Raw genomic sequence first — 72089 nt, forward strand, 5'->3', positions numbered from 1 at the left:
TAATTTAGTGGTTTCTGCTATATCAGAGCTATTTGAAATCTATCCCTAAAAGGGTATATAATATTGAAGGTGCACATAGGGTCATTCAGAATAACTTCACACACACGCTTCTGTGCATTTCCAAGTCTAATTCTGTCACTAAATCCATACCGGTCACCCAGCGCCTAAATACTAGGCCTCAAATTTATATCCCGCTGAATTTGAATACAATACATTGGGCCAAATAATATATTTGTTGTTGTGGTGAACCATAACAATGAGAAAAACATCTGGTAAGGGACGCGGACGTGGACATGGTCGTGGTGGTGTTAGTGGACCCTCTGGTGCTGGGAGAGGACGTGGCCGTTCTGCCACATCCACACGTCCTAGTGTACCAACTACCTCAGGTCCCAGTAGCCGCCAGAATTTACAGCGATATATGGTGGGGCCCAATGCCGTTCTAAGGATGGTAAGGCCTGAGCAGGTACAGGCATTAGTCAATTGGGTGGCCGACAGTGGATCCAGCACGTTCACATTATCTCCCACCCAGTCTTCTGCAGAAAGCGCACAGATGGCGCCTGAAAACCAACCCCATCAGTCTGTCACATCACCCCCATGCATACCAGGGAAACTGTCTCAGCCTCAAGTTATGCAGCAGTCTCTTATGCTGTTTGAAGACTCCGCTGGCAGGGTTTCCCAAGGGCATCCACCTAGCCCTTCCCCAGCGGTGAAAGACATAGAATGCACTGACGCACAACCACTTATGTTTCCTGATGATGAGGACATGGGAATACCACCTCAGCATGTCTCTGATGATGACGAAACACAGGTGCCAACTGCTGCGTCTTTCTGCAGTGTGCAGACTGAACAGGAGGTCAGGGATCAAGACTGGGTGGAAGACGATGCAGGGGACGATGAGGTCCTAGACCCCACATGGAATGAAGGTCGTGCCACTGACTTTCACAGTTCGGAGGAAGAGGCAGTGGTGAGACCGAGCCAACAGCGTAGCAAAAGAGGGAGCAGTGGGCAAAAGCAGAACACCCGCCGCCAAGAGACTCCGCCTGCTACTGACCGCCGCCATCTGGGACCGAGCACCCCAAAGGCAGCTTCAAGGAGTTCCCTGGCATGGCACTTCTTCAAACAATGTGCTGACGACAAGACCCGAGTGGTTTGCACGCTGTGCCATCAGAGCCTGAAGCGAGGCATTAACGTTCTGAACCTGAGCACAACCTGCATGACCAGGCACCTGCATGCAAAGCATGAACTGCAGTGGAGTAAACACCTTAAAACCAAGGAAGTCACTCAGGCTCCCCCTGCTACCTCTTCTGCTGCTGCCGCCTCGGCCTATTCTGCTGCTGCCGCCTCGGCCTCTTCCTCCGCCTCTGGAGGAACGTTGGCACCTGCCGCCCAGCAAACAGGGGATGTACCACCAACACCACCACCACCACCTCCGTCACCAAGCGTCTCAACCATGTCACACGCCAGCGTTCAGCTCTCCATCTCACAAACATTTGATAGAAAGCGTAAATTCCCACCTAGCCACCCTCGATCCCTGGCCCTGAATGCCAGCATTTCTAAACTACTGGCCTATGAAATGCTGTCATTTAGGCTGGTGGACACAGACAGCTTCAAACAGCTCATGTCGCTTGCTGTCCCACAGTATGTTGTTCCCAGCCGGCACTACTTCTCCAAGAGAGCCGTGCCTTCCCTGCACAACCAAGTATCCCATAAAATCAAGTGTGCACTGCGCAACGCCATCTGTAGCAAGGTCCACCTAACCACAGATACGTGGACCAGTAAGCACGGCCAGGGACGCTATATCTCCCTAACTGCACACTGGGTAAATGTAGTGGCAGCTGGGCCCCAGGCGGAGAGCTGTTTGGCGCACGTCCTGCCGCCGCCAAGGATCGCAGGGCAACATTCTTTGCCTCCTGTTGCCACCTCCTCCTTCTCGGCTTCCTCCTCCTCTTCTTCCACCTGCTCATCCAGTCAGCCACACACCTTCACCACCAACTTCAGCACAGCCCGGGGTAAACGTCAGCAGGCCATTCTGAAACTCATATGTTTGGGGGACAGGCCCCACACCGCACAGGAGTTGTGGCGGGGTATTGAACAACAGACCGACGAGTGGTTGCTGCCGGTGAGCCTCAAGCCCGGCCTGGTGGTGTGTGATAATGGGCGAAATCTCGTTGCAGCTCTGGGACTAGCCAATTTGACGCACATCCCTTGCTTGGCGCATGTGCTGAATTTGGTGGTGCAGAAGTTCATTCACAACTACCCCGACATGTCAGAGCTGCTGCATAAAGTGCGGGCCGTCTGTTCGCGCTTCCGGCGTTCACATCCTGCCGCTGCTCGCCTGTCTGCGCTACAGCGTAACTTCGGCCTTCCCGCTCACCGCCTCATATGCGACGTGCCCACCAGGTGGAACTCCACCTTGCACATGCTGGACAGACTGTGCGAGCAGCAGCAGGCCATAGTGGAGTTTCAGCTGCAGCACGCACGGGTCAGTCGCACTACAGAACAGCACCACTTCACCACCAATGACTGGGCCTCCATGCGAGACCTGTGTGCCCTGTTGCGCTGTTTCGAGTACTCCACCAACATGGCCAGTGGCGATGACACCGTTATCAGCGTTACAATACCACTTCTATGTCTCCTTGAGAAAACACTTAGGGCGATGATGGAACAGGAGGTGGCCCAGGAGGAGGAGGAGGAGGATGAGGAAGAGGGGTCATTTTTAGCACTTTCAGGCCAGTCTCTTCGAAGTGACTCAGAGGGAGGTTTTTTGCAACAGCAGAGGCCAGGTACAAATGTGGCCAGCCAGGGCCCACTACTGGAGGACGAGGAGGACGAGGATGAGGAGGAGGTGGAGGAGGATGAGGATGAAGCATGGTCACAGCGGGGTGGCACCCAACGCAGCTCGGGTCCATCACTGGTGCGTGGCTGGGGGGAAAGGCAGGACGATGACGATACGCCTCCCACAGAGGACAGCTTGTCCTTACCCCTGGGCAGCCTGGCACACATGAGCGACTACATGCTGCAGTGCCTGCGCAACGACAGCAGAGTTGCCCACATTTTAACCTGTGCGGACTACTGGGTTGCCACCCTGCTGGATCCACGCTACAAAGACAATGTGCCCACCTTACTTCCTGCACTGGAGCGTGATAGGAAGATGCGCGAGTACAAGCGCACGTTGGTAGACGCGCTACTGAGAGCATTCCCAAATGTCACAGGGGAACAAGTGGAAGCCCAAGGCCAAGGCAGAGGAGGAGCAAGAGGTCGCCAAGGCAGCTGTGTCACGGCCAGCTCCTCTGAGGGCAGGGTTAGCATGGCAGAGATGTGGAAAACTTTTGTCAACACGCCACAGCTAACTGCACCACCACCTGATACGCAACGTGTTAGCAGGAGGCAACATTTCACTAACATGGTGGAACAGTACGTGTGCACACCCCTCCACGTACTGACTGATGGTTCGGCCCCATTCAACTTCTGGGTCTCTAAATTGTCCACGTGGCCAGAGCTAGCCTTTTATGCCTTGGAGGTGCTGGCCTGCCCGGCAGCCAGCGTTTTGTCTGAACGTGTATTCAGCACGGCAGGGGGCGTCATTACAGACAAACGCAGCCGCCTGTCTACAGCCAATGTGGACAAGCTGACGTTCATAAAAATGAACCAGGCATGGATCCCACAGGACCTGTCCGTCCCTTGTCCAGATTAGACATTAACTACCTCCCCATAACCATATATTATTGGACTCCAGGGCACTTCCTCATTCAATCCTATTTTTATTTTCATTTTACCATTATATTGCGATGCTACCCAAAGTTGAATGAACCTCTCCTCTGCCTGTGTGCTAGGCCTAAATATATGCCAATGGACTGTTGCAGTGGTGGCTGACATGAAGCCTGATTCTCTGCTATGACATGCAGACTAATTCTCTGCTGACATGAAGCCAGATTGTCTGTTACGGGACCTCTCTCCTCTGCCTGGGTGCTGGGCCTAAATTTATGACCATGGACTGTTGCAGTGGTGGCTGACGTGAAGCCTGATTCTCTGCTATGACATGCAGACTGATTCTCTGCTGACATGAAGCCAGATCGTCTGTTACGGGACCTCTCTGCTCTGCCTGTGTGCTAGGCCTAAATATATGCCAATGGACTGTTGCAGTGGTGGGTGACGTGAAGCCTCATTCTCTGCTATGACATGCAGACTGATTCTCTGCTGACATGAAGCCAGATTGTCTGTTACGGGACCTCTCTGCTCTGCCTGTGTGCTAGGCCTAAATATATGCCAATGGACTGTTGCAGTGGTGGGTGACGTGAAGCCTCATTCTCTGCTATGACATGCAGACTGATTCTCTGCTGTCATGAAGCCAGATTGTCTGTTACGGGACCTCTCTGCTCTGCCTGTGTGCTAGGCCTAAATATATGCCAATGGACTGTTGCAGTGGTGGGTGACGTGAAGCCTCATTCTCTGCTATGACATGCAGACTGATTCTCTGCTGACATGAAGCCAGATTGTCTGTTACGGGACCTCTCTGCTCTGCCTGTGTGCTAGGCCTAAATATATGCCAATGGACTGTTGCAGTGGTGGGTGACGTGAAGCCTCATTCTTTGCTATGACATGCAGACTGATTCTCTGCTGACATGAAGCCAGATCCTCTGTTACGGGAGCTCTCTCCTCTGCCTGGGTGCTGGGCCTAAATTTATGACAATTGACTGTTGCAGTGGTGGGTGACGTGAAGCCTGATTCTCTGCTATGATATGAAGACTGATTCTCTGCTGACATGAAGCCAGATTGTCTGTTACGGGACCTTTCTCCTCTGCCTGGGTTCTGGGCCTAAATTTATGAAAATTGACTCTTACAGTGGTGGGTGACGTGAAGCCTGATTCTAGGCTATGATATGAAGACTGATTCTCTGCTGACATGAAGCCAGATTGTCTGTTACGGGACCTTTCTCCTCTGCCTGGGTTCTGGGCCTAAATTTATGAAAATTGACTCTTACAGTGGTGGGTGACGTGAAGCCTGATTCTCTGCTATGATATGAAGACTGATTCTCTGCTGACATGAAGCCAGATTCTCTGTTACGGGACCTCTCTCCTCTGCCTGGGTGCTGGGCCTAAATTTATGACAATGGACTGTTGCAGTGGTGGCTGACGTGAAGCCTGATTCTCTGCTATGACATGCAGACTGATTCTCTGCTGTCATGAAGCCAGATTGTCTGTTACGGGACCTCTCTGCTCTGCCTGTGTGCTAGGCCTAAATATATGCCAATGGACTGTTGCAGTGGTGGCTGACGTGAAGCCTCATTCTCTGCTATGACATGCAGACTGATTCTCTGCTGTCATGAAGCCAGATTGTCTGTTACGGGACCTCTCTGCTCTGCCTGTGTGCTAGGCCTAAATCTATGCCAATGGACTGTTGCAGTGGTGGGTGACGTGAAGCCTCATTCTCTGCTATGACATGCAGACTGATTCTCTGCTGACATGAAGCCAGATTGTCTGTTACGGGACCTCTCTGCTCTGCCTGTGTGCTAGGCCTAAATATATGCCAATGGACTGTTGCAGTGGTGGGTGACGTGAAGCCTCATTCTCTGCTATGACATGCAGACTGATTCTCTGCTGACATGAAGCCAGATCCTCTGTTACGGGAGCTCTCTCCTCTGCCTGGGTGCTGGGCCTAAATTTATGACAATTGACTGTTGCAGTGGTGGGTGACGTGAAGCCTGATTCTCTGCTATGATATGAAGACTGATTCTCTGCTGACATGAAGCCAGATTGTCTGTTACGGGACCTTTCTCCTCTGCCTGGGTTCTGGGCCTAAATTTATGAAAATTGACTCTTACAGTGGTGGGTGACGTGAAGCCTGATTCTAGGCTATGATATGAAGACTGATTCTCTGCTGACATGAAGCCAGATTGTCTGTTACGGGACCTTTCTCCTCTGCCTGGGTTCTGGGCCTAAATTTATGAAAATTGACTCTTACAGTGGTGGGTGACGTGAAGCCTGATTCTCTGCTATGATATGAAGACTGATTCTCTGCTGACATGAAGCCAGATTCTCTGTTACGGGACCTCTCTCCTCTGCCTGGGTGCTGGGCCTAAATTTATGACAATGGACTGTTGCAGTGGTGGCTGACGTGAAGCCTGATTCTCTGCTATGACATGCAGACTGATTCTCTGCTGTCATGAAGCCAGATTGTCTGTTACGGGACCTCTCTGCTCTGCCTGTGTGCTAGGCCTAAATATATGCCAATGGACTGTTGCAGTGGTGGCTGACGTGAAGCCTCATTCTCTGCTATGACATGCAGACTAATTCTCTGCTGACATGAAGCCAGATTGTCTGTTACGGGACCTCTCTCCTCTGCCTGGGTGCTGGGCCTAAATTTATGACAATGGACTGTTGCAGTGGTGGCTGACGTGAAGCCTGATTCTCTGCTATGACATGCAGACTAATTCTCTGCTGACATGAAGCCAGATTGTCTGTTACGGGACCTCTCTCCTCTGCCTGGGTGCTGGGCCTAAATATATGCCAATGGACTGTTGCAGTGGTGGCTGACGTGAAGCCTCATTCTCTGCTATGACATGCAGACTAATTCTCTGCTGTCATGAAGCCAGATTGTCTGTTACGGGACCTCTCTGCTCTGCCTGTGTGCTAGGCCTAAATCTATGCCAATGGACTGTTGCAGTGGTGGGTGACGTGAAGCCTCATTCTCTGCTATGACATGCAGACTGATTCTCTGCTGACATGAAGCCAGATTGTCTGTTACGGGACCTCTCTGCTCTGCCTGTGTGCTAGGCCTAAATATATGCCAATGGACTGTTGCAGTGGTGGGTGACGTGAAGCCTCATTCTCTGCTATGACATGCAGACTGATTCTCTGCTGACATGAAGCCAGATTCTCTGTTACGGGACCTCTCTCCTCTGCCTGTGTGTGTGCTGGGCCTAAATATATGCCAATGGACTGTTGCAGTGGTGGCTGACGTGAAGCCTCATTCTCTGCTATGACATGCAGACTAATTCTCTGCTGACATGAAGACAGATTCTCTGTTACGGGACCTCTCTCCTCTGCCTGTGTGTGTGCTGGGCCTAAATATATGCCAATGGACTGTTGCAGTGGTGGCTGACGTGAAGCCTCATTCTCTGCTATGACATGCAGACTAATTCTCTGCTGACATGAAGACAGATTCTCTGTTACGGGACCTCTCTCCTCTGCCTGGGTGCCGGGGCCTAAATATCTGAGAATGGACTGTTCCAGTGGTGGGTGACGGGAAGCCAGATTCTCTGCTATGGAACCTCTCTCCAATTGATTTTGGTTAATTTTTATTTATTTAATTTTTATTTTAATTCATTTCCCTATCCACATTTGTTTGCAGGGGATTTACCTACATGTTGCTGCCTTTTGCAGCCCTCTAGCTCTTTCCTGGGCTGTTTTACAGCCTTTTTAGTGCCGAAAAGTTCGGGTCCCCATTGACTTCAATGGGGTTCGGGTTCGGGACGAAGTTCGGATCGGGTTCGGATCCCGAACCCGAACATTTCCGGGATGTTCGGCCGAACTTCTCGAACCCGAACATCCAGGTGTTCGCTCAACTCTAGTTAATTGGTCTTGGTAGTAATTTCTGAAACCTATGCCCATCATGAGTGTTTAGCTCTGTGAAGCCTACTGGGGCACTGGGATTAAACAACTGCTGAGGGAATATGTGGTGATTTGAGCAGTGCTTAAACTTGGGGCTTATTGCAGTTATATTATTTATTTGGGCTAAGGGATATCCCTATTACCTAGCCAAAAAGATAGCTGCGGTGACATTTGGTTGCACTGTAAAGTCTGAGATATGGCCTGATGGTAAAGTGCTAAACTAGAGTGAACTGTAGGAAAGCAGAACCAAGGTGGGGAAGCTGCCTTACAGATGGACTGAGTAAGTGTCCAACCATGGGAATTGGTTGATGATTGAACAGCAGTTAAATAATCATCTGGTGAACGATCATTTTACAGATATATCCACACACATTTTAGTTCATAGTTAACATTCAATGAAACGGGGCGATGGACAAAGGATTCTTGAAATGTGCTTTCAAAGAAAGATGTTTCGTCCATGAACAATCCTTCATTGAACAAAATATTTTTTGTCTATTGGACAAAATATTAAACACGGGCAACTTCTTTTCAGATGATGTTGGTCTGGATTTAGATAGTTAAAATTATTATTTGTTTAAAGGGGTTGTCCGGGTTCAGAGCTGAACCCGGACATACCCTTATTTTCACCCCGGCAGCCCCCCTGAGCCTAGCATCGGAGCATCTCATGCTCCGATGCGCTCCCGTGCCCTGCGCTAGATCGCGCAGGGCACAGGCTCTTGTGTTTACAATAACACACTGCCGGGCGGTAACTTCCGCCCAGCAGTGTGTTCGGTGACGTCACCGGCTCTGAGGGGCGGGCTTTAGCTCTGCCCTAGCCGTTTTCCTGGCTAGGGCAGAGCCAAATCCCGCCCATCAGTGCCGGTGACGTCAGCCCCATAGAGAGCCCCGGTACGTCACCGGAACTCAAAAAAATGCCTTTGCCCTGCGCGATTTAGCGCAGGGCAAAGGAGAGCATCGGAGCATGAACTGCTCCGATGCTCATGTCAGGGGGGCTGCCGGGGTGAAAATGGAGGTATGTCCAGGTTCAGCTCTGAACCTGGACAACCCCTTTAAGCTAATATGTTTGGCCACCTTTACCCCTTGACTTTCAATATGCCTTTTTACGGTCATCATTAATAGGCCTTATTCTAGTACACTGCCTTTTTATGGTGGCCTAAAATAAGCGATCCAGGGGTCTCCCAGGCAGGAGCAGGTGCTTCACTCACGTATGACAGCCTGGCTCCTACTCTAACAGTTGGGACCAGCAGAAGTGACAATCTCAACCATTTAACCCCTTAGGTGCCATGCTCAATACTGACTGTGGAATCTAAGTGGTTTTAGAGGGAAGAGGCTCCCTCTTTCAGCCATTGAAGGCCCCTAGGTCTGTCCTATGTATATGCCTTATGAGGTCATGCCAAAAGTGTGGCTTAATAGATTGCCTGTCAGAATCCTTCTGAGCACAATACACTACATCCAGTATCTCACAAAAGTGAGTACACCCCTCCCATTTTTGCAAATATTTTATTATATCTTTTCATGGGACAACACTGAAAGTATGACACTTTGATACAGGGCAGTCTTTAATGCGGGGAAAAAGGGGCAGCTTCCCCGGGCCCAGTTGCCTCTTGAGCCCCTCTGGCCACTGCCCACAATCGCCGGCTCCATGTCCTGATCCTATCTTTCACTATGGGAGCAGCATGGCTCGCATAGTGAAGGACTTTCCCAGAGGACCAGGAAGCGGTGATAGCACTATACTCACCTCTTCCTGGTCCTCAGCTCTCCTCTGTGAAGGCTGCGCAGATGTGACGTCACACTGTGCGCACCAGTTCACAGCACAGCAGACGGTAGAGGAGGAAGACCGAGTGTGGGCGATGAGGATCAGTGGCGTCCGGAGCAGGAAAGGTAAATGCTTTTTTTATTTTACTTTATATGAGACTGATGGAGGCATATGGGGGCTGAAGAGAGGCATATGGGGGCTTAAGAGAGGAATGTGGGGGCTGAAAAGAGGCATATGGGGTTGGGGGCTGAAGAGAGGCATATGAGGGTTCAAGAGAGGGATATGGGGGCTAATATGAGGCATATGGGGGCTGATATGAGGCATATGGGGGCTGATATGGGGGCTGAAATGAGTCATATGGAGGCTCATATGGTTGCTGATATGAGGCATATAGGGGCTGATATAGGGGCTGATATGGGGGCTGATTTGCGGCATATGGGGAATGATATGAGGCATATGGGGGGCTGATATGAGGCATATGGGGACTGATGAGAGGCATGGGACTCTTATATGAGGTCTGATTGGGGGTAATTCACATTGGGATCTGAGCTGAGGTCTGGTTGGGTGCAACACTGGCATTCACGCTAAACACTCCTCATAGAAATGCATTGATTCAAAGCATCTCTATGAAGCCACGCATGCTCAATAGCCTCCAAATGCTTCCCTATGGGAATGCAGTGGGTGGCTATGATATACTCACACACTGCACATTTTTTTTGTGTGTGTTGTGGTGGAGCGTGTGATTGCATGCTAGGGTGTGGGAAGGTGGGATCCAAGGGGCCCAAGTAAATTCTTGCCCATGGTGCAATGATTATTAAAGACGGCCCTGCTTTGATATAATATAAAGTGTACAGCTTGCATATCAGTGTAAATTTGGTGTGCCTGAAAAATAACTCAACACACAGCCATTTATGTCTAAACTGCTGTTTACACCCCTGAAGTGAAAAAGGCCAAATTGTGCCCAAAGTGTTAATATTTGTGTGGCCACCATTATTTTTCAGCACTGCCTTAACTGTCTTGGGCATGGAGTTCACTAGCGCTTCACAGGTTGCCACTGGAATCCTCTTCCACTCCTCCATGATGACATCACAGAGCTGGTGGATGTTAGAGACCTTGCTCTTCTACACCTTCCATTTGAGGATGCTCCACAGATGCTCAATAGAGTTTAGGTCTGAAGACATGCTTGGCTAGTCCAGAACCTTTACCCTTACTTTATTTAGCAAGGCAGTGGTCATCTTGGAGGTGTGTTTGGGGTCATTAATATGTTGGAATACTGCCCTGTGGCCCTGTGGCTTCAGTATGTCACAGTACATGTTGGAATTCATGGTTCCCTCAATGAAATGTATCTCCCTACAGCCAGCAGCACTCATGCAGCCCCAAACCATGACACTCCACCACCATACTTGACTGTAGGCAAGACACCCTTGTCTTTGTACTCCTCACCTGGTTGCTGCGACACACGCTTTACACCATCTGAACTAAATAAGTTTATCTTGGTCTCATCAAACTACAAGACATAGGGCCAGATTTATCATGACTCTGACAGCTCACTCCACTTTCACATATGGCTAAAGTCAGTTTTAGCCAAGTCAGATTTATGACCGGCCTTTTAAGACTGTGATAAATGTGGTTTGACGGTAGCAGTTTATCCGTCAGTAAGCAGCTTTACAAAAGTCGCACGTCTTTACGAAAAGTCGCATGTTCTTGTAAAAAGTCGCATAAGATGAGCATGGTCCGCACTGGAGTGATTTTGCTACTTTATTGCGACTTTTTAAATGGTCACAATAGTAAATCTGTCTAGAGATTCATTAACATAAGAAAACACGCCCACTTTCAGTAAACTGGCAAGCATAATGCAGAGCCAATAAAAGTCGCAAATGTTTGCGCAGTTTAAGCGATTGCGCAAAAATTTGTGACTTTTTCACTCCATTATTCTGACTTGAGCTAATGGAAAATCTAGCCCATAGTTCCAGTAATCTATGTCCTTAGTCTGCTTGTCTCCAGCACCAGTTTGCGGGCTTTCTTGTTCACTATCTTTAGAAGAGGCTTCCTTATCGGAGTACAGCCATTCAGGCCAATTTGATGCAGTGTGCGGCATATTGTCTGAGCACTGACCGGCTGACCCCACACCCCTTAACCTCTGCAGCAATGCTGGCAGCACTCATAAGTCTATTCTGAAAAGACAACCTCTGGATATGACGCTGAGCACATGCACTCAACTTCTTTAGTTGACCATGGCGAGGCCTGTTCTGAGTGGAACCTGTCTTGTTAAACTATTGTATGGTCTTGGATGCCGTGCTGCAGCTCAGTTTCAGAATGTTTGCAATATTCTTATAGACTAGTAGGCCCTCTTTATGTAGAGCAACAATTCTTTTTTTTTTAGATCCTCAGAGAGTTCTTTGCCATTAGGGTGCCATGTTGAACTTCCAGTGGCCAGTATGAGAGATTGTGAGAGCAATAACACCAAATTTAACATACCTGCTCCCCATTTACACCTGAGACCTTGCAACACTAATGAGTCACATGACACCAGGGAGGCAAATGGCTAATTGGGCACAATTTAGCCATTATTACTTAGGGGTGTACTCACTTTTGTTGCCAGCGATTTAGACATTAATGGCTGTGTGTTATTTTGAAGGCACACCAAATTTACACTGTTATATAAGCTGTACACTGACTACTTTACATTGTATAGGGTCACATCTTTAGTGTTGTCCCATGAAAAGATATAATTAAATATTTACAAAATTGTGGGGTGTACTCACTTTTGTGAGATACTGTAAGTGCGCAGTGTATTATGGAAGCGATTGGAATATCAAAAGTCAAGGTTCCCTTGTGGTACTAATAAATGGTTAATGAAAAAAAGGAATAAAGTTTTAATTAAAAAATCCACAAGCTAAAAAGCACACCCGCCTTTGTTTCCATTGAAAAAAATGCTCTTGAATAATAAAAAAAATAGTAAAAATAAAATCTCCACATATTCGCCCCATCCAAAACAGCTTGAACTATACAATTATCATGTAATTTATCCCGCACAGTGAACGCCATGAGAAAACAAACAAACAAAACTTTGCCAGAATTAAAATGTTTGCATATATCACATATTAGTGGACCTAACCATTGAGATACAGGGCCTTGACAGAGAGATTGTTGTCAGTTACATGGCAGATACTGACTACTTTATTTGAGAGTGTAAATCTGGCCATGGACTCTGTGAGAAAGAAACAGTCACTTGAGAAGTAGATTACATAAATTGCTTAGTCTACCAATTTTGTTATCCTGTAATGTTAAACATATATGTAGATTTGCCATAAATGGTTGCAATGGGAATATTAGGTCCTTTTCACATGAGAAAGTTTTCCATCCAGGTGTGATGCATGATGTGATCGCATAGCACCTACACTGAATCCTGACATATTAATTTCAATGGGTCTATGCACATTAGTATTGTATTTCACACATCATTTCTGGGTTGCGTGAGAATCACAGCATGTTCTATATTCTGCATTTTTCACACAGCCCTGGCCCCATAGAAATAAATGGAGCTTACGTGAAAAAAAATAAAAATAATACATTGCATCCGGATGTTGTTGTTTGTTATTCTTCAGTTTTTTTTTTCATGTGCGTGAAAAACGCATAAAAAATGATAGCATCCGCATGATGAAAAAACGGAACCATTGAACACAATCGCAGACAAAACTGACTGAACTTGCTTGTGAATTGGTATGAGTTACACTGAATGCATCCTGACACAATCGGTATCATTCATGTGATAGAGGCCTTATACTTCTGCCAGTGTTGGGGCATTCCAACATTGACTATTCTATAAAGGGCCCAATTTGATATTCATTATGCAACCTCTTGTATCCTCCACATTTAAATCTTATTCCCTATATCATTGCAAAAAATTATCATTCATGTGCAAACTCATTATATTTGCTCCCGCTCCATACAATGGAATGTGATTTTCTACTAAGTAATTCTTGTTGAAGCTACCAAATCAAATTTTTTAAAACTTCTCTCATCACTATTGGTCATCATAGCCAGTGTTATTGTCATCATCATCAGCTTTATTTGTGCACACGCAACTCCTTCTTCTCCTCCTCCAGTGATAGCTCCTCCTCCTCCATCTCCACTTCCACCCCATGAGCATTTGTCCATATAGGTGCACAACAGCTACAGGGTGGCTAGCAAAATACATAAGCTGTTTTACTTCTGCCATCCCTTGTTGCATTAGCGTGAGTGTTTTCTCTAATATAAATATCAGGGGATGACATTGTTGATGCCACAGTTGTCCCTGCTGACAAATCTGGTGGCTTTTTCGAAGTGCCTGAGTACGCGACACACGTCTCTGATGAGCTGGCACTGCCTGACCTCAAAACAACAAATGCTGCCCACTGATGTGGTCTGGTGAATGACTGCTGGTCAGGATATGCAAGGTAGAATTCCAGCAAGTTGGAAAGTCACGGATCAAGTTGTGCAATGGCAGACAAAATGGCTTAAATGCAAGGCCCTCTCCAGGACATGGTAAACACCTTATGCAAGCCACTGTTCAAAAGCGTTGCATCAAGTGTGTCCTGCAGCGAGTTATTTCTTCCAAATGCACAGTCATGATGTTCTTGCCATTGTCACTAACCAGCCTGCCTATTTGGCGTTAGCTGGCAGACAGTTAACGGGATATTTGCTGCTTTATGCACTCTAGCGAGAAGGAGAGCGCTGGGGTTTGAGAAGTAGGTATGCTAGAGCTGATTAATATTCTGTATTTACTGTCAAATAACTTGCAGGAGATTGCAGGCGATCATAGCAAAATATGCATATTGTCCCCCCCAACCTAACCAGCCAAACCTCATACCAGCAACAGCCCCTGTTTGAAGGTGCATTAAAGGAGATGCATGGCTATTATCAATGAAGACCGCCTATACAGTGCAGTCTTCATTAATAAATGAAAGGTAGCTGTGGGCTAATTGGCCACAACCCACCCACAGCACAGCACAGCTCAGCCACTCTGTGTAGCTGTACTCTAAGGCCTCTTGCACACGACTGTATGCCCTCCGAGACATACGGTCCGTGACCGGGACATATGTCCCGAAGCGGCATTGATCATGGGCACGGGAATGCACAGCATCATAGATTACAATGATGCTGTGCACGTCGGCCGTCCGCGGGGCTATTATTCCGCACTCATAAGATCATATGATTGCGGGACAATAGCCCCGCGGGCGGCTCAACGGGCTCAGCATCATCATAATCTATGATGCTGTGTACTCCCGTGCGCACAATCAATACCGCTCCGGGACATATGGCCCGCTCACGGACCGTATGTCTCAGAAGGCATACGGTCATGGCAAGAGGCCTAAGGCAGAGTGACCTGATTATACCTCAATTATACCAATTTGTGATTAATTAATTTGGGATAAATCAAATTACTTGGTTAACTTTGGCGAACTTGCCGAATCAAATTTTTCAAAACTTCGCTCAACTCTAACGACAAGGACACTGTACTGCTTTTGAATGCGGCCTGGTTGCTGCAAAGTAAAAAGGCAAAAAATAGGACGGTCTTGTTCCGTTTACTGCTGACCAGTTCTATTTTCTCACTGGATTTGTTGATGCTGCCTCAAATGCTGAAAATAGAGCCCTGGTGCCAATTTTTGTGCTTGAACACCCACAGTTTATTTTCATCCTTCAGGTCTTGCACACAGCAGTAGTTTTGTGTGCCAGTCTTGTGGAGGAAAACTGCCATAGGCAGATACTTTCTCAGACCTAGCAGTAGCTGAGCTTGGCCTAGGTCTGGCACATTTTAAGGCTTTGTCCACCATGAACTCACCATTAGAGATAAGCGAATTTAAAAAAAAATTAGATTCAGCCGATTCAGCGAATTTTCTGAAAAAATTTGGTGCAATACTAATATATTTGTGGCGAATCACGCTAAAAAACGGCTATTTCCTGGCTGCAAAGAGCTTTATAGTGGTGTAGAACTCTGTGCCTTGCAGAAACACACATAGGGAGTCTGCTGTGGTAGTGAAACAATACTTTCAGTATGACATGTAGATAACAGGCATCGCTTTTAGAATCACTGCACACCAGGGGTCCCCCAGGCAATAGGAGATTATGCGGCCCCTGTGTTTCCCACCCACCCTCAAGCTACACACAGTTTCACCCACATATCGCGCCGTCCACATCATCTACACTTAGTACAGAATTTCTCTTCACTATGTTCAAAATAAATGTTTACTAATAAAAAAAATATATATATATTAGAAATACTTACAATTATACATTTCCAAATTGGCTTGTAGTGAACTGGCAATGGGATTGAAAAATTCATTCCATGGTAGCCAATTTTGAAAATATTTCTAATTCGGCTGTTTTGGACTAGACTTTTAAAATCCACCAATTGCCAATTCGCAAGAAGGAAAGAAAGCTGCTAGATTTGCAGGCAAGAGTAAGCGAGGAGGTAAAAGAGAGTTAAACTGGCCATACACCTATAGATTATCTGCAGCAGGGGAATTGCTAGGGTCTCAAAACATCCGGGGACCAATCCCCAATGAATATTGCCCAATTCTCAAAGTCAACCAATCGCCCCCCCAACCCCTCCCGCTGAAAACACTAGCACTGAAGACATTTTACTGTACTTGCTATACAGCAGCACATACCTTTCATATCCAGTGCCTCCCAGGTGACGTCTCCTCTGATGTAGATCTTCTCTGTCGTCATCTTCTCCATTTGGTCCGGACAACTTCTTTCAGCCGCGCCTCATCTCTGCAGAGTGTGAAACACAGACATCTTAGCTTCTTCACTTTTCTCTACCCCCAAATACTATTCTGAAGAAAAATGAGTGCCCCCCATGGTAATAGCACTCCTAATAGTCCCACCAATAGTAATTCCCTTCTAAAATTCCCTAATTAGTAATACTGCCCCCTATACAGTGCCCCCAACAGTGATAGTGCTCCCCAAGAGTGCTTCCATTAGTAGAAGAGCCCTCCGGTAGTAATAATGTCCTTACAGAGTCCATAGTAGAAATAAGGCCCCCTATTGTTTTCCCAGTGGTAATAAAGCTCTCTACAGACCCCTCAGTAGTAATAAGGCCCCTAATAATGCTCTTAATAGAAATAATGTGGATCTATAAGTCCCTCCTATAGAGCCCCCAGTAGTAATAAGAACGCTTAATGTTCTCTGGATTTAAAATGTTCCCACAGTGCTCCCAGTATTTAGAATACCCCCTACTGTTATAATGCTCACCCTGAAGTGCCCCAATATTTATATCGCCCCATACTGTTATAATGCCCAGACAGTGCCTCCAGTATTTATAATTCCCCTGCAGTGCCCCCTGTAGTTATATTCCTCTGTTTACTGTCCATAGAAATTATAATTCCTCAGCCCCTCCACCATACAGTCCCATGTAAATAATATTATTTCCCTACTCCGCCATAGAGTCCCATGTAAATACCATTGCCATAAACGCCATCTCTCCAGCCCCCTCCAATATACAGTACTATTTAAATAACATCCCTCTCTATCTACAGCCCCCTCCAAAATACGGTCCCACGAAAATAACATCACCCCTTCCCCAGCCACCTTCAACATACTGTTCCATGTAAATAACATCACCCCTTGATATTCAGTCCTATGTAAATAACATCACTCCACCCCACTGTCCCACATAAATAACTTAAGCCCTAACATACAGTCCCAGTTAAATAACTACAACTCCCAACATTGCTCTGCCTCTCACACTGAATAATCTACTCCTTCACTTACCTCTCCTCATGTAGCAGACCTCACCATAGCTTCTTACCTGGACTTCTCTTCACTGCTGAGCCATCCTCTCCTGCACTGGTCACATGATGGTGATATCATCGCAGGTCCTTTTCAGCTACTGCATTTAGAACTGATCACATGGACTGTGATGTCATCACAGGTTCTTCAGCTCTTGCAAGGCATTAGAATAAATTGTATTGCTGTCCTGAGGATGGCAATACAGTTGTATCTATATGGAAGGGGCCTGGGACAAAACATCAGGGGCCCAGGCCCCGAATGTTTTAACCTAGCAACGCCCCTGATCTGCAGACTTTCTATGGTCAGATGGAAAAAGTGCAACAGGTTCCTCCATCTACACTAAACTGTGCAGATGGAGAAATCTCCCACTGTGCCAAGCTTCATTATACTGCTAGACGGCCCCGTTTGTTCTCAAAATACCTGAACAATTGCTCAGGTATTTTGATAGCCAGCGGGGCCGGCTAGCAGTATACTGAAGCTTGTCCCAGTGGGAGATTCCTCCATCTGCACAGTTTAGTGTAGATGGAGGAATCTATCCCCCTATTCTATATATGGGGGTGCAGCAGCACATCCCGACAGAAAAGTTTGCACAGCACATGCGGTACATAGTATTGGGATACATGACAGGAATGGGGTGATAATATCCCCATATTCTTTATATAGGGGTGCAGCACATAATGACGGAAAGTTTGCGCAGCACATGGGGTACATAGTAGTGGATACATGACAAGAAGGGGGTGATAATATCCTCCTATTCTGTATATGGGGGTGCAGCACATTCTGACAGGAAGTTTGCACAGCACATGGGGCTGGGGTGGTAATATCTCCTTATTCTGTGAAGGGGGCGAAGGGATCAGAGTTTGTTTTTTGTCATAAGACAGCTACTCATTCATCCAGATCACAGCTAAAAAAAAAAAAAAAAAACTGGTGGCAGAAATGAGCAGTCTCGGCTCAGCAGCAGAGTCGCCCACTTGTGAAGGCAGAGAGAAATCGACTAATTAGCAATGAGCACTTAAACTTGGCGGTTCTTTATAGAGAGAGCGATAAGAGAGGGAAAGGGGACATTGAGGAGGAGGAGGAGGACAGGGAGGGGGAGGGCTTTGTTTACCCCCTTTTCTTTTTTCCAAAGGTGTTTGAAATCACAGTAATTTACACTCAACAATTTTGACAATAGCCGTGAGCTATAATTTTGCCTGGCTCCTCAGCATCCAGCCCCCTTGCATGGTCTCTCTCCACTGGCCATGCACGACCATTTCTCTCCCCAACCATGGATTTCCTATTCCTCTTGTTACGACTCACTGAGCCCCAGGCCCAAGGATAATGATTTGTTGTTTCTTGGTAGCATAAGTTGTCAAACACACATTTTTTTCCCTTCTTATTCTTCTCTTGCAGGAGGTTCTGCTCAGTCTCCCCATCTCCTCTTCTCCCTCTACTCCAATTCTTCCTCTCGTTATTCACCATGATCAAATGGCGCCCCGCACCCTACAGCACCGTTCACACTGACAGCCTGAAGTTTGGGCACAAGAAGCTTGTGGGGTGTTTGGAGCCGCAGATCCTTCACATGGGAAGGAGTGCGATCCTTTTTGGCGGTGGGAAGAGAAACTAATCCTCTACTTTGGCATCCGGTGAAGGCAGGTAAGTTTCTGGCCTTGGTTTTCTGTGGTGACACTAGATGGTAGATTCTCAGTTGTTGACAGTAAACTCTAAACTCCATAGGAAAGATGGTAGGGGGGAGATTAACCAGGTCCAGCTGAGGAGAACCTTGTGCACATGCAGCGTTTCTCTTGCACATCCGGCTGGAGAGGAAGCAGCACGGGATACTATAAGTGCACTTAACCCCTTCACTGCTGGGTTTGTACAGTGGCTCAATACCTTGCAGCAAACCAACATCTGCATGGACTTTGCATGTTTTCCTCACATTCATGTAGCTTTACTCCGGGATCTGAGGCTACAAATGCTAAGAAACAGATTGAGGGATAAGGTATGTGTGGCCAGGAGGCAGTGACTTCTCTGTACAGTGCTGTGGACTATGTGGGTGGCACGGTGCAGTGTGTGATGTATGTTGTGCAGTGTGTAGATCACACTCTATATACATTACACACATTGATACTAGTGATGAGCGAGCATGCTCGACCGAATACTTGTTCGGCTTTAGCATTGCTATGCTCGGCAGATCTGAGTGCTCGACTGTATAATTTGGGTGCTCAAATACAGTACAATTTAATACAATAGAAGTCAATGGGAGACAACAGGCACCCCCTGCTCAGAAGAGAAGAGGGTGTCTGTTTCATAAAAATATTGATGGTTTAGCAACAGCATTAAGAAGATAGCTGGATGCCTCTTACACTCCTATTAAATTCAACATAGAATAGACAACCACACAAAGGCTATATGCCAAAAGCCAGATATGTGCCCAATCTATTCATGATAAAGATAACAGCCAGCATACCTTATAATGGCAGCCTTGTGTACTATAAGCTATTCCAAACCAACTCACATCTGACTGAGAAGCAGAAAATCTCAAAGTTATTTTGCATTTGTTCGATGGCTTGGGTGGACCTGCACACCTAGATTAATACAAACCGGATTCCCAAAAAGTTGGGACACTATACAAATCGTGAATAAAAACTGAATGCAATGATGTGGAGGTGCCAACTTCTAATATTTTATTCAGAATAGAACATAAATCACGGAACAAAAGTTTAAACTGAGAAAATGTACCATTTTAAGGGAAAAATATGTTGAATCAGAATTTCATGGTGTCAACAAATCCCCAAAAAGTTGGGACAAGGCCATTTTCACCACTGTGTGGCATCTCCCCTTCTTCTTACAACACTCAACAGACGTCTGGGGACCGAGGAGACCAGTTTCTCAAGTTTAGAAATAGGAATGCTCTCTCATTCTTGTCTAATACAGGCCTCTAACTGTTCAATCGTCTTTGGCCTTCTTTGTTGCACCTTCCTCTTTATGATGCACCAAATGTTCTCTATAGGTAAAAGATCTGGACTGCAGACTGGCCATTTCAGTACCCGGATCCTTCTCCTACACAGCCATGATGTTGTGATTGATGCAGAATGTGGTCTGGCATTATCTTGTTGAAAAATGCAGGGTCTTCCCTGAAAGGGATGACGTCTGGATGGGAGCATATGTTGTTCTAGAACCTGAATATATTTTTCTGCATTGATGGTGCCTTTCCAGACATGCAAGCTGCCCATGCCACACGCACTCATGCAACCCCATACCATCAGAGATGCAGGCTTCTGAACTGCACGTTGATAACAACTTGGGTTGGCCTTGTCCTCTTTGGTCCGGATGACATGGCGTCCCAGATTTCCAAAAAGAACTTCGAATTGTGACTCGTCTGACCACAGAACAGTCTTCCATTTTGCCACACTCCATTTTAAATGATCCCTGGCCCAGTGAAAACGCCTGAGCTTGTGGATCTTGCTTAGAAATGGCTTCTTCTTTGCACTGTAGAGTTTCAGCTGGCAACGGCGGATGGCACGGTGGATTGTGTTCACTGACAATGGTTTCCGGAAGTATTCCTGAGCCGATTCTGTGATTTCCTTTACAGTAGCATTCCTGTTTGTGGTGCAGTGTCTTTTAAGGGCCCGGAGATCACGGGCATCCAGTATGGTTTTACGGCCTTGACCCTTATGCACAGAGATTGTTCCAGATTCTCTGAATCTTCGGATGATGTTATGCACAGTTGATGATGATAGATGCAAAGTCTTTGCAATTTTTCGCTGGCTAACACCTTTCTAATAGTGCTCCACTATCTTTCTGTGCAACATTGTGGGAATTGGTGATCCTCTACTCATCTTGGCTTCTGAGAGACACTGCCACTCTGAGAAGCTCTTTTTAAACCCAATCATGTTGCCAATTGACCTAATTAGTGTTAATTGGTCTTCCAGCTCTTCATTATGCTCAAATTTACTTTTTCCAGCCTCTTATTGCTACTTGTCCCAACTTTTTTGGGAATTGTTGACACCGCGAAAATTTGAATCAACGTATTTTTCCTTTAAAATGATATATTTACTCGGATTAAAGGTTTGATCTGTCATCTACGTTCTATTACAAATAAAATATTGACATTTGCCATCTCCACATCATTGCATTCAGTTTTTATTCACAATTTGTTTAGTGTCCCAACTTTTTGGGAATCCGGTTTGTATCATTAGGGCGACAAAAAGTTTTCCGATTGTCCTAACATAATATTCAGTAACCTTTCTATACAGTTTTGTCATGTAAAAACTAATTTGCATAAACATGGGCTTATGGGAAAGACATGCAAATAAGCAGAATCTGCCTTGTTTTTCAGCTGTCATAAGACTATGAAAACCAATAGATGGCACTGCGGAGTTATGAATATTGCCCTCTATTGGTTTTACAGTCTTATGACAAGACAAATATTCTTTTCAGAAGACTATGAAACCAATAGAGGGCGCTATGGAGTTATGAACAGCACCCTCTATTGGTTTTACAGTCTTATGACAAGTCTAATATTCTTGTCAGAAGACTATGAAACCAATGGAGGGCGCTGTTCATAACTTATTAGCGCCCTCTATTGGTTTCATAGTCTTCTTTTTTTTTTGAAAATCTTTATTTATAACCTTTTCTCCGCATAAAGACATACAGTGTTCAACTTAGTACATCAGGTATTAAATACAGCACAGTCGACATTATTGCATCAAATCAACCTTCATATAAAGCAGAGAGAGAGGGTCAACCAGTCAGGCGAGTCTTCCCAGCCACAAATAAGAGATGTCATGCATTCGCCTATAAGGCTAGAGTCGACTAACTCTTCCATTCATGCTTCTTTATCCTAGGGCTAAGATATAGAATTGGCTGGAAGACAGCCACCCTCCCAGTCATCGCCTCCACCTGCTCGAGGCAATATAGGAGAAATACATACAACTCAAGAACAAAAGGACAGAAAATGGGGGGGGGGGGGAGAAGGAACAAGTCAGTCAGAATGTCAAATATTCGAACCCACGGCTATTACCACAGTATTGATACCTCTGAGATATAAAGGGTGTGAATGGATGGAACAAGCATTGCCTACTATACCACAATAATAAAGACGACATTAGCCCATGCCCTGAGCATATCTCTCCTCCATATGCACAAGCCAAGGCTTCCAGGTTTTAAGAAACAAGTCCCTGTTATTATTTTCCCACCCAGCCAACTCTTCCATCCTACAGATAAGATTAACTTTCTCGTACCACATAGTCAAGGTTGGTGGGTCAACCTCCCTCCATTTAATAGGGATTAGGAGTTTTGCAGCTGTGATCATATGAGTAGAGTTGAGCGAACACCTGGATGTTCGGGTTCGAGAAGTTCGGCCGAACATCCCGGAAATGTTCGGGTTCGGGATCCGAACCCGATCCGAACTTCGTCCCGAACCCGAACCCCATTGAAGTCAATGGGGACCCGAACTTTTCGGCACTAAAAAGGCTGTAAAACAGCCCAGGAAAGAGCTAGAGGGCTGCAAAAGGCAGCAACATGTAGGTAAATCCCCTGCAAACAAATGTGGATAGGGAAATGAATTAAAATAAAAATTAAATAAATAAAAATTAACCAAAATCAATTGGAGAGAGGTTCCATAGCAGAGAATCTGGCTTCCCGTCACCCACCACTGGAACAGTCCATTCTCAGATATTTAGGCCCCGGCACCCAGGCAGAGGAGAGAGGTCCCGTAACAGAGAATCTGTCTTCATGTCAGCAGAGAATTAGTCTGCATGTCATAGCAGAGAATGAGGCTTCACGTCAGCCACCACTGCAACAGTCCATTGGCATATATTTAGGCCTAGCACACAGGCAGAGCAGAGAGGTCCCGTAACAGAGAATCTGGCTTCATGTCAGCAGAGAATCAGTCTGCATGTCATAGCAGAGAATGAGGCTTCACGTCACCCACCACTGCAACAGTCCATTGGCATATATTTAGGCCTAGCACACAGGCAGAGCAGAGAGGTCCCGTAACAGACAATCTGGCTTCATGTCAGCAGAGAATCAGTCTGCATGTCATAGCAGAGAATGAGGCTTCACGTCAGCCACCACTGCAACAGTCCATTGGCATATATTTAGGCCTAGCACACAGGCAGAGCAGAGAGGTCCCGTAACAGACAATCTGGCTTCATGTCAGCAGAGAATCAGTCTGCATGTCATAGCAGAGAATCAGGCTTCACGTCAGCCACCACTGCAACAGTCCATTGTCATAAATTTAGGCCCAGCACCCAGGCAGAGGAGAGAGGTCCCGTAACAGACAATCTGGCTTCATGTCAGCAGAGAATTAGTCTGCATGTCATAGCAGAGAATCAGGCTTCATGTCAGCCACCACTGCAACAGTCCATTGGCATATATTTAGGCCCAGCACCCAGGCAGAGGAGGGAGGTCCCGTAACAGAGAATCTGTCTTCATGTCAGCAGAGAATCAGTCTGCATGTCATAGCAGAGAATGAGGCTTCACGTCACCCACCACTGCAACAGTCCATTGGCATATATTTAGGCCTAGCACACAGGCAGAGCAGAGAGGTCCCGTAACAGACAATCTGGCTTCATGTCAGCAGAGAATCAGTCTGCATGTCATAGCAGAGAATCAGGCTTCACGTCAGCCACCACTGCAACAGTCCATTGGCATATATTTAGGCCTAGCACACAGGCAGAGCAGAGAGGTCCCGTAACAGACAATCTGGCTTCATGTCAGCAGAGAATCAGTCTGCATGTCATAGCAGAGAATGAGGCTTCACGTCAGCCACCACTGCAACAGTCCATTGGCATATATTTAGGCCTAGCACACAGGCAGAGCAGAGAGGTCCCGTAACAGACAATCTGGCTTCATGTCAGCAGAGAATCAGTCTGCATGTCATAGCAGAGAATCAGGCTTCACGTCAGCCACCACTGCAACAGTCCATTGTCATAAATTTAGGCCCAGCACCCAGGCAGAGGAGAGAGGTCCTGTAACAGACAATCTGGCTTCATGTCAGCAGAGAATTAGTCTGCATGTCATAGCAGAGAATCAGGCTTCATGTCAGCCACCACTGCAACAGTCCATTGGCATATATTTAGGCCCAGCACCCAGGCAGAGGAGGGAGGTCCCGTAACAGAGAATCTGTCTTCATGTCAGCAGAGAATCAGTCTGCATGTCATAGCAGAGAATGAGGCTTCACGTCACCCACCACTGCAACAGTCCATTGGCATATATTTAGGCCTAGCACACAGGCAGAGCAGAGAGGTCCCGTAACAGACAATCTGGCTTCATGTCAGCAGAGAATCAGTCTGCATGTCATAGCAGAGAATCAGGCTTCACGTCAGCCACCACTGCAACAGTCCATTGTCATAAATTTAGGCCCAGCACCCAGGCAGAGGAGAGAGGTCCCGTAACAGACAATCTGGCTTCATGTCAGCAGAGAATTAGTCTGCATGTCATAGCAGAGAATCAGGCTTCATGTCAGCCACCACTGCAACAGTCCATTGGCATATATTTAGGCCCAGCACCCAGGCAGAGGAGGGAGGTCCCGTAACAGAGAATCTGTCTTCATGTCAGCAGAGAATCAGTCTGCATGTCATAGCAGAGAATGAGGCTTCACGTCACCCACCACTGCAACAGTCCATTGGCATATATTTAGGCCTAGCACACAGGCAGAGCAGAGAGGTCCCGTAACAGACAATCTGGCTTCATGTCAGCAGAGAATCAGTCTGCATGTCATAGCAGAGAATCAGGCTTCACGTCAGCCACCACTGCAACAGTCCATTGGCATATATTTAGGCCTAGCACACAGGCAGAGCAGAGAGGTCCCGTAACAGACAATCTGGCTTCATGTCAGCAGAGAATCAGTCTGCATGTCATAGCAGAGAATGAGGCTTCACGTCAGCCACCACTGCAACAGTCCATTGGCATATATTTAGGCCCAGCACCCAGGCAGAGGAGGGAGGTCCCGTAACAGAGAATCTGTCTTCATGTCAGCAGAGAATCAGTCTGCATGTCATAGCAGAGAATGAGGCTTCACGTCACCCACCACTGCAACAGTCCATTGGCATATATTTAGGCCTAGCACACAGGCAGAGCAGAGAGGTCCCGTAACAGACAATCTGGCTTCATGTCAGCAGAGAATCAGTCTGCATGTCATAGCAGAGAATCAGGCTTCACGTCAGCCACCACTGCAACAGTCCATTGTCATAAATTTAGGCCCAGCACCCAGGCAGAGGAGAGAGGTCCCGTAACAGACAATCTGGCTTCATGTCAGCAGAGAATTAGTCTGCATGTCATAGCAGAGAATCAGGCTTCATGTCAGCCACCACTGCAACAGTCCATTGGCATATATTTAGGCCCAGCACCCAGGCAGAGGAGGGAGGTCCCGTAACAGAGAATCTGTCTTCATGTCAGCAGAGAATCAGTCTGCATGTCATAGCAGAGAATGAGGCTTCACGTCAGCCACCACTGCAACAGTCCATTGGCATATATTTAGGCCTAGCACACAGGCAGAGGAGAGGTTCATTCAACTTTGGGTAGCCTCGCAATATAATGGTAAAATGAAAATAAAAATAGGATTGAATGAGGAAGTGCCCTGGAGTCCAATAATATATGGTTATGGGGAGGTAGTTAATGTCTAATCTGGACAAGGGACGGACAGGTCCTGTGGGATCCATGCCTGGTTCATTTTTATGAACGTCAGCTTGTCCACATTGGCTGTAGACAGGCGGCTGCGTTTGTCTGTAATGACGCCCCCTGCCGTGCTGAATACACGTTCAGACAAAACGCTGGCTGCCGGGCAGGCCAGCACCTCCAAGGCATAAAAGGCTAGCTCTGGCCACGTGGACAATTTAGAGACCCAGAAGTTGAATGGGGCCGAACCATCAGTCAGTACGTGGAGGGGTGTGCACACGTACTGTTCCACCATGTTAGTGAAATGTTGCCTCCTGCTAACACGTTGCGTATCAGGTGGTGGTGCAGTTAGCTGTGGCGTGTTGACAAAAGTTTTCCACATCTCTGCCATGCTAACCCTGCCCTCAGAGGAGCTGGCCGTGACACAGCTGCCTTGGCGACCTCTTGCTCCTCCTCTGCCTTGGCCTTGGGCTTCCACTTGTTCCCCTGTGACATTTGGGAATGCTCTCAGTAGCGCGTCTACCAACGTGCGCTTGTACTCGCGCATCTTCCTATCACGCTCCAGTGCAGGAAGTAAGGTGGGCACATTGTCTTTGTAGCGTGGATCCAGCAGGGTGGCAACCCAGTAGTCCGCACAGGTTAAAATGTGGGCAACTCTGCTGTCGTTGCGCAGGCACTGCAGCATGTAGTCGCTCATGTGTGCCAGGCTGCCCAGGGGTAAGGACAAGCTGTCCTCTGTGGGAGGCGTATCGTCATCGTCCTGCCTTTCCCCCCAGCCACGCACCAGTGATGGACCCGAGCTGCGTTGGGTGCCACCCCGCTGTGACCATGCTTCATCCTCATCCTCCTCCACCTCCTCCTCATCCTCGTCCTCCTCGTCCTCCAGTAGTGGGCCCTGGCTGGCCACATTTGTACCTGGCCTCTGCTGTTGCCAAAAACCTCCCTCTGAGTCACTTCGAAGAGACTGGCCTGAAAGTGCTAAAAATGACCCCTCTTCCTCCTCCTCCTCCTCCTCCTCCTGGGCCACCTCCTCTTCCATCATCGCCCTAAGTGTTTTCTCAAGGAGACATAGAAGTGGTATTGTAACGCTGATAACGGTGTCATCGCCACTGGCCATGTTGGTGGAGTACTCGAAACAGCGCAACAGGGCACACAGGTCTCGCATGGAGGCCCAGTCATTGGTGGTGAAGTGGTGCTGTTCTGTAGTGCGACTGACCCGTGCGTGCTGCAGCTGAAACTCCACTATGGCCTGCTGCTGCTCGCACAGTCTGTCCAGCATGTGCAAGGTGGAGTTCCACCTGGTGGGCACGTCGCATATGAGGCGGTGAGCGGGAAGGCCGAAGTTACGCTGTAGCGCAGACAGGCGAGCAGCAGCAGGATGTGAACGCCGGAAGCGCGAACAGACGGCCCGCACTTTATGCAGCAGCTCTGACATGTCGGGGTAGTTGTGAATGAACTTCTGCACCACCAAATTCAGCACATGCGCCAAGCAAGGGATGTGCGTCAAATTGGCTAGTCCCAGAGCTGCAACGAGATTTCGCCCATTATCACACACCACCAGGCCGGGCTTGAGGCTCACCGGCAGCAACCACTCGTCGGTCTGTTGTTCTATACCCCGCCACAACTCCTGTGCGGTGTGGGGCCTGTCCCCCAAACATATGAGTTTCAGAATGGCCTGCTGACGTTTACCCCGGGCTGTGCTGAAGTTGGTGGTGAAGGTGTGTGGCTGACTGGATGAGCAGGTGGAAGAAGAGGAGGAGGAAGCCGAGAAGGAGGAGGTGGCAACAGGAGGCAAAGAATGTTGCCCTGCGATCCTTGGCGGCGGAAGGACGTGCGCCAAACAGCTCTCCGCCTGGGGCCCAGCTGCCACTACATTTACCCAGTGTGCAGTTAGGGAGATATAGCGTCCCTGGCCGTGCTTACTGGTCCACGTATCTGTGGTTAGGTGGACCTTGCCACAGATGGCGTTGCGCAGTGCACACTTGATTTTATCGGATACTTGGTTGTGCAGGGAAGGCACGGCTCTCTTGGAGAAGTAGTGCCGGCTGGGAACAACATACTGTGGGACAGCAAGCGACATGAGCTGTTTGAAGCTGTCTGTGTCCACCAGCCTAAATGACAGCATTTCATAGGCCAGTAGTTTAGAAATGCTGGCATTCAGGGCCAGGGATCGAGGGTGGCTAGGTGGGAATTTACGCTTTCTATCAAATGTTTGTGAGATGGAGAGCTGAACGCTGGCGTGTGACATGGTTGAGACGCTTGGTGACGGAGGTGGTGGTGGTGGTGTTGGTGGTACATCCCCTGTTTGCTGGGCGGCAGGTGCCAACGTTCCTCCAGAGGCGGAGGAAGAGGCCGAGGCGGCAGCAGCAGAATAGGCCGAGGCGGCAGCAGCAGAAGAGGTAGCAGGGGGAGCCTGAGTGACTTCCTTGGTTTTAAGGTGTTTACTCCACTGCAGTTCATGCTTTGCATGCAGGTGCCTGGTCATGCAGGTTGTGCTCAGGTTCAGAACGTTAATGCCTCGCTTCAGGCTCTGATGGCACAGCGTGCAAACCACTCGGGTCTTGTCGTCAGCACATTGTTTGAAGAAGTGCCATGCCAGGGAACTCCTTGAAGCTGCCTTTGGGGTGCTCGGTCCCAGATGGCGGCGGTCAGTAGCAGGCGGAGTCTCTTGGCGGCGGGTGTTCTGCTTTTGCCCACTGCTCCCTCTTTTGCTACGCTGTTGGCTCGGTCTCACCACTGCCTCTTCCTCCGAACTGTGAAAGTCAGTGGCACGACCTTCATTCCATGTGGGGTCTAGGACCTCATCGTCCCCTGCATCGTCTTCCACCCAGTCTTGATCCCTGACCTCCTGTTCAGTCTGCACACTGCAGAAAGACGCAGCAGTTGGCACCTGTGTTTCGTCATCATCAGAGACATGCTGAGGTGGTATTCCCATGTCCTCATCATCAGGAAACATAAGTGGTTGTGCGTCAGTGCATTCTATGTCTTTCACCGCTGGGGAAGGGCTAGGTGGATGCCCTTGGGAAACCCTGCCAGCGGAGTCTTCAAACAGCATAAGAGACTGCTGCATAACTTGAGGCTGAGACAGTTTCCCTGGTATGCATGGGGGTGATGTGACAGACTGATGGGGTTGGTTTTCAGGCGCCATCTGTGCGCTTTCTGCAGAAGACTGGGTGGGAGATAATGTGAACGTGCTGGATCCACTGTCGGCCACCCAATTGACTAATGCCTGTACCTGCTCAGGCCTTACCATCCTTTGAACGGCATTGGGCCCCACCATATATCGCTGTAAATTCTGGCGGCTACTGGGACCTGAGGTAGTTGGTACACTAGGAAGTGTGGATGTGGCAGAACGGCCACGTCCTCTCCCAGCACCAGAGGGTCCACTAACACCACCACGACCATGTCCACGTCCGCGTCCCTTACTAGATGTTTTTCTCATTGTTATGGTTCACCACAACAACAAATATATTATTTGGCCCAATGTATTGTATTCAAATTCAGCGGGATATAAATTTGAGGCCTAGTATTTAGGCGCTGGGTGACCGGTATGGATTTAGTGACAGAATTAGACTTGGAAATGCACAGAAGCGTGTGTGTGAAGTTATTCTGAATGACCCTATGTGCACCTTCAATATGATCTACCCTTTTAGGGATAGATTTCAAATAGCTCTGATATAGCAGAAACGACTAAATTATGAAATTGCTAAATTGGGAATTGTATTTCAACCCAGAACAAAAAATGTGCTTTGACGGACACTAAATAACTTTCCCAGCCACAACAGGACAGCGGTAACGAGAGATTTAGCGGGATATAAATTTGAGGCCTAGTATTTAGGCGCTGGGTGACAGGTATGGGTTTAGTGACAGAATTAGATTTGGAAATGCACAGTAGCGGGTGTGTGAAGTTATTCTGAATGACCCTATGTGCACCTTGAATATTATATACCCTTTTAGGGATAGATTTCAAATAGCTCTGATATAGCAGAAACCACTAAATTATGAAATTGCTAAATTGGGAATTGTATTTCAACCCAGAACAAGAAATGTGCTTGAACGGACACTAAATAACTCGCCCAGCTACAGCACTAGGGACAGATTTAGCGGGATATAAATTTGAGGCCTAGTATTTAGGCGCTGGGTGACAGGTATGGGTTTAGTGCCAGAATTAGACTTGGAAATACACAGTAGCGGGTGTGTGTGAAGTTATTCTGAATGACCCAATGTGCACCTTGAATATTATATACCCTTTTAGGGATAGATTTCAAATAGCTCTGATATAGCAGAAACCACTAAATTATGAAATTGCTAAATTGGGAATTGTATTTCAACCCAGAACAAGAAATGTGCTTGAACGGACACTAAATAACTCGCCCAGCTACAGCACTAAGGACAGATTTAGCGGGATATAAATTTGAGGCCTAGTATTTAGGCGCTGGGTGACAGGTATGGGTTTAGTGACAGAATTAGATTTGGAAATGCACAGTAGCGGGTGTGTGAAGTTATTCTGAATGACCCTATGTGCACCTTGAATATTATATACCCTTTTAGGGATAGATTTCAAATAGCTCTGATATAGCAGAAACCACTAAATTATGAAATTGCTAAATTGGGAATTGTATTTCAACCCAGAACAAGAAATGTGCTTGAACGGACACTAAATAACTCGCCCAGCTACAGCACTAGGGACAGATTTAGCGGGATATAAATTTGAGGCCTAGTATTTAGGCGCTGGGTGACAGGTATGGGTTTAGTGCCAGAATTAGACTTGGAAATACACAGTAGCGGGTGTGTGTGAAGTTATTCTGAATGACCCAATGTGCACCTTGAATATTATATACCCTTTTAGGGATAGATTTCAAATAGCTCTGATATAGCAGAAACCACTAAATTATGAAATTGCTAAATTGGGAATTGTATTTCAACCCAGAACAAGAAATGTGCTTGAACGGACACTAAATAACTCGCCCAGCTACAGCACTAAGGACAGATTTAGCGGGATATAAATTTGAGGCCTAGTATTTAGGCGCTGGGTGACAGGTATGGGTTTAGTGCCAGAATTAGACTTGGAAATACACAGTAGCGGGTGTGTGTGAAGTTATTCTGAATGACCCAATGTGCACCTTGAATATTATATACCCTTTTAGGGATAGATTTCAAATAGCTCTGATATAGCAGAAACCACTAAATTATGAAATTGCTAAATTGGGAATTGTATTTCAACCCAGAACAAGAAATGTGCTTGAACGGACACTAAATAACTCGCCCAGCTACAGCACTAGGGACAGATTTAGCTGGATATAAATTTGAGGCCTAGTATTTAGGCGCTGGGTGACAGGTATGGGTTTAGTGCCAGAATTAGACTTGGAAATACACAGTAGCGGGTGTGTGTGAAGTTATTCTGAATGACCCAATGTGCACCTTGAATATTATATACCCTTTTAGGGATAGATTTCAAATAGCTCTGATATAGCAGAAACCACTAAATTATGAAATTGCTAAATTGGGAATTGTATTTCAACCCAGAACAAGAAATGTGCTTGAACGGACACTAAATAACTCGCCCAGCTACAGCACTAGGGACAGATTTAGCGGGATATAAATTTGAGGCCTAGTATTTAGGCGCTGGGTGACAGGTATGGGTTTAGTGCCAGAATTAGACTTGGAAATACACAGTAGCGGGTGTGTGTGAAGTTATTCTGAATGACCCAATGTGCACCTTGAATATTATATACCCTTTTAGGGATAGATTTCAAATAGCTCTGATATAGCAGAAACCACTAAATTATGAAATTGCTAAATTGGGAATTGTATTTCAACCCAGAACAAGAAATGTGCTTGAACGGACACTAAATAACTCGCCCAGCTACAGCACTAGGGACAGATTTAGCTGGATATAAATTTGAGGCCTAGTATTTAGGCGCTGGGTGACAGGTATGGGTTTAGTGCCAGAATTAGACTTGGAAATACACAGTAGCGGGTGTGTGTGAAGTTATTCTGAATGACCCAATGTGCACCTTGAATATTATATACCCTTTTAGGGATAGATTTCAAATAGCTCTGATATAGCAGAAACCACTAAATTATGAAATTGCTAAATTGGGAATTGTATTTCAACCCAGAACAAGAAATGTGCTTGAACGGACACTAAATAACTCGCCCGGCTACAGCACTAAGGACAGATTTAGCGGGATATAAATTTGAGGCCTAGTATTTAGGCGCTGGGTGACCGGTATGGATTTAGTGACAGAATTAGACTGGGATATGGCCAAAAAATAAACAGACTATTGCTGGTTAAATGCACTTGGTGTGACAGCTTCACCCTGATGTAGGCTTTAGCCAAAAAACAACCACACCATTGAGGGTTAAATGCACTTGGTGACAGGCGCAGCTTGCCCCTGATTTAGTATATGGCCAAAAATGAACAGACTATTGCTGGTTAAATGCACTTGGTGTGACAGCTTCACCCTGATGTAGGCTTTAGCCAAAAAACAACCACACCATTGAGGGTTAAATGCACTTGGTGACAGGCGCAGCTTGCCCCTGATTTTGTATATGGCCAAAAAATGAACAGACTATTGCTGGTTAAATGCACTTGGTGTGACAGCTTCACCCTGATGTAGGCTTTAGCCAAAAAACAACCACACCATTGAGGGTTAAATGCACTTGGTCGCAGCTTGTGCTGGCGCACCACAAGACACAAAATGGCCGCCGATCACCCCAGAAAAATGTGACTGACAAACGGTCTGGGCAGCCTAAAAACAGTGAGCAATTGAGGATCAGCAGCTCAATGATCCACAGCTGCAGATCGATCAGTTAATCAAGTCCTTTGGAGGAGTTAATCTGCCTAATCTCGCCCTACTGTCGCAGCCGCAACCTCTCCCTACGCTAATCAGAGCAGAGTGACGGGCGGCGCTATGTGACTCCAGCTTAAATAGAGGCTGGGTCACATGGTGCTCTGGCCAATCACAGCCATGCCAATAGTAGGCATGGCTGTGATGGCCTCTTGGGGCAAGTAGTATGACGCTTGTTGATTGGCTGCTTTGCAGCCTTTCAAAAAGCGCCAAGAAAGCGTCACAAAAGCGCGAAGAAAGCGACGAACACCGAACCCGAACCCGGACTTTTACGAAAATGTCCGGGTTCGGGTCCGTGTCACGGACACCCCAAAATTCGGTACGAACCCGAACTATACAGTTCGAGTTCGCTCATCCCTACATATGAGTAGCCAGCGAGGATTTTTTTGGTCTAAAGTTTTTCTCTGGGCACCATAATAGAACCAATGGGCCTATGAGGACAATGTTAACCTGACATACCCTGTTAATAGTGGTCTCAATTTCATGCCAAAAATGTCTCAATGACTGGCATGCCCACCAAATGTGCGAGATGCTACCCACCCCCTTGGAACATCTCCAGCATTCATTTGAAGGAATCAAGTTAATCTTGTGGAGAAATTCCGGTGTACGATACCACCTAGTCAGTATCTTGACCGAGTTCTCTTGGACCCGCACACATCTCGAGAAACCATGGGAATGAGATAGAATAAATGCCTTTTCTTTGTCATCCAATGTGATATTCAGTTCTCTCTCCCACTCCCTCAAATAAGCTGGAGTCTGCTTATCTCTCTCAGCCAGAAGTTGTCTATATATCAGAGAAAGACACTTTGGGACCGTGGAAGGGAGAAGGACATAGTTCTCTAACCAGGTAGGATCCGGAAGGGGGATCAGTGAAGATCTCAAGAACTTGGCACAAGTACTTTCAAAGTCCCATTTTTGAATCATATCAATTCCATCCACAGGGTTCCTAGTCAAGGCATTGTAATAATCTGACCTTGGGCCAATTTTCACTAAGTCCCCCAATCTGAGATCATGAACAAATCCCCAGATCTTGGGTCTTCTACTCGACGTGGTTGAGAGCAGTTGTGGAAGTAGCTGAAGAGGTACTATGGGTGAAAGGCAGTTCCTCCCCATATTGAGAGCTGAGGTAGCATTACAGTGCATAATTGTACATCTCGTGATGTTGCTCAGGACAGCCCGTCTACTGGGAGTCTTGCTACTGTGTTTCCATATGAGGTGTTCCTGGTTCTCTCCCAGAAGAGCCCTTTCTAGTGAAATATGTGGGGGAAGAGATTGCGTTCTAGAAAGGGTCAGCCATCTCTCTAAGTGTATAGCCTGAATGTACATAGTCAGGTCCGGAAGGGATATACCTCCCTGTTTCTGGCGTCTGGTTAAGAGTGCATAAGACAGTCTGGCTCTCTTGTCAGCCCAGAGAAACCTACCCATGAGTGTTTTCAGCTTGTTCAAGAACGACTTTGGGACCGTGATCGGAAGAGATCTAAATGTGTACATAACCTGAGGAAGGACGTATGTTGTCAATACGTTTTTCCTCCCTAACCAAGAAAGATTAGATAGTGAGGGCTTGGAGAGGAAAGCTTTTATTTTATTTAGTAAGGGGGCATAATTAAGCCTGAAGAGGAGAGCTGGATTAGCCGGTACCATGATCCCTAAATATTTTATAGCTTCAGAGGGCCATCTAAAGGGGGTCAAGGCTTCCAACTGCCTCCTTTTGACAGGATCCAATGAGAAACTTAAGGCTTCGGATTTATCCATATTTATTTTGAAATTAGAGACACCTCCAAACTGTTCAAAAATTCCCAGGACATGAGGCATGGCTTCCTCTGGGTTCGTGATTATCAAAAGAAGGTCGTCAGCAAAGGCCGCCATCTTATGATGTACACCTTCAATTCTCAGTCCTTCAATGACGGGGGACTGTCTAAATTTCAATAAGAGGGTCTCCAAGGTCAAAACAAACAGGGTTGGAGAAAGTGGGCACCCCTGCCTAGTTCCATTCTTAATCTGAAAGGCGTCCGACAGAGTTCCATTAACCAACACTTTGGCTGAAGGGGCTGAGTATAATGAAAATATAGCATCAATGACCTGCGAAGGAAAACCAAACGCAACCAAGCAGGCTTTCATGAAAAGCCAATTAACTCTGTCGAACACCTTTTCAGCATCTGTCCCTAGGAGCAACAGGGGGGCCTTTCTTTCTTTGGCCACGAATATTGAGTGTAGTACTCTGCTGATGTTGTGTCTTCCCTCCCTCCCCGGCACAAACCCTACCTGTTCTTCTCCTATTAGCCCTGGGAGCAATTTGGAAATGCGCTGGCTCAAGAGCTTCGCCCACCATTTCAAATCTGTATTAAGCAAGGAAATGGGTCGATAACTACCACATTCCTCCGGATCTTTCCCTTCTTTATGCAAAATAGTTATGTGAGCCAATTGGGCCTGGGGAGTGAGAGAAGAACCCGACATCAGAGAGTTGCATAAATTAGCAAAGTGAGGCAACAGTACCTCCTTGAATTTTTTATAATAGGCAATCGGGAATCCATCAGGTCCCGGGCTTTTGCCAGACGGGATAGTGTGGAGAGTTGCTTCTATCTCCTTGATAGTAAAAGGTATTAATAGGCTAGCTTTCCCAGCTTCATTGAGGGTAGGAATTTTTATGGATTGAAGGAACGTATCAATGTGATCCTGCATGTGGGGAGGAGCATCTCTAGAAGCGTCCTCTAGGTTGTATAATGAGGTATAGAATTTACAAAATTCCTCGGCAATGGCAGGGGTCATCGTTATTCTATTACCCGATTTAGTCTTCACCGCACTAATAAAGGTCTTGTTTCTCTGGGCCTTCAAAAGAGCCGACACTAGTCTAGAACCCTTGTCTCCATGCAAATAATATTTAAACCTTAACTTTTGCAAAGCTCTGGCAGATGTAACATTGAGCACGTCTTTTAATTGAGAGCGTAATAGATTCAAATTATTTTGAGCTTCTTCTGACATATTGGATTTGTGTTTTCTTTCTAGACTGGCTATTTGCATTAAGAGCCCTTCTACTTTCTTCGCCCTTAATTTCTTTACCCTAGTTCCCATACTTATTAATTCCCCCCTAACCACTGTTTTATGGGCTTCCCACAAAATAGTCTTGGAGGTTTCAGGAATATCATTGACTTTAAAATAGTCAAGTATTTTATCTTTAATGAGGTCCCTATTAACCGTGTCCTCTATAAGCGTGGTATTCAGTCTCCATGACCAAGCTTTAGGTGGGATGTCCTGAAGCCTAAAACAAAAGCTGACAGGAGCATGGTCTGACACAGTAATACTCCCAACCGAAGCACTAGTTACAGACAGTAGGGCTGTATTAGATAAAAACAAATAGTCTAACTGTTGATAGGATTTATGGACCTGGGAGAAATAAGTATAATCTTTATCGCTTGGATGTAATACCCTCCATATGTCAGAAATTCCCAAATCTGTTAGGCTAATTTGAATCCTACGTATCTGCTTCCTAGGGACAGAAGCATGCTTGGACGTTGCTGACGAATAAGTAGCGTGATGCCAACTGCTAAAATACTTATTTACCCTATTGGGTACATGTAAATGCCTATAATGTGTTTCCTGTAGAAACGTGATGTCAGCTTTTTCCTTTCTGAGCATGTGATATACCTGGCTACGTTTTTGCGGCGTGTTCAACCCATTCACATTCAGCGTCACTACCGTGACTTCAGCCATATGAGAATTGTAAGAGGTACACAAAGAGCATTTTCTTCCTATCCTGGACTGACAAGGGGGATTAACAATAAGAGAACGAAACCTAACATCGGCCCCTCATAGAAGATGAGGTAAGCCAAAAATCCACTAACGTAGATAACAGAGATGACATACATAGTGATGTATGTGGGGGGAGGTAACTTATTGGTGAGAGCCACGATCTCATCCGGAGCACCGCTACTCGGTCCCGAATAGCATATTACCTGCCTGACGCTAAAGGGATCCATGAAGGGAACGATACCTATGCATATATATATACACGGATCTATTTCCGTGTTCTACATCTCCCGCCAAGGTGACACCGTTAGACTCCTGTCCGTCTCAATAAACACACTATATGTGGAACATTGATATTAAACTGTGCGAACAGCCCTATCTTATAATGACATAGCGTCCCCTGTCTCAGGATAATATTACAATAAACATACATAGGTGTTAGCCATCAAACAGTAAATCACTATGATATTCAGTCCCTTCATACAACCCTAAAAAGCAAAAGGTTAGGCAAGGTTGTGAAAGTCTCACGTGAAGGAACTCAATCCGCTGGACCGGCTCTCTTCTTGGGGGATTTGAACTTCCCCGCTCGGCTCCATGGAGAAGGAACATTTAACTTGGGAAGTTCGTCAAAATCCGCCACTGGCAACCAAGGTATGATGTCCATCGGTGCGATCTCTAAAGCCTCCCAGATCTTCTGCAAGTCGTCAGGATGCTTCACCAGGAGCTGTCGGCCATTAATGGTGGTGCTGAGACCGAATGGAAACAGCCACCTCAAGGGGTGCTTCCTCGCTCTTAATTCCGCCGTCAGCGGTCGCAGGGCCCTGCGTTTAGCAAGTGTACTTGCGGCTAAGTCCTGGAATAGCAGGATCTTATTGTTCTCAAGAAGGACTTCCTCCTTTTCCCTCGCCGCTTTTAGGACGTCTGCAGTGTCCACATAATTAAGCAGAGCACATATAGTGTCCCGAGGAGGATCGCCTGCTGGAGGTTTTGGGCGCAGAGCTCTGTGAGCCCTTTCTATTGTAATGGCTGCCGCGCGGTCTGGTCCCAGCAGCGTGGCAAATACACTGCGGACTGCTTCCATCAAATCTTCAGAAGAGACCGTCTCTGGGATTCCTCTCAGTCTCACATTCTTACGACGACCCCGATTTTCTTGGTCTTCAAGGTACAGATACGCATTATTTACCTGCGCGCGGAATACTTGCATTTGAGACTGCATGCCTTTGCTGTGTTGGATGACCGCTGCTTGTGATTCCTCTAAGGCCTCAACTCTGTGCCCCACGTGAGTCACTTCAGCCTTAATATCGGCCAGTTCCTTCATAACTGGAGAGAGTGCTTGCGCCAAAGTATGTTTCAGGAAGGATCTGGTGATGGGCATCGGGTTCTCCCGATCCTGAGCTTCGGAGTGAGCGCATGAACTCGCGCCATCAGAATCTTCCTCCTCATGCGCCGCGTCGCTGTAGTCAGCCGGCGCCATTTTGCTGCGCTCGGCCGTGAGAGACAACTTCTTTTGGAAGAATTTATTCATGTCGCTATGCGACTTCTTGACCCTCGGGGTAGCCTCCGCTTCTTTCCCTCTCTCCTTGCTGAGTTTGCCCATAGTTTGGCAGTAAGAAACGCTGTTATAGCTAAGAAGCCGGGTGGTGTGGTGAGGAGCTCAAGGTTCAAGCGTCCTCCACCATGCTCCGTTGGCTCCGCCCCCGGTTTCATAGTCTTCTGATAAGAATATTAGACTGTATTCTTATGACAAGCTTATTAGCCTCTTGCATGGAAAATTCGTGATTAGAATATTCGCGATCTAAACTAGGATTATATCTGACACTGGGAGGGCTGGGTAATAACTCAGTGATAAAATCTGACACTGGGAAAGCTGGGTAATAACTCACGATCTACACTGAGTTATTACCCAGCTTTTCCGGTGTCAGATATTATCACTGACTTACTACAAAATTATTACATAATATTCACTATTGCTATATATTCGTTTTTTAGAATATTTGTAATACTTTGGTGCTCGCTCATCACTAATCAATACATTGCTGCACTTTTACCTAGTGGTGCAGGTCACACTGGATGTCCAGCACTCCATTCTCCATGCCATGTTTGCTGGCTGCTCTCCTCATACATCAGGGAGCTGGCCCCTGCCCCTTTCAGCTTCTGCCGGCTTCCCCTGCTGCAGAGCGCTTTATCTTCCGGTGCCTGCCAAAACTAACCAATAACCTGTGCGGAGATACTGAGGGACCTGAGCAGAGGCATAAAGGAAGTTTGTGGCCGCACAGCTTACAGGGAACACTGCTCACAGGGGCCCTATATATATATATATATATATATATATATATATATATATATATACAGGGTTGGCCATTTATGTATTCATGGATACACCTTAATAAAATGGGAATGGTTGGTGATATTAACTTCCTGTTTTTGGCACATTAGTATATGTGAGGGGGTAAACTTTTCAAGATGGGTGGTGACCATGGAGGCCATTTTGAAGTCGGCCATTTTGAATCCAACTTTAGTTTTTTCAATGGGAAGAGGGTCATGTGACACATCAAACTTAAATGTGTTCAATGTGCTGCCCATTGTGTTGGATTGTCAATGCAACCCTCTTCTCCCACTCTTCACACACTGATAGCAACACCGCAGGAGAAATGCTAGCACAGGCTTCCAGTATCCTTAGTTTCAGGTGCTGCACATCTCGTAGGGTGATGGTATGTGATCTGTTCTAAGAAACAGAACAGATCACATACCATCACCCTATTTCCTGAAGTCCTCGGGAGCTTCAAATGTGGACACCGTCGATGCAAATGTTGTTTCAAAATTTCTTCCAGTCACCAAATTTTCTAGTAACATCACTGGAGAACAATTTGAGATAAAATATTTATTGAACTGTTCATCCACGTATGTCATTTACCTATTAGAATGCACATGTGGACTACAGTACATAGGCCGCACTACCCTGACCCTAAGGGAAAGAATCAACAAACATCGTGGGAATATAACAAATGGTTTTATGAAACATGGAGTATCCAGACATTTCTTTCAAACTCACAATAAGGACCCTGCAAATCTTTTTATAAAACCTATTGAACACATTCCTGCGACTCATGCCAACCGTTACCAGAAACTAAGACGTAAGGAAATGATTTGGATTTTCAAGTTGCAAACATTAGAACCCTATGGCTTGATTGAATCGCTTGAGAGCAATTGCTTCTAATTAGCTCTGGACCATCCACTCCAACCAACTTCCTCAGACTAGCTATCTCACTCTATGATCCCTCTCACTAATTCAACCCAGCATATGCCACAACCGAACCTCCCAACTGACCACCTCGGGTCCGGAAGCCATCCATCCCTTCACCCATTTCTCTATCCTCCCCTATCCTCAATCCTCCCCACCTGTTTTACCTCCCATCAGCATCCTGGTTAGTACCCTTTCCTCAACCCGCACATTGGGTCCAACCAGCTTTATTGATCCTCCTTTTTTCATTTGGTCCAACCAGCTCCATGGATCTTCACCACCAATCCCCCCCCCCGTCCTTTCCCATAGGACAGCCCCTCCGTCACCTCCATTCCTTTCCCTCTCACTGGCCACCTTTGCCCCTCCATTCTCCCTACACCCTCCTGTCAGTTACCTATGGTCACCCACCTTTCATATAGTCCCACTTATCCATATCACCAGCTAGGTCCCCCATTTGGTCCTGTTTCTTAATCCCTATCCGCCTACTAGTCTGGCCCTCTCATATCTATACATTATATGCTCCCAAAATACACCAGATACAGCTCCATACATAGAGCAGGAGACAGCTCCGGAGCAGCCAGCTGTCCAGCCATGACTCTGCCCCCTCCCCTTCTTTGCTCTGACATTCAGTGCGCATTTACAGCGCACACTTACAGCGGGAGACAACCGGAGTAGCAAGCTGTCACTCCAGGACCCCGCCCCTCTTTTCCTTGCTTTTTAAAGCGCGCGTTTTTTCACACACGTGTGAGGCCGTGCTGCCTGCAGCTGCTTGGATATTACAGGTTACACTTTCCATGCTACACTCCCATCACCCTACCCACCTCTAGCTCACTTTATGTAGCTCTCACGCCTAACCAGCTTCCATTATGATCACATCCAGTGATTTTCATTTGCAAATAGCTACTTGTCATTTTCAGCTATAAACTTCTTACTAAATGATTATATCCATACTATTATTTTCAATTCATCCAAATTATCCCTACAGCTTGGACCATCCATATGTGAGAAGCTACGCTATCTGCATTAGCACGGACCCAAAAGGTAACCATACCAATCCCCCTCCCACTGCTTCCTCTTTTGTAATGTACGACCGATCCAATAACCTGCCTACCCTGTACCTTCCACCACTCCTTTAGCTGCCCCCCCCCCACACACACACACAACCACACCAACTTTGATATTTACCACTCAGCGACTCATATAACTAATAATCCAAGGAGGACTTTATAGTCGACCTATATATTGTACGCCTATGACAATTTATGCATTTCATGCATTTTATATAGATGTATATATATTTTTATCCAGCTAAAATGGATTCAAACCATGCTTTCATTCATCCATTTCACTGATTCTTATTGATCAACCTTTGTCTGTTATGCCCTTTGTACTATTATATCCGTACTAGTATATCAATTTTATTTATATTTAACTAATTAATTAATTTATTCTCACTTTTAAATTCATTTTAACGCTACACGCTGTATATATTTTTTAACAAATATTATATCAGATTATATACATTATGTTGTTTTTTAGACTTGAAAAAGGAGTACATCCACTCCGAAACGTGTTGTCACTCCACACTTTTTAACAAATAAAAAAAAAATTGTAATAATATCTACTGAAGTCGTGTTTGCGCCAAGAGGTATCACAGTTGTGTATTGTCTTGGTACTAGAGTTGAGCGAACACCTGGATGTTCGGGTTCGAGAAGTTCGGCCGAACATCCCGGAAATGTTCGGGTTCGGGATCCGAACCCGATCCGAACTTCGTCCCGAACCCGAACCCCATTGAAGTCAATGGGGACCCGAACTTTTCGGCACTAAAACGGCTGTAAAACAGCCCAGGAAAGGGCTAGAGGGCTGCAAAAGGCAGCAACATGTAGGTAAATCCCCTGCAAACAAATGTGGATAGGGAAATTAATTAAAATAAAAATTAAATAAATAAAAATTAACCAAAATCAATTGGAGAGAGGTTCCATAGCAGAGAATCTGGCTTCCCGTCACCCACCACTGGAACAGTCCATTCTCAGATATTTAGGCCCCGGCACCCAGGCAGAGGAGAGAGGTCCCGTAACAGACAATCTGGCTTCATGTCAGCAGAGAATCAGTCTTCATGTCATAGCAGAGAATCAGGCTTCACGTCACCCACCACTGTAATAGTCCATTTTCATAAATTTAGGCCCAGCACCCAGGCAGAGGAGAGAGGTCCCGTAACAGACAATCTGGCTTCATGTCAGCAGAGAATCAGTCTTCATATCATAGCAGAGAATCTGGCTTCCCGTTACCCACCACTGGAACAGTCCATTCTCAGATATTTAGGCCCCGGCACCCAGGCAGAGGAGAGAGGTCCCGTAACAGACAATCTGGCTTCATGTCAGCAGAGAATCAGTCTTCATATCATAGCAGAGAATCAGGCTTCACGTCAGCCACCACTGCAACAGTCCATTGTCATAAATTCAGGCCCAGCACCCAGGCAGAGGAGAGAGGTCCCGTAACAGACAATCTGGCTTCATGTCAGCAGAGAATCAGTCTGCATGTCATAGCAGAGAATGAGGCTTCACGTCACCCACCACTGCAACAGTCCATTTTCATAAATTTAGGCCCAGCACCCAGGCAGAGGAGAGAGGTCCCGTAACAGAGGATCTGGCTTCATGTCACCAGAGAATCAGTCTGCATGTCATAGCAGAGAATCAGGCTTCACGTCACCCACCACTGCAACAGTCCATTTTCATAAATTTAGGCCCAGCACCCAGGCAGAGGAGAGAGGTCCCGTAACAGAGGATCTGGCTTCATGTCACCAGAGAATCAGTCTGCATGTCATAGCAGAGAATGAGGCTTCACGTCAGCCACCACTGCAACAATCCATTGGCATATATTTAGGCCTAGCACACAGGCAGAGGAGAGGTTCATTCAACTTTGGGTAGCCTTGCAATATAATGGTAAAATGAAAATAAAAATAGGATTGAATGAGGAAGTGCCCTGGAGTCCAATAATATATGGTTATGGGGAGGTAGTTAATGTCTAATCTGGACAAGGGACGGACAGGTCCTGTGGGATCCATGCCTGGTTCATTTTTATGAACGTCAGCTTGTCCACATTGGCTGTAGACAGGCGGCTGCGTTTGTCTGTAATGACGCCCCCTGCCGTGCTGAATACACGTTCAGACAAAACGCTGGCTGCCGGGCAGGCCAGCACCTCCAAGGCATAAAAGGCTAGCTCTGGCCACGTGGACAATTTAGAGACCCAGAAGTTGAATGGGGCCGAACCATCAGTCAGTACGTGGAGGGGTGTGCACACGTACTGTTCCACCATGTTAGTGAAATGTTGCCTCCTGCTAACACGTTGCGTATCAGGTGGTGGTGCAGTTAGCTGTGGCGTGTTGACAAAAGTTTTCCACATCTCTGCCATGCTAACCCTGCCCTCAGAGGAGCTGGCCGTGACACAGCTGCCTTGGCGACCTCTTGCTCCTCCTCTGCCTTGGCCTTGGGCTTCCACTTGTTCCCCTGTGACATTTGGGAATGCTCTCAGTAGCGCGTCTACCAACGTGCGCTTGTACTCGCGCATCTTCCTATCACGCTCCAGTGCAGGAAGTAAGGTGGGCACATTGTCTTTGTAGCGTGGATCCAGCAGGGTGGCAACCCAGTAGTCCGCACAGGTTAAAATGTGGGCAACTCTGCTGTCGTTGCGCAGGCACTGCAGCATGTAGTCGCTCATGTGTGCCAGGCTGCCCAGGGGTAAGGACAAGCTGTCCTCTGTGGGAGGCGTATCGTCATCGTCCTGCCTTTCCCCCCAGCCACGCACCAGTGATGGACCCGAGCTGCGTTGGGTGCCACCCCGCTGTGACCATGCTTCATCCTCATCCTCCTCCACCTCCTCCTCATCCTCGTCCTCCTCGTCCTCCAGTAGTGGGCCCTGGCTGGCCACATTTGTACCTGGCCTCTGCTGTTGCCAAAAACCTCCCTCTGAGTCACTTCGAAGAGACTGGCCTGAAAGTGCTAAAAATGACCCCTCTTCCTCCTCCTCCTCCTCCTCCTCCTGGGCCACCTCCTCTTCCATCATCGCCCTAAGTGTTTTCTCAAGGAGACATAGAAGTGGTATTGTAACGCTGATAACGGTGTCATCGCCACTGGCCATGTTGGTGGAGTACTCGAAACAGCGCAACAGGGCACACAGGTCTCGCATGGAGGCCCAGTCATTGGTGGTGAAGTGGTGCTGTTCTGTAGTGCGACTGACCCGTGCGTGCTGCAGCTGAAACTCCACTATGGCCTGCTGCTGCTCGCACAGTCTGTCCAGCATGTGCAAGGTGGAGTTCCACCTGGTGGGCACGTCGCATATGAGGCGGTGAGCGGGAAGGCCGAAGTTACGCTGTAGCGCAGACAGGCGAGCAGCGGCAGGATGTGAACGCCGGAAGCGCGAACAGACGGCCCGCACTTTATGCAGCAGCTCTGACATGTCGGGGTAGTTGTGAATGAACTTCTGCACCACCAAATTCAGCACATGCGCCAAGCAAGGGATGTGCGTCAAATTGGCTAGTCCCAGAGCTGCAACGAGATTTCGCCCATTATCACACACCACCAGGCCGGGCTTGAGGCTCACCGGCAGCAACCACTCGTCGGTCTGTTGTTCAATACCCCGCCACAACTCCTGTGCGGTGTGGGGCCTGTCCCCCAAACATATGAGTTTCAGAATGGCCTGCTGACGTTTACCCCGGGCTGTGCTGAAGTTGGTGGTGAAGGTGTGTGGCTGACTGGATGAGCAGGTGGAAGAAGAGGAGGAGGAAGCCGAGAAGGAGGAGGTGGCAACAGGAGGCAAAGAATGTTGCCCTGCGATCCTTGGCGGCGGCAGGACGTGCGCCAAACAGCTCTCCGCCTGGGGCCCAGCTGCCACTACATTTACCCAGTGTGCAGTTAGGGAGATATAGCGTCCCTGGCCGTGCTTACTGGTCCACGTATCTGTGGTTAGGTGGACCTTGCTACAGATGGCGTTGCGCAGTGCACACTTGATTTTATCGGATACTTGGTTGTGCAGGGAAGGCACGGCTCTCTTGGAGAAGTAGTGCCGGCTGGGAACAACATACTGTGGGACAGCAAGCGACATGAGCTGTTTGAAGCTGTCTGTGTCCACCAGCCTAAATGACAGCATTTCATAGGCCAGTAGTTTAGAAATGCTGGCATTCAGGGCCAGGGATCGAGGGTGGCTAGGTGGGAATTTACGCTTTCTATCAAATGTTTGTGAGATGGAGAGCTGAACGCTGGCGTGTGACATGGTTGAGACGCTTGGTGACGGAGGTGGTGGTGGTGGTGTTGGTGGTACATCCCCTGTTTGCTGGGCGGCAGGTGCCAACGTTCCTCCAGAGGCGGAGGAAGAGGCCGAGGCGGCAGCAGCAGAATAGGCCGAGGCGGCAGCAGCAGAAGAGGTAGCAGGGGGAGCCTGAGTGACTTCCTTGGTTTTAAGGTGTTTACTCCACTGCAGTTCATGCTTTGCATGCAGGTGCCTGGTCATGCAGGTTGTGCTCAGGTTCAGAACGTTAATGCCTCGCTTCAGGCTCTGATGGCACAGCGTGCAAACCACTCGGGTCTTGTCGTCAGCACATTGTTTGAAGAAGTGCCATGCCAGGGAACTCCTTGAAGCTGCCTTTGGGGTGCTCGGTCCCAGATGGCGGCGGTCAGTAGCAGGCGGAGTCTCTTGGCGGCGGGTGTTCTGCTTTTGCCCACTGCTCCCTCTTTTGCTACGCTGTTGGCTCGGTCTCACCACTGCCTCTTCCTCCGAACTGTGAAAGTCAGTGGCACGACCTTCATTCCATGTGGGGTCTAGGACCTCATCGTCCCCTGCATCGTCTTCCACCCAGTCTTGATCCCTGACCTCCTGTTCAGTCTGCACACTGCAGAAAGACGCAGCAGTTGGCACCTGTGTTTCGTCATCATCAGAGACATGCTGAGGTGGTATTCCCATGTCCTCATCATCAGGAAACATAAGTGGTTGTGCGTCAGTGCATTCTATGTCTTTCACCGCTGGGGAAGGGCTAGGTGGATGCCCTTGGGAAACCCTGCCAGCGGAGTCTTCAAACAGCATAAGAGACTGCTGCATAACTTGAGGCTGAGACAGTTTCCCTGGTATGCATGGGGGTGATGTGACAGACTGATGGGGTTGGTTTTCAGGCGCCATCTGTGCGCTTTCTGCAGAAGACTGGGTGGGAGATAATGTGAACGTGCTGGATCCACTGTCGGCCACCCAATTGACTAATGCCTGTACCTGCTCAGGCCTTACCATCCTTAGAACGGCATTGGGCCCCACCATATATCGCTGTAAATTCTGGCGGCTACTGGGACCTGAGGTAGTTGGTACACTAGGACGTGTGGATGTGGCAGAACGGCCACGTCCTCTCCCAGCACCAGAGGGTCCACTAACACCACCACGACCATGTCCACGTCCGCGTCCCTTACTAGATGTTTTTCTCATTGTTATGGTTCACCACAACAACAAATATATTATTTGGCCCAATGTATTGTATTCAAATTCAGCGGGATATAAATTTGAGGCCTAGTATTTAGGCGCTGGGTGACCGGTATGGATTTAGTGACAGAATTAGACTTGGAAATGCACAGAAGCGTGTGTGTGAAGTTATTCTGAATGACCCAATGTGCACCTTGAATATTATATACCCTTTTTGGGATAGATTTCAAATAGCTCTGATATAGCAGGAACCACTAAATTATGAAATTGCTAAATTGGGAATTGTACTTCAACCCAGAACAAAAAATGTGCTTTGACGGGCACTAAATAACTTTCCCAGCTACAACAGGACAGCGGTAACGAGAGATTTAGAGGGATTTAAATTTGAGGCCTAGTATTTAGGCGCTGGGTCACCGGTATGGATTTAGTGACAGAATTAGACTTGGAAATGCACAGAAGCGTGTGTGTGAAGTTATTCTGAATGACCCTATGTGCACCTTCAATATTATATACCCTTTTAGGGATAGATTTCAAATAGCTCTGATATAGCAGAAACCACTAAATTATGAAATTGCTAAATTGGGAATTGTACTTCAACCCAGAACAAAAAATGTGCTTTGACGGACACTAAATATCTTTCCCAGCAACAACAGTACAGCGGTGGGTAACGAGAGATTTAGAGGGATTTAAATTTGAGGCCTAGTATTTAGGCGCTGGGTGACCGGTATGGATTTAGTGACAGAATTAGACTTGGAAATGCACAGAAGCGTGTGTGTGAAGTTATTCTGAATGACCCAATGTGCACCTTCAATATTATATACCCTTTTTGGGATAGATTTCAAATAGCTCTGATATAGCAGGAACCACTAAATTATGAAATTGCTAAATTGGGAATTGTACTTCAACCCAGAACAAAAAATGTGCTTTGACGGGCACTAAATAACTTTCCCAGCTACAACAGGACAGCGGTAACGAGAGATTTAGAGGGATTTAAATTTGAGGCCTAGTATTTAGGCGCTGGGTCACCGGTATGGATTTAGTGACAGAATTAGACTTGGAAATGCACAGAAGCGTGTGTGTGAAGTTATTCTGAATGACCCTATGTGCACCTTCAATATTATATACCCTTTTAGGGATAGATTTCAAATAGCTCTGATATAGCAGAAACCACTAAATTATGAAATTGCTAAATTGGGAATTGTACTTCAACCCAGAACAAAAAATGTGCTTTGACGGACACTAAATATCTTGCCCAGCAACAACAGTACAGCGGTGGGTAACGAGAGATTTAGAGGGATTTAAATTTGAGGCCTAGTATTTAGGCGCTGGGTCACCGGTATGGATTTAGTGACAGAATTAGACTTGGAAATGCACAGAAGCGTGTGTGTGAAGTTATTCTGAATGACCCAATGTGCACCTTCAATATTATATACCCTTTTAGGGATAGATTTCAAATAGCTCTGATATAGCAGAAACCACTAAATTATGAAATTGCTAAATTGGGAATTGTACTTCAACCCAGAACAAAAAATGTGCTTTGACGGGCACTAAATAACTTTCCCAGCTACAACAGGACAGCGGTAACGAGAGATTTAGAGGGATTTAAATTTGAGGCCTAGTATTTAGGCGCTGGGTCACCGGTATGGATTTAGTGACAGAATTAGACTTGGAAATGCACAGAAGCGTGTGTGTGAAGTTATTCTGAATGACCCTATGTGCACCTTCAATATTATATACCCTTTTAGGGATAGATTTCAAATAGCTCTGATATAGCAGAAACCACTAAATTATGAAATTGCTAAATTGGGAATTGTACTTCAACCCAGAACAAAAAATGTGCTTTGACGGACACTAAATATCTTGCCCAGCAACAACAGTACAGCGGTGGGTAACGAGAGATTTAGAGGGATTTAAATTTGAGGCCTAGTATTTAGGCGCTGGGTCACCGGTATGGATTTAGTGACAGAATTAGACTTGGAAATGCACAGAAGCGTGTGTGTGAAGTTATTCTGAATGACCCAATGTGCACCTTCAATATTATATACCCTTTTAGGGATAGATTTCAAATAGCTCTGATATAGCAGAAACCACTAAATTATGAAATTGCTAAATTGGGAATTGTACTTCAACCCAGAACAAAAAATGTGCTTTGACGGACACTAAATATCTTGCCCAGCAACAACAGTACAGCGGTAACGAGAGATTTAGAGGGATTTAAATTTGAGGCCTAGTATTTAGGCGCTGGGTGACAGGTATGGGTTTAGTGACAGAATTAGACTTGGAAATGCACAGAAGCGTGTGTGTGAAGTTATTCTGAATGACCCAATGTGCACCTTCAATATTATATACCCTTTTAGGGATAGATTTCAAATAGCTCTGATATAGCAGAAACCACTAAATTATGAAATTGCTAAATTGGGAATTGTACTTCAACCCAGAACAAAAAATGTGCTTTGACGGACACTAAATATCTTGCCCAGCAACAACAGTACAGCGGTAACGAGAGATTTAGAGGGATTTAAATTTGAGGCCTAGTATTTAGGCGCTGGGTGACAGGTATGGGTTTAGTGACAGAATTAGACTTGGAAATACACAGTAGCGGGTGTGTGTGAAGTTATTCTGAATGACCCAATGTGCACCTTCAATATTATATACCCTTTTTGGGATAGATTTCAAATAGCTCTGATATAGCAGGAACCACTAAATTATGAAATTGCTAAATTGGGAATTGTACTTCAACCCAGAACAAAAAATGTGCTTTGACGGACACTAAATATCTTGCCCAGCAACAACAGTACAGCGGTAACGAGAGATTTAGCGGGATATAAATTTGAGGCCTAGTATTTAGGCGCTGGGTCACCGGTATGGATTTAGTGACAGAATTAGACTTGGAAATGCACAGAAGCGTGTGTGTGAAGTTATTCTGAATGACCCTATGTGCACCTTCAATATTATATACCCTTTTAGGGATAGATTTCAAATAGCTCTGATATAGCAGAAACCACTAAATTATGAAATTGCTAAATTGGGAATTGTACTTCAACCCAGAACAAAAAATGTGCTTTGACGGACACTAAATATCTTGCCCAGCAACAACAGTACAGCGGTGGGTAACGAGAGATTTAGAGGGATTTAAATTTGAGGCCTAGTATTTAGGCGCTGGGTCACCGGTATGGATTTAGTGACAGAATTAGACTTGGAAATGCACAGAAGCGTGTGTGTGAAGTTATTCTGAATGACCCAATGTGCACCTTCAATATTATATACCCTTTTAGGGATAGATTTCAAATAGCTCTGATATAGCAGAAACCACTAAATTATGAAATTGCTAAATTGGGAATTGTACTTCAACCCAGAACAAAAAATGTGCTTTGACGGGCACTAAATAACTTTCCCAGCTACAACAGGACAGCGGTAACGAGAGATTTAGAGGGATTTAAATTTGAGGCCTAGTATTTAGGCGCTGGGTCACCGGTATGGATTTAGTGACAGAATTAGACTTGGAAATGCACAGAAGCGTGTGTGTGAAGTTATTCTGAATGACCCTATGTGCACCTTCAATATTATATACCCTTTTAGGGATAGATTTCAAATAGCTCTGATATAGCAGAAACCACTAAATTATGAAATTGCTAAATTGGGAATTGTACTTCAACCCAGAACAAAAAATGTGCTTTGACGGACACTAAATATCTTGCCCAGCAACAACAGTACAGCGGTGGGTAACGAGAGATTTAGAGGGATTTAAATTTGAGGCCTAGTATTTAGGAGCTGGGTCACCGGTATGGATTTAGTGACAGAATTAGACTTGGAAATGCACAGAAGCGTGTGTGTGAAGTTATTCTGAATGACCCTATGTGCACCTTCAATATTATATACCCTTTTAGGGATAGATTTCAAATAGCTCTGATATAGCAGAAACCACTAAATTATGAAATTGCTAAATTGGGAATTGTACTTCAACCCAGAACAAAAAATGTGCTTTGACGGACACTAAATATCTTGCCCAGCAACAACAGTACAGCGGTAACGAGAGATTTAGAGGGATTTAAATTTGAGGCCTAGTATTTAGGCGCTGGGTGACAGGTATGGGTTTAGTGACAGAATTAGACTTGGAAATGCACAGAAGCGTGTGTGTGAAGTTATTCTGAATGACCCAATGTGCACCTTCAATATTATATACCCTTTTAGGGATAGATTTCAAATAGCTCTGATATAGCAGAAACCACTAAATTATGAAATTGCTAAATTGGGAATTGTACTTCAACCCAGAACAAAAAATGTGCTTTGACGGACACTAAATATCTTGCCCAGCAACAACAGTACAGCGGTAACGAGAGATTTAGAGGGATTTAAATTTGAGGCCTAGTATTTAGGCGCTGGGTGACAGGTATGGGTTTAGTGACAGAATTAGACTTGGAAATACACAGTAGCGGGTGTGTGTGAAGTTATTCTGAATGACCCAATGTGCACCTTCAATATTATATACCCTTTTTGGGATAGATTTCAAATAGCTCTGATATAGCAGGAACCACTAAATTATGAAATTGCTAAATTGGGAATTGTACTTCAACCCAGAACAAAAAATGTGCTTTGACGGACACTAAATATCTTGCCCAGCAACAACAGTACAGCGGTAACGAGAGATTTAGCGGGATATAAATTTGAGGCCTAGTATTTAGGCGCTGGGTCACCGGTATGGATTTAGTGACAGAATTAGACTTGGAAATGCACAGAAGCGTGTGTGTGAAGTTATTCTGAATGACCCTATGTGCACCTTCAATATTATATACCCTTTTAGGGATAGATTTCAAATAGCTCTGATATAGCAGAAACCACTAAATTATGAAATTGCTAAATTGGGAATTGTACTTCAACCCAGAACAAAAAATGTGCTTTGACGGACACTAAATATCTTGCCCAGCAACAACAGTACAGCGGTGGGTAACGAGAGATTTAGAGGGATTTAAATTTGAGGCCTAGTATTTAGGCGCTGGGTCACCGGTATGGATTTAGTGACAGAATTAGACTTGGAAATGCACAGAAGCGTGTGTGTGAAGTTATTCTGAATGACCCTATGTGCACCTTCAATATTATATACCCTTTTAGGGATAGATTTCAAATAGCTCTGATATAGCAGAAACCACTAAATTATGAAATTGCTAAATTGGGAATTGTACTTCAACCCAGAACAAAAAATGTGCTTTGACGGACACTAAATATCTTGCCCAGCAACAACAGTACAGCGGTGGGTAACGAGAGATTTAGAGGGATTTAAATTTGAGGCCTAGTATTTAGGCGCTGGGTCACCGGTATGGATTTAGTGACAGAATTAGACTTGGAAATGCACAGAAGCGTGTGTGTGAAGTTATTCTGAATGACCCAATGTGCACCTTCAATATTATATACCCTTTTAGGGATAGATTTCAAATAGCTCTGATATAGCAGAAACCACTAAATTATGAAATTGCTAAATTGGGAATTGTACTTCAACCCAGAACAAAAAATGTGCTTTGACGGACACTAAATATCTTGCCCAGCAACAACAGTACAGCGGTAACGAGAGATTTAGAGGGATTTAAATTTGAGGCCTAGTATTTAGGCGCTGGGTGACAGGTATGGGTTTAGTGACAGAATTAGACTTGGAAATACACAGTAGCGGGTGTGTGTGAAGTTATTCTGAATGACCCAATGTGCACCTTCAATATTATATACCCTTTTAGGGATAGATTCCAAATAGCTCTGATATAGCAGGAACCACTAAATTATGAAATTGCTAAATTGGGAATTGTACTTCAACCCAGAACAAAAAATGTGCTTTGACGGACACTAAATATCTTGCCCAGCAACAACAGTACAGCGGTAACGAGAGATTTAGAGGGATTTAAATTTGAGGCCTAGTATTTAGGCGCTGGGTGACAGGTATGGGTTTAGTGACAGAATTAGACTTGGAAATACACAGTAGCGGGTGTGTGTGAAGTTATTCTGAATGACCCAATGTGCACCTTCAATATTATATACCCTTTTTGGGATAGATTTCAAATAGCTCTGATATAGCAGGAACCACTAAATTATGAAATTGCTAAATTGGGAATTGTATTTCAACCCAGAACAAGAAATGTGCTTGAACGGACACTAAATAACTCGCCCAGCTACAGCACTAGGGACAGATTTAGCTGGATATAAATTTGAGGCCTAGTATTTAGGCGCTGGGTGACCGGTATGGATTTAGTGACAGAATTAGACTGGGATATGGCCAAAAAATAAACAGACTATTGCTGGTTAAATGCACTTGGTGTGACAGCTTCACCCTGATGTAGGCTTTAGCCAAAAAACAACCACACCATTGAGGGTTAAATGCACTTGGTGACAGGCGCAGCTTGCCCCTGATTTTGTATATGGCCAAAAAATGAACAGACTATTGCTGGTTAAATGCACTTGGTGTGACAGCTTCACCCTGATGTAGGCTTTAGCCAAAAAACAACCACACCATTGAGGGTTAAATGCACTTGGTGACAGGCGCAGCTTGCCCCTGATTTTGTATATGGCCAAAAAATGAACAGACTATTGCTGGTTAAATGCACTTGGTGTCACAGCTTCACCCTGATGTAGGCTTTAGCCAAAAAACAACCACACCATTGAGGGTTAAATGCACTTGGTGACAGGCGCAGCTTGCCCCTGATTTTGTATATGGCCAAAAAATGAACAGACTATTGCTGGTTAAATGCACTTGGTGTGACAGCTTCACCCTGATGTAGGCTTTAGCCAAAAAACAACCACACCATTGAGGGTTAAATGCACTTGGTCGCAGCTTGTGCTGGCGCACCACAAGACACAAAATGGCCGCCGATCACCCCAGAAAAATGAGACTGACAAACGGTCTGTGCAGCCTAAAAACAGTGAGCAATTGAGGATCAGCAGCTCAATGATCCACAGCTGCAGATCGATCAGTTAATCAAGTCCTTTGGAGGAGTTAATCTGCCTAATCTCGCCCTACTGTCGCAGCCGCAACCTCTCCCTACGCTAATCAGAGCAGAGTGACGGGCGGCGCTATGTGACTCCAGCTTAAATAGAGGCTGGGTCACATGGTGCTCTGGCCAATCACAGCCATGCCAATAGTAGGCATGGCTGTGATGGCCTCTTGGGGCAAGTAGTATGACGCTTGTTGATTGGCTGCTTTGCAGCCTTTCAAAAAGCGCCAAGAAAGCGTCACAAAAGCGCCAAGAAAGCGACGAACACCGAACCCGAACCCGGACTTTTACGAAAATGTCCGGGTTCGGGTCCGTGTCACGGACACCCCAAAATTCGGTACGAACCCGAACTATACAGTTCGAGTTCGCTCATCCCTACTTGGTACATATCCCCCCATTTTATTAAGGTGTATCCATATGAATGGCCCACCCTGTATATATATATATATATATATATATATATATATAAAATCATACTTCTGATATACAGTACAGACCAAAAGTTTGGACACACCTTCTCATTCAAAGAGTTTTCTTTATTTTCATGACTATGAAAATTGTAGATTCACACTGAAGGCATCAAAACTATGAATTAACACGTGGAATTATATACATAACAAAAAAGTCTGAAACAACTGAAAATATGTCATTTTCTAGGTTTTTCAAAGTAGCCACCTTTTGCTTTGATTACTGCTTTGCATTCTCTTGATGAGCTTCAAGAGGTAGTCACCTGAAATGGTTTTCACTTCACAGGTGTGCCCTGTCAGGTTTAACCACTTAAGGACCACAGGTTTATACCCCCCTAGTGACCAGGCCCTTTTTTACAAATCGGCACTCCACAACTTTAGCGGTTTATTGCTCGGTCATGCAACTTACCACCCAAATGAATTTTACCTCCTTTTCTTCTCACTAATGGAGCTTTCATTTGGTGGTATTTCATTGCCGCTGACATTTTTACTTTTTTTGTTATTAATCGAAATTTAACTATTTTTTTGCAAAAAAATGACATTTTTCACTTTCAGCTGTAAAATTTTGCAAAAAAAACGACATCCATATATACATTTTTCGCCAAATTTATTGTTCTACATGTCTTTGATAAAAAAAAAATGTTTGGGCAAAAAAAAAATGGTTTGGGTAAAAGTTATAGCATTTACAAACTATGGTACAAAAATGTGAATTTCAGCTTTTTGAAACAGCTCTGACTTTCTGAGCACCTGTCATGATTCCTGAGGTTCTACAATGCCCAAACAGTAGAAAACCCCCACAAATGACCCCATTTCGGAAAGTAGACACCCTAAGGTATTCGCTGATGGGCATAGTGAGTTCATAGAACTTTTTATTTTTTGTCACAAGTTAGCGGAAAATGATGATGATTTTATTTTTTTTATTTTTTCTTACAAAGTCTCATATTCCACTAACTTGCGACAAAAAATAAAAAATTCTAAAAACTTGCCATGCCCCTCACGGAATACCTTGGGGTGTCTTCTTTCCAAAATGGGGTCACTTGTGGCGTAGTTATACTGCCCTGGCAATTTAGGGGCCCAAATGTGTGAGAAGAACTTTGCAATCAAAATGTGTAAAAAATGACCGGTGAAATCCAAAAGGTGCACTTTGGAATATGTGCCCCTTTGCCCACCTTGGCAGCAAAAAAGTGTGACACATCTGGTATCGCCGTACTCAGGAGAAGTTGGGGAATGTGTTTTGGGGTGTCATTTTACATATACCCATGCTGGGTGAGAAAAATATCTTGGTCAAATGCCAACTTTGTATAAAAAAATGGGAAAAGTTGTCTTTTGCCAAGATATTTCTCTCACCCAGCATGGGTATATGTAAAATGACACCCCAAAACACATTCCCCAACTTCTCCTGAGTACGGCGATACCAGATGTGTCACACTTTTTTGCTGCCAAGGTGGGCAAAGGGGCACATATTCCAAAGTGCACCTTTCAGATTTTGCAGGCCATTTTTTACACATTTTGATTGCAAAGTACTTCTCACACATTTGGGCCCCTAAATTGCCAGGGCAGTATAACTACGCCACAAGTGACCCCATTTTGGAAAGAAGACACCCCAAGGTATTCCGTGAGGGGCATGGCGAGTTCCTAGAATTTTTTATTTTTTGTCACAAGTTAGCGGAAAATGATGATTTTTTTTTTTTCTCTTTTTTCCTTACAAAGTCTCATATTCCACTAACTTGCGACAAAAAATAAAAAATTCTAGGAACTCGCCATGCCCCTCACGGAATACCTTGGGGTGTCTTATTTCCAAAATGGGGTCACTTGTGGCGTAGTTATACTGCCCTGGCAATTTAGGGGCCCAAATGTGTAAGAAGTACCTTGCAATCAAAATGTGTAAAAAATGGCCGGTGAAATCCGAAAGGTGCACTTTGGAATATGTGCCCCTTTGCCCACCTTGGCTGCAAAAAAGTGTGACACATCTGGTATCGCCGTACTCAGGAGAAGTTGGGGAATGTGTTTTGGGGTGTCATTTTACATATACCCATGCTGGGTGAGAGAAATATCTTGGCAAAAGACAACTTTTCCCATTTTTTTATACAAAGTTGGCATTTGACCAAGATATTTTTCTCACCCAGCATGGGTATATGTAAAATGACACCCCAAAACACATTCCCCAACTTCTCCTGAGTACGGCGATACCAGATGTGTCACACTTTTTTGCAGCCTAGATGCGCAAAGGGGCCCAAATTCCTTTTAGGAGGGCATTTTTAGACATTTGGATCCCAGACTTCTTCTCACACTTTCGGGCCCCTAAAAAGCCAGGGCAGTATAAATACCCCACATGTGACCCCACTTTGGAAAGAAGACACCCCAAGGTATTCAATGAGGGGCCTGGCAAGTTCCTAGAATTTTTTTTTTTTTGCATAAGTTAGCGGATATTGATTTTTTTTTTGTTTTTTTCTCACAAAGTCTCACTTTCCGCTAACTTAGGACAAAGATTTCAATCTTTCATGGACTCAATATGCCCCTCAGCAAAAATACCTTGGGGTGTCTTCTTTCCGAAATGGGGTCACATGTGGGGTATTTATACTGCCCTGGCTTTTTAGGGGCCCTAAAGCGTGAGAAGAAGTCTGGAATATAAATGTCTAAAAATGTTTACGCATTTGGATTCCGTGAGGGGTATGGTGCGTCCATGTGAGATTTTATTTTTTGACACAAGTTAGTGGAATATGAGACTTTGTAAGAAAAAACAAAAACAAAAACAAACAAAAAATTTCCGCTAACTTGTGCCAAAAAAAATGTCTGAATGGAGCCTTACCAGGGGGGGGGGGGGGGGGGGTGATCAATGACAGGGGGGTGATCAATGACAGGGGGGTGATCACCCATATAGACTCCCTGATCACCCCCCTGTCATTGATCACCCCCCCTGTAAGGCTCCATTCAGACATCCGCATGATTTTTTACGGATCCATGGATACATGTATCGGATCCACAGAACGCATGCGGACGTCTGAATGGAGCCTTACAGGGGGGTTATCAATGACAGGGGGTGATCAGGGTAATCAGGGTGATCACCCCCCTGTCATTGATCACCCCCCCTGTAAGGCTCCATTCAGACATCCGCATGATTTTTTACGGATCCATGGATACATGTATCGGATCCACAGAACGCATGCGGACGTCTGAATGGAGCCTTACAGGGGGGTTATCAATGACAGGGGGTGATCAGGGTAATCACCCCCCTGTCACTGATCACCCCCCCTGTAAGGCTCCATTCAGACATCCGCATGATTTTTTACGGATCCATGGATACATGTATCGGATCCACAAAACGCATGCGGACGTCTGAATGGAGCCTTACAGGGGGGTTATCAATGACAGGGGGTGATCAGGGTGATCACCCCCCTGTCACTGATCACCCCCCCTGTAAGGCTCCATTCAGACATCCGCATGATTTTTTACGGATCCATGGATCGGATCCACAAAACGCATGCGGACGTCTGAATGGAGCCTTACAGGGGGGTTATCAATGACAGGGGGTGATCAGGGTAATCAGGGTGATCACCCCCCGTCACTGATCACCCCCCCTGTAAGGCTCCATTCAGACATCCGCATGATTTTTTACGGATCCATGGATACATGGATCGGATCCACAAAACGCATGCGGACGTCTGAATGGAGCCTTACAGGGGGGTTATCAATGACAGGGGGTGATCAGGGTAATCACCCCCCTGTCACTGATCACCCCCCCTGTAAGGCTCCATTCAGACATCCGCATGATTTTTTACGGATCCATGGATACATGGATCGGATCCACAAAACGCATGCTGATGTCTGAATGGAGCCTTACAGGGGGGTTATCAATGACAGGGGGGTGATCAGGGAGTGTATATGGGTGATCACCCGCCTGTCATTGATCACCCCCTGTAAGGGTCCATTCAGACGTCCGCATGTATTTTGCGGATCCGATCCATGTATCCATGGATCCGTAAAAATCATGCGGACGTCTGAATGGAGCCTTACAGGGGAGTGATCAATGACAGGGGGGTGATCAATGACAGGGGGTGATCAGGGAGTGTATATGGGTGATCACCCGCCTGTCATTGATCACCCCCCTGTAAGGCTCCATTCAGACGTCCGTATGCTTTTTTACGGATCCATGGATACATGGATCGGATCCACAAAACACATGCGGACGTCTGAATGGAGCCTTACAGGGGGGTTATCAATGACAGGGGGTGATCAGGGTGATCACCCCCCTGTCACTGATCACCCCCCCTGTAAGGCTCCATTCAGACATCCGCATGATTTTTTACGGATCCATGGATACATGGATCGGATCCACAAAACGCATGCGGACGTCTGAATGGAGCCTTACAGGGGGGTTATCAATGACAGGGGTGATCAGGGTAATCAGGGTGATCACCCCCCTGTCACTGATCACCCCCCCTGTAAGGCTCCATTCAGACATCCGCATGATTTTTTACGGATCCATGGATACATGGATCGGATCCACAAAACGCATGCTGACGTCTGAATGGAGCCTTACAGGGGGGGTTATCAATGACAGGGGGGTGATCAGGGAGTGTATATGGGTGATCACCCGCCTGTCATTGATCACCCCCCTGTAAGGCTCCATTCAGACGTCCGTATGCTTTTTGCGGATCCGATCCATGTATCCGTGGAATCGTAAAAATCATACGGACGTCTGAACGGAGCCTGACAGGGGGGTGATCAATGACAGGGCGGTGATCAATGACAGGGGGGTGATCAGGGAGTTTATATGGGGTGATCATGGGTGATCAGGGGTTTATAAGGGGTTAATAAGTGACGGGGGGGTGTAGTGTAGTGTAGTGTGGTGTTTGGTGCGACTGTACTGACCTACCTGAGTCCTCTGGTGGTCGATCCTAACAAAAGGGACCACCAGAGGACCAGGTAGGAGGTATATTAGACGCTGTTATGAAAACAGCGTCTAATATACCTGTTAGGGGTTAAAAAATTCGGATCTCCAGCCTGCCAGCGAACGATCGCCGCTGGCAAGCTGGAGATCCACTCGCTTACCTTCCGTTCCTGTGAGCGCGCGCGCCTGTGTGCGCGCGTTCACAGGAAATCTCGGCTCACGCGAGATGACGCCAATCGGCGTTAGCGTAGCCTGGGAGCGCCGCGGAGATGACGCCTTTCGGCGTTAGCTTAGCGGTAAGTGGTTAATAAGTGGGATTTCTTGCCTTATAAATGGAGTTGGAACCATCAGTTGCGTTGTGGAGAAGTCAGGTGGATACACAGCTGATAGTCCTACTGAATAGACTGTTAGAATTTGTATTATGGTAAGAAAAAAGCAGCTAAGTAAGGCTACTTTCACACTAGCGCTTGATCGGATCCGTTCTGAACGGATCCGATCATATTAATGCAGACGGAGGCTCCGTTCAGTATGGATCCGTCTGCATTAATAACTTAGAAAAATTTCTAAGTGCGAAAGTAGCCTGAGCGGATCCGTTCAGTCTTTCAATGTAAAGTCAATGGGGGACGGATCCGCTTGAAGATTGAGCCATATGGTGTCATCTTCAAGCGGATCCGTTCCCATTGACTTACATTGTAAGTCTGGACGGATCCGCACGCCTCCGCACGGCCAGGCGGACAGCTGAACGCTGCAAGCAGCGTTCAGGTGTCCGCCTGGCCGTGCGGAGGCGAGCGGAGCGGAGGCTGAACGCCGCCAGACTGATGCAGTCTGAGCGGATCCGCATCCATTCAGACTGCATCAGGGCTGGACGGAAGCGTTCTGCTCCGCTCGTGAGCTCCTTCAAACGGAGCTCACGAGCGGACAGCAGAACGCTCGTGAGAAAGTAGCCTAAAGAAAACAAGTGGTCATCATTACTTTAAGAAATGAAGGTCAGTCAGTCCGAAAAATTGGGAAAACTTTGAAAGTGTCCCCAAGTGCAGTCACAAAAACCATCAAGCGCTACAAAGAAACTGTCTCACATGCGGACCGCCCCAGGATAGGAAGACCAAGAGTCACCTCTGCTGCGGAGGATAAGTTCATCCGAGTCACCAGCCTCAGAAATCGCAGGTTAACAGCAGCTCAGATTAGAGACCAGGCAAATGCCACACAGAGTTCTAGCAGTAGACACATATCTAGAACAACTGTTAAGAGGAGACTGTGTGAATCAGGCCTTCATGGTAGAATATCTGCTAGGAAACCACTGCTAAGGACAGGCAACAAGCAGAAGAGACTTGTTTGGGCTAAAGAACACAAGGGATGGACATTAGACCAGTGGAAATCTGTGCTTTGGTCTGACGAGTCCAAATTTGAGATCTTTGGTTCCAACTATTGTGTCTTTGTGTGACCCAGAAAAGGTTGGCGGATGGACTCTATATGCCTGGTTCCCACCGTGAAGCATGGAGGAGGAGGTGTGATGGTGTGGGGGTGCTTTGGTGACACTGTTGGGGATTTATTCAAAATTGAAGGCATACTGAACCAGCATGGCTACCACAGAATCTTGCAGCGGCATGCTATTCCATTCGGTTTGCGTTTAGCAACCTGTGCCTGCACCAGAAACATTTAGGCCTTTGCCAATCCCCTGTGCAGACCCTGTCACTTCTCTGTCTGACATACTGTTAGATCAAATAAATAAATAAAAAAGAAATTAAAACACCCCCGAAAAATCTGCAATTTTTTCACTTCAACACACAACTGCTAATAGGCCCTTTTTCCCCCTACTAATACACTCCAAAAAGGGCTTTAGAACATATAACTGCACCACTGAACAGCAAATAGGCCCTTAATTTTCCACTTATACATGCCAAAAAGTGCTTTAGAACATATAACTGCACCGCAGAACAGCAAATAATATATATATATATATATATATATATATATATATTTATTTATTTTTTATTTTTTTTACACTATATGACACAGTGAGAGGTTGTGTCTGGCAAGGCAGGTGATAGCCTCCCAGCATGTGCGGCTGGACTGGTTTCCAGTCAGGTGAGGACAAATATCGGACCGGAGTTTAAGTGCCAGTCCGGGTTTTGGCAGCACTTGGCTGTCCTTAAATAAGCAGCTGGGCACAGCAGAGAGGTCTCTGTTTTGGGGATCTGAGGCTTTGTGCCGTGCTGGAGGACTGAGAGCCGCATGCTGGGGAAACAAGCCTCCTAAAGCCTGCTGTGGAATACTGGATGCAGAACTGCCAGCAAGGTGACTTGTGTTATATGAGCTTTCCATTGTGTGTAAATTAACACCAAGACTGCAAAGTTACGTGCAATTTTGTGCAATTGCCTCAAGTGTGAATAAACACTGATGTTTTGAGTTAAGAACTTGTATTTTGTCTCTCTACTGTGCCCCCTTAACCTATCTACCCGAGTGAAACACCACAATTGGCGGAGGATGCAAGCAAGAGCAGTGAGGCTGGAGCGAACGCCAATATTTTTGTTTTCTGAATTTTTCAGGCATGGTTGTATGGCGTACATTAAACCAGCTGTATTACAGCCAGTGCCCCACAACAAAATGGAGGCTGTTGTGAAGGCCATCATGGCGGCTAATCTGCAGCAGCGAGAGACAAACCTGCAGCAACGCGAGGCTAATAAGCAGCAGGAGACTAACCAGTTACTGCTACAACACGTGATCGCTTTGCAGACAGCAGGAGCAACCTTGAGCGTCCACGATGCCCGGAGTCTGTGCCACGATTCCTAAGATAACCCCCGCAGACGACGTAGAAAACTACCTGGCGATGTATGAAAAAGTGGCCATCAGGGAAAAGCTACCCTGTGACCAGTGGGCTAAGGTCGTCGCTCCATTCCTAGCATCCAATTTCTAGCGGGTATATTTCGACTTGCCGGACGATCAAGCGGCCGACTAAGACAATGTAAAGTGCGAGATTTTGGCAAGACTGGGGGTGAATGTGTTGGTCTGGGCCCAGCGGGTACATCAGTGGGGGTTTAAGCTGGCTGAGCCTCTGAGGACCCAGTATTATGACTTACTCCACCTCTTGTACAAGTGACTACAGCCTGTTGTGCTGAGTCCCATGGCTATGCTGGATAGACTATTGGCTGATATATTCTGGAGAGCTCTGCCACCCCCTCTCCAGCACTGGATCGGCCAGGTGTCTCCTGGCAATGCCCTAGAAATGGTGGACCTGGTGGAGCGCTATCAGGCTACTAAGACTGTTACAGGGGTTCTTTGGGGAGGAAGGCAGTCAAACCCCATAAATCTCCATCCCAGACCTGGCCACTTGTACCAACCAAACCCACCCAGGGTGTACCCTCTACGGACCTGGCTCCGATAGTCTACTGGTAGTAGTCGCCTAGTACCTTATCGAAGTACTGTTTGACCGACTAGTTATGGACCTCATAGGCCCAGTACTAAAGTCCGCCAAAGGGTATCAACATATCTCAGTCATTCTAGAGTATCGTACTCGGTAGCCGGAGGAGGTGCCACTGTGACATAGCTCAGCCAAACTCATAGCTAAGGAGTTAATGATGATGTTTTCCAGAGTGGGACTACCTAAAGAGGTTCTGACTGACCAAGGAAACCCTTTTATGTCCAAGGTGATGAGGGAACTCTGCAAGTTGCTGCACATAAAACAACTACGGACCTTCGTTTACCATCTGCAAACGGACTCTCTGGTAGAAAGGTTTAACCAAACATTAAAAAATATGTTGAAAAAGGTAGTGTCTAAAGATGGGAAGGACTGGGACCTCCTTCTGCCCTATCTCATGTTCGCAGTGCGAGAAGTACCCCGGGCCTCTACTGGGTTCTCGCCCTTCGAACTGCTATATGGCAGACACCCTCGCGGTCTCTTGGATTTGGTCAAAGAGGTGTGGGAACAACAACCCACTCCACATAAAAGTGTCATTAAGTATGTTAACCAGATGCAAGATCGGATAGAGACAGTGCTGCCTCTTGTTAGGGAGCATATGGAGGCAGCTCAGCGAGCCCATAGTCGGGTCTATAATCGTCAGGCTGGTGTCAACCGTGGACAGTAAGTTCGTGGCTTGGTAGCAGGGGCCCTATGAGATACTCAAGAAAATTGGAGATGTAAACTACAAGGTACACCAGCCAGAGCGGCGAAAGCCAGAGCAGGTTTACCATGTGATTGTACTCAAACCATGGAAAGATAGGGAAACCTGTACAGAAGACAGCCCACAACCGGGTTTTCAGCGAGAAGATGTAGCGGCTCCTCTGTCTGATGCAAGAGAGGCGGCTGCCACAGTAAAATTGCTGACAGCCTCTCATCTAAATAGACTCAGGAGGCCAGGGAGTTCGTTAGTCGGAACACGGATGTGTTGTCAGGACGCACTTCCATAATCCAGCTTGACATTGTCACTGAGCCTCAGGCAAAAGTAACATTAAAACCATACCGGAAACCCGATACTCAGCGACAAGCCATATCTGTCACCACCAGTTCTGTGAGAAGGTCTGGCAGACGTTCTTCTCTACCTCTTGTATGATGTTCTTTGTTTTGATTTCACTTTCCTTCTGCCAAGTGTCACTTATTTCAACTAATCGTCTTCCTTTATATTCCCTCCCATACTGCCTCACTTTGCAGTTTATACTACTTCCTGGATGAAGTGTTCACTGCTGGAGGATGGTTCTGCTATTTGTTCAGATAAGTCTGTTACTTTATTGTGTTTCCTTGCTGGTTTGATTCTAGGTAACCCTGACTCCATCCGTATTAAGTGCAGGGAGCCGGTGGTCGTGTCCCCCCACTATTATAGGGTTTTCAGTAGGGATGAGCAAACTCGAACTGTATAGTTCGGGTTCATACCGAATTTTGGGGTGTCCGTGACACGGACCCGAACCCGGACATTTTCGTAAAAGTCCGGGTTCGGGTTCGGTGTTCGTCGCTTTCTTGGCGCTTTTGGGACGATTTCTTGGTGCTTTTTGAAAGGCTGCAAAGCAGCCAATCAACAAGCGTCATACTACTTGCCCCAAGAGGCCGTCACAGCCATGCCTACTATTGGCATGGCTGTGATTGGCCAGAGCACCATGTGACCCAGCCTCTATTTAAGCTGGAGTCACATAGCGCCGCCCGTCACTCTGCTCTGATTAGCGTAGGGAGAGGTTGCGGCTGCGATAGTAGGGCGAGATTAGGCTGATTAACTCCTCCAAAGCACTTGATTAATTGATCGATCTGCAGCTGTGGATCATTGAGCTGCTGATACTCAATTGCTCACTGTTTTTAGGCTGCCCAGACCGTTTGTCAGTCACTTTTTTCTGGGCTGATCGGCGGCCATTTTGTGTCTTGTGCGGTGCTGCGACCAAGTGCATCCAAGCTGCGACCAAGTGCATGTAACCCTCAATGGTGTGGTTGTTTTTTGGCTAAAGCCTACATCAGGGTGAAGCTGTCACACCAAGTGCATTTAACCAGCAATAGTCTGTTTATTTTTTGGCCATATACTACATCAGGGGCAAGCTGCGCCTGTCACCAAGTGCATTTAACCCTCAATGGTGTGGTTGTTTTTTGGCTAAAGCCTACATCAGGGTGAAGCTGTCACACCAAGTGCATTTAACCAGCAATAGTCTGTTTATTTTTTGGCCATATACTACATCAGGGGCAAGCTGCGCCCGTCACCAAGTGCATTTAACCCTCAGTAGTGTGGTTGGTCAAGCTGTCACACCAAGTGCATTTAACCAGCAATAGTCTGTTCATTTTTTGGCCATATTCTACATCAGGGGCAAGCTGCGCCTGTCACCAAGTGCATTTAACCCTCAATGGTGTGGTTGTTTTTTGGCTAAAGCCTACATCAGGGTGAAGCTGTCACACCAAGTGCATTTAACCAGCAATAGTCTGTTCATTTTTTGGCCATATACTAAATCAGGGGCAAGCTGCGCCCGTCACCAAGTGCATTTAACCAGCAATAGTCTGTTCATTTTTTGGCCATATACTACATCAGGGGCAAGGTGCGCCTGTCACCAAGTGCATTTAACCCTCAATGGTGTGGTTGTTTTTTGGCTAAAGCCTACATCAGGGTGAAGCTGTCACACCAAGTGCATTTAACCAGCAATTGTCTGTTCATTTTTTGGCCATATATATACTACATCAGGGGCAAGCTGCGCCTGTCACCAAGTGCATTTAACCCTCAGTAGTGTGGTTGGTCAAGCTGTCACACCAAGTGCATTTAACCAGCAATAGTGTGGTTATTTTTTGGCCATATCCCAGTCTAATTCTGTCACTAAATCCATACCGGTCACCCAGGCCTCAAATTTGTATCCCGCTAAATCTCTCGTTACCGCTGTCCTGTTGTGGATGGGAAAGTTATTTAGTGTCCGTCAAAGCACATTTTTTGTTCAGGGTTGAAATACAATTCCCAATTTAGCAATTTCATAATTTAGTGGTTTCTGCTATATCAGAGCTATTTGAAATCTATCCCTAAAAGGGTATATAATATTCAAGGTGCACATAGGGTCATTCAGAATAACTTCACACACACGCTACTGTGCATTTCCAAGTCTAATTCTGTCACTAAATCCATACCGGTCACCCAGCGCCTAAATACTAGGCCTCAAATTTATATCCCGCTAAATCTCTCGTTACCGCTGTCCTGTTGTGGCTGGGAAAGTTATTTAGTGTCCGTCAAAGCACATTTTTTGTTCTGGGTTGAAATACAATTCCCAATTTAGCAATTTCATAATTTAGTGGTTTCTGCTATATCAGAGCTATTTGAAATCTATCCCTAAAAGGGTATATAATATTCAAGGTGCACATAGGGTCATTCAGAATAACTTCACACACACGCTACTGTGCATTTCCAAGTCTAATTCTGTTAGTAAATCCATACCGGTCACCCAGCGCCTAATACTAGGCCTCAAATTTATATCCCGCTAAATCTCTCGTTACCGCTGTCCTGTTGTGGATGGGAAAGTTATTTAGTGTCCGTCAAAGCACATTTTTTGTTCTGGGTTGAAATACAATTCCCAATTTAGCAATTTCATAATTTAGTGGTTTCTGCTATATCAGAGCTATTTGAAATCTATCCCTAAAAGGGTATATAATATTCAAGGTGCACATAGGGTCATTCAGAATAACTTCACACACACGCTACTGTGCATTTCCAAGTCTAATTCTGTCACTAAATCCATACCGGTCACCCAGCGCCTAAATACTAGGCCTCAAATTTATATCCCGCTGAATTTGAATACAATACATTGGGCCAAATAATATTTTTGTTGTTGTGGTGAACCATAACAATGAGGAAAACATCTAGTAAGGGACGTGGACATGGTCGTGGTGGTGTTAGTGGACCCTCTGGTGCTGGGAGAGGACGTGGCCGTTCTGCCACATCCACACTGTCCTAGTGTACCAACTACCTCAGGTCCCAGTAGCCGCCAGAATTTACAGCGATATATGGTGGGGCCCAATGCCGTTCTAAGGATGGTAAGGCCTGAGCAGGTACAGGCATTAGTCAATTGGGTGGCCGACAGTGGATCCAGCACGTTCACATTATCTCCCACCCAGTCTTCTGCAGAAAGCGCACAGATGGCGCCTGAAAACCAACCCCATCAGTCTGTCACATCACCCCCATGCATACCAGGGAAACTGTCTCAGCCTCAAGTTATGCAGCAGTCTCTTATGCTGTTTGAAGACTCCGCTGGCAGGGTTTCCCAAGGGCATCCACCTAGCCCTTCCCCAGCGGTGAAAGACATAGAATGCACTGACGCACAACCACTTATGTTTCCTGATGATGAGGACATGGGAATACCACCTCAGCATGTCTCTGATGATGACGAAACACAGGTGCCAACTGCTGCGTCTTTCTGCAGTGTGCAGACTGAACAGGAGGTCAGGGATCAAGACTGGGTGGAAGACGATGCAGGGGACGATGAGGTCCTAGACCCCACATGGAATGAAGGTCGTGCCACTGACTTTCACAGTTCGGAGGAAGAGGCAGTGGTGAGACCGAGCCAACAGCGTAGCAAAAGAGGGAGCAGTGGGCAAAAGCAGAACACCCGCCGCCAAGAGACTCCGCCTGCTACTGACCGCCGCCATCTGGGACCGAGCACCCCAAAGGCAGCTTCAAGGAGTTCCCTGGCATGGCACTTCGTCAAACAATGTGCTGACGACAAGACCCGAGTGGTTTGCACGCTGTGCCATCAGAGCCTGAAGCGAGGCATTAATGTTCTGAACCTTAGCACAACCTGCATGACCAGGCACCTGCATGCAAAGCATGAACTGCAGTGGAGTAAACACCTTAAAACCAAGGAAGTCACTCAGGCTCCCCCTGCTACCTCTTCTGCTGCTGCCGCCTCGGCCTCTTCTGCTGCTGCCGCCTCGGCCTCTTCCTCCACCTCTGGAGGAACGTTGGCACCTGCCGCCCAGCAAACAGGGGATGTACCACCAACACCACCACCACCTCCGTCACCAAGCGTCTCAACCATGTCACACGGCAGCGTTCAGCTCTCCATCTCACAAACATTTGAGAGAAAGCGTAAATTCCCACCTAGCCACCCTCGATCCCTGGCCCTGAATGCCAGCATTTCTAAACTACTGGCCTATGAAATGCTGTCATTTAGGCTGGTGGACACAGATAGCTTCAAACAGCTCATGTCGCTTGCTGTCCCACAGTATGTTGTTCCCAGCCGCCACTACTTCTCCAAGAGAGCCGTGCCTTCCCTGCACAACCAAGTATCCGATAAAATCAAGTGTGCACTGCGCAACGCCATCTGTAGCAAGGTCCACCTAACCACAGATACGTGGACCAGTAAGCACGGCCAGGGACGCTATATCTCCCTAACTGCACACTGGGTAAATGTAGTGGCAGCTGGGCCCCAGGCGGAGAGCTGTTTGGCGCACGTCCTTCCGCCGCCAAGGATCGCAGGGCAACATTCTTTGCCTCCTGTTGCCACCTCCTCCTTCTCGGCTTCCTCCTCCTCTTCTTCCACCTGCTCATCCAGTCAGCCACACACCTTCACCACCAACTTCAGCACAGCCCGGGGTAAACGTCAGCAGGCCATTCTGAAACTCATATGTTTGGGGGACAGGCCCCACACCGCACAGGAGTTGTGGCGGGGTATAGAACAACAGACCGACGAGTGGTTGCTGCCGGTGAGCCTCAAGCCCGGCCTGGTGGTGTGTGATAATGGGCGAAATCTCGTTGCAGCTCTGGGACTAGCCAATTTGACGCACATCCCTTGCTTGGCGCATGTGCTGAATTTGGTGGTGCAGAAGTTCATTCACAACTACCCCGACATGTCAGAGCTGCTGCATAAAGTGCGGGCCGTCTGTTCGCGCTTCCGGCGTTCACATCCTGCTGCTGCTCGCCTGTCTGCGCTACAGCGTAACTTCGGCCTTCCCGCTCACCGCCTCATATGCGACGTGCCCACCAGGTGGAACTCCACCTTGCACATGCTGGACAGACTGTGCGAGCAGCAGCAGGCCATAGTGGAGTTTCAGCTGCAGCACGCACGGGTCAGTCGCACTACAGAACAGCACCACTTCACCACCAATGACTGGGCCTCCATGCGAGACCTGTGTGCCCTGTTGCGCTGTTTCGAGTACTTCACCAACATGGCTAGTGGCGATGACGCCGTTATCAGCGTTACAATACCACTTCTATGTCTCCTTGAGAAAACACTTAGGGCGATGATGGAAGAGGAGGTGGCCCAGGAGGAGGAGGAGGAGGAGGAAGAGGGGTCATTTTTAGCACTTTCAGGCCAGTCTCTTCGAAGTGACTCAGAGGGAGGTTTTTGGCAACAGCAGAGGCCAGGTACAAATGTGGCCAGCCAGGGCCCACTACTGGAGGACGAGGAGGACGAGGATGAGGAGGAGGTGGAGGAGGATGAGGATGAAGCATGGTCACAGCGGGGTGGCACCCAACGCAGCTCGGGTCCATCACTGGTGCGTGGCTGGGGGGAAAGGCAGGACGATGACGATACGCCTCCCACAGAGGACAGCTTGTCCTTACCCCTGGGCAGCCTGGCACACATGAGCGACTACATGCTGCAGTGCCTGCGCAACGACAGCAGAGTTGCCCACATTTTAACCTGTGCGGACTACTGGGTTGCCACCCTGCTGGATCCACGCTACAAAGACAATGTGCCCACCTTACTTTCTGCACTGGAGCGTGATAGGAAGATGCGCGAGTACAAGCGCACGTTGGTAGACGCGCTACTGAGAGCATTCCCAAATGTCACAGGGGAACAAGTGGAAGCCCAAGGCCAAGGCTGAGGAGGAGCAAGAGGTCGCCAAGGCAGCTGTGTCACGGCCAGCTCCTCTGAGGGCAGGGTTAGCATGGCAGAGATGTGGAAAACTTTTGTCAACACGCCACAGCTAACTGCACCACCACCTGATACGCAACGTGTTAGCAGGAGGCAACATTTCACTAACATGGTGGAACAGTACATGTGCACACCCCTCCACGTACTGACTGATGGTTCGGCCCCATTCAACTTCTGGGTCTCTAAATTGCCCACGTGGCCAGAGCTAGCCTTTTATGCCTTGGAGGTGCTGGCCTGCCCGGCGGCCAGCGTTTTGTCTGAACGTGTATTCAGCACGGCAGGGGGCGTCATTACAGACAAACGCAGCCGCCTGTCTACAGCCAATGTGGACAAGCTGACGTTTATAAAAATGAACCAGGCATGGATCCCACAGGATCTGTCCGTCCCTTGTCCAGATTAGACATTAACTACCTCCCCTTAACCATATATTATTGGACTCCAGGGCACTTCCTCATTCAATCCTATTTTTATTTTCATTTTACCATTATATTGCGAGGCTACCCAAAGTTGAATAAACCTCTCCTCTGTCTGTGTGCCGGGGCCTAAATATATGCCAATGGACTGTTCCAATGTTGGGTGACGTGAAGCCTGATTCTCTGCTATGACATGCAGACTTATTCTCTGCTGACATGAAGCCAGATTGTCTGTTACGGGACCTCTCTCCTCTGTCTGGGTGCCGGGGCCTAAATATATGCCAATGGACTGTTCCAATGTTGGGTGACGTGAAGCCTGATTCTCTGCTATGACATGCAGACTTATTCTCTGCTGACATGAAGCCAGATTGTCTGTTACGGGACCTCTCTCCTCTGCCTGGGTGCTGGGCCCAAATTTATGACAATGGACTGTTGCAGTGGTGGGTGACGTGAAGCCTGATTCTCTGCTATGACATGAAGACTGATTCTCTGCTGACATGAAGCCAGATTGTCTGTTACGGGACCTCTCTCCTCTGCCTGGGTGCTGGGCCTAAATATATGCCAATGGACTGTTGCACTGGTGGCTGACGTGAAGCCTGATTCTCTGCTATGATATGAAGACTGATTCTCTGCTGACATGAAGCCAGATTGTCTGTTACGGGACCTCTCTCCTCTGCCTGGGTGCTGGGCCTAAATTTATGACAATGGACTGTTGCAGTGGTGGGTGACGTGAAGCCTGATTCTCTGCTATGACATGCAGACTGATTCTCTGCTGACATGAAGCCAGATCCTCTGTTATGGGACCTCTCTCCTCTGCCTGGGTGCTGGGCCTAAATATATGCCAATGGACTGTTGCAGTGGTGGCTGACGTGAAGCCTCATTCTCTGCTATGACATGCAGACTAATTCTCTGCTGACATGAAGCCAGATTGTCTGTTACGGGACCTCTCTCCTCTGCCTGGGTGCTGGGCCTAAATATATGCCAATGGACTGTTGCAGTGGTGGCTGACGCGAAGCCTCATTCTCTGCTATGACATGCAGACTAATTCTTTGCTGACATGAAGCCAGATTGTCTGTTACGGGACCTCTCTCCTCTGCCTGGGTGCTGGGCCTAAATATATGCCAATGGACTGTTGCAGTGGTGGCTGACGTGAAGCCTCATTCTCTGCTATGACATGCAGACTAATTCTCTGCTGACATGAAGCCAGATCCTCTGTTACGGGACCTCTCTCCTCTGCCTGGGTGCTGGGCCTAAATATATGCCAATGGACTGTTGCACTGGTGGCTGACGTGAAGCCTGATTCTCTGCTATGATATGAAGACTGATTCTCTGCTGACATGAAGCCAGATTGTCTGTTACGGGACCTCTCTCCTCTGCCTGGGTGCTGGGCCTAAATATATGCCAATGGACTGTTGCAGTGGTGGCTGACGTGAAGCCTCATTCTCTGCTATGACATGCAGACTAATTCTCTGCTGACATGAAGCCAGATTGTCTGTTACGGGACCTCTCTCCTCTGCCTGGGTGCTGGGCCTAAATATATGCCAATGGACTGTTGCAGTGGTGGCTGACGTGAAGCCTCATTCTCTGCTATGACATGCAGACTAATTCTCTGCTGACATGAAGCCAGATTGTCTGTTACGGGACCTCTCTCCTCTGCCTGGGTGCTGGGCCTAAATATATGCCAATGGACTGTTGTAGTGGTGGCTGACGTGAAGCCTGATTCTCTGCTATGACATGCAGACTGATTCTCTGCTGACATGAAGCCAGATCCTCTGTTACGGGACCTCTCTCCTCTGCCTGGGTGCCGGGGCCTAAATATCTGAGAATGGACTGTTCCAGTGGTGGGTGACGGGAAGCCAGATTCTCTGCTATGGGACCTCTCTCCAATTGATTTTGGTTAATTTTTATTTATTTAATTTTTATTTTAATTCATTTCCCTATCCACATTTGTTTGCAGGGGATTTACCTACATGTTGCTGCCTTTTGCAGCCCTCCAGCCCTTTCCTGGGCTGTTTTACAGCCGTTTTAGTGCCGAAAAGTTCGGGTCCCCATTGACTTCAATGGGGTTCGGGTTCGGGACGAAGTTCGGATCGGGTTCGGATCCCGAACCCGAACATTTCCGGGAAGTTCGGCCGAACTTCTCGAACCCGAACATCCAGGTGTTCGCTCAACTCTAGTTTTCAGGTGTCACACAGTCTTAGGTACGTGGGCATGCAATCGTCTACCATACAGACCCTTGCATAGAAGTCAGGGAGAGCTCTTAGGGTTTTATAGGGCTCACCTATAAGCTCCTTAATTTGGGATTAAGCCAGTCGCTCGTTTATTTATATGTTCCATATATCTGCTAACTTCCCAATACCCAAGCTGGACGGGACGTTGTGGTTTTGTAACGACTTTTGAAAACTTAACAATGTTTCCAAATTCGATGCATATCCTATGCCCCTGTGTAAAAAGTTGCATTTATGGCATAAAGATGCGATTTATTTTTTTGTCAAAAAGTTGCATTTTTGAAAAGAATAGCCAATTCAGTGACAGGTAAGTATTAAAACAGGTGTAAAAGCAATATATGAAAGACTGGGCACACCTCAAGATATTAAGCCACTTACATTTATTTGTTAAAACAGTTCAAAATAATTCCTTTAAGGGTAACAATCATAAAACGACGTCTATAAAATAAATAATGAATTATTTTAACGGTGCAATCTCTCTAAATACACTAAAAGCACTAGTGATCCTGAATAGCAGCAAATATGATTACTCAATTACTGGATGTATATGCGCTGCAGCGCAAATAGACTTGGGTAGCTCGGTCCCAATAGCAGAAAATATCAACCGCAAATAGTAGCTATATTGGAAACAATGTTCTTTAGGAGTAGCAGCACTAGTACAAATCCCAGCAGCGGAGCAGAAAGCAACAAGTAGCAAGGTAGCTGCAAGTTCGTATCACAATATCCAACAGCTAATAGGCGACTTTGTACCACTTTTATAGCGC

Source organism: Bufo gargarizans, chromosome 4 (assembly GCF_014858855.1).
Source record: "Bufo gargarizans isolate SCDJY-AF-19 chromosome 4, ASM1485885v1, whole genome shotgun sequence".
Classification (NCBI taxonomy): Eukaryota; Metazoa; Chordata; class Amphibia; order Anura; family Bufonidae; genus Bufo; species Bufo gargarizans.